Below are 70,629 nucleotides of genomic sequence, written 5' to 3'. Positions count from 1 at the left end.
TTTAATTTCTATGCTCACAGGTGAAAATGAGTAAGTTTGTTGAGTCTGCTTCCAGAAAGGGCAAACTTGTTAGCAACTAAAATCCAGAGACAGGCTTAGTCAGATACAAGGATATATATCAGCTCAAGCACGCAAAGACATTGTAGCAAGCAAATAGAGCAGTGCAAATTCTACCCATCACAGTGCTTTTCATGACATTATCCTACCAGTAGAACATACCTAGGGAAAGGGAGTCGAGTCGTGGATGTCGCAGGGATGCTATGGGCAACCTGGTCGACAAGTTGGGCAAGCTCGTCAAGGAGGACTATAATCTGGAGAGGAGCATGAAGAGAGATATTGACGACGTGTTTGGTTCACACTCAGGTAAGGTATTGGTTTTGGTATCGAGAAGCACCGGTTTCCGATACTTTTTTTTTTTACCAAATACTTGGTTTGTTTGGCTGAGTGGATCACAGACAACAAGAGCCAAGTTGAGGTTGTGGCCGGCAGGGGAAATAAGTACAACAACTATGTCAAAAATGGTGTAGCTAATGCATCTGCCAAAGCTACCATTGACCTTTGGTTTATAGCCATATACGTAGATAAAGACCAGCTCATTGGCATCAAAACACCAAGAGATGTGCTAATAAGGATATTTGAGAAGGATGACGATGTATCAAAGCTCAAGATAGTTTCAATCCCCAGAATGGGAGGATTGAGCAAGACCACCCTTGCCAAGGCAGTGTATGACAAGTTTCAAGTACAACACCGTCATAGAGCATTTGTTTCGATGGTGGAGCTTCATGAGGGCCAAAGGGGGCCAGTGCGTAACTTATCTTCTTCGCCCCCTCAAAAATCTTCATCAAGCTCTGCCACTGGTTGCATATAGATATTGGGATTCTGAGGCATGGCATCTTATTACATCTACATTTCAAAGAAACAACCATGGCAATAGAGTGATAACAACAACAAGGATTGACCGTGTTGCTCGAGCCTGTTGCAAACATGAAAGCAAATATGTTTATAGGATGGAACCACTCAGTGAAGAAGACTATTTTTTAGAAGAATATTTGGTCCCGAAAAAGATTTCCTGGATGCACCCATAAAAGAAGAGATCTCAAAATATATTCTGAAAAAATGTGGTGGTATGCCACTTGCTATTAATAATATAGCAAGCCTTCTAGCTGGTGAGGAAAAATCAGCCTGGGAGTATATATGGAAATCTTTGGATTATGTGACTAAAGGAGATGATCTTGAAAAGATGAAGTGGATATTGGATCTTAGCTACATACATCTTCCCGATTATCTCAAGATATGTCTGCTATGTTTGTATGTATCCAAAGGATCGCGAGATAGATAAAAATGATTTGCTGAGGTTGTGGGTCACCGAAGGTTTCGTGCACGTGAGTTGAACCAGTGGCTTGGAAGCAGAAGGATGTTGCACAAAAGTACTTCAAAGAGCTCATGAGCATGTGTATGATCCAACCTGGTAAGATAGATGACTACAACAATGAAGTGTTGTCTTGCAGAGTACATGATATAATTCTTGATCTGATCAGATCCAAGTCAAGTATAGAGAATTTTATTCATTAATTGATGATTCAAAAGATGAGACATGGGAGATCAATTGAGTCTCTGTCCAATACAACGATGAAGAGGATGCCAGAATTTCAGAGACAGTCAACAAAGGGTCACTATCACATGTTTGACCAGTCTTATTTTGCCGGAGCTCCCTTGTGCTTTATTTTTTGGAGTTCAAATATGTTTGAGTGCTACACATTGAACATAAGTATTATTTCTTTAACTACGACCTTGACCTGTCCAGTATCAGTAGGTTGTTTCTTCTAAGGTATTTAATGGTTGCATCTAGTGGCGGAGTTTCATGAGGGCCAAAGGGGGCCAGTGCCCCCCCTACTCTAGAAAAAGCTCTTGAGTGTACCCGTAATTTCCCGAGTAGAACATGTATTTTACCCGGCTCTGCCCAGTATAATCGTCAGCAGTGGCCCAAGTATTCGGTATATACTATACTTATGCATATGTGCGTTAGAAACATGCAAATGGGGATTCCGGACTCCCTGAGAGCGCCCTTTTATTCTATTGTTTCACTAGTTAACACAATTCTCACACGTCATTTATTTTTATGCTGTTTAGTTACAAGTTACAAACATTACTCAACAATCCTTCCCCCACAAGAAAATAAAATACTCAACAATCCTTTTTATCCGTCTTGCTTTGCTTTAAGTCTATAATTATTTGCAGGCACAAATATATATAATTCTCTACAAGAGGCAAAAGTCTGATTCCTGTTCTCCTTGTTGGATTGATACTCTTACTTCGAAAAGGCTACAACTAAATCCTGTGCACTTGCAAGCTATCATTAGCTTACCCTTGTTATCACATCTCAGCTTGGCGGGATCAGCGTTGCCTGACGGCATCGGCAAGTTGAAATCCTTGCACGCCCTATACGTGTTTGAAAGCTTGGTAGAGAACAACATGGCTCAGCAAGTTGACCAACTTGAGAAAACTTGTTCGAATGGGATTATTGTGACCAACTCGGCAAGTTTACATACTACCATATGTCCCGGGTTGGATTACCATAGCACCATTCGCTTGGGGTTCTCTGATTCGGGAGCTCAATCTGGTCAGCTCCACGGCCTCTACAAGTTCAGTACTGAGGCGAGGGAGGTGGCTGATGGTGTGAGTATTGTGGCGCGGCTGCCTTCGCTTGCCTAACTTGTACCCCCTCCACTCCTAAATATATTAGTATTTTTTAGAGATTTTAATGCCGACTACATTTAAACTCAAATAAGTGAATCTATACAATAAAATATGTTTATATACATACGTATGTAGTCTATATTAAAATATCTAAAAGGTCATATACTTAGAAACGGAGAGAGTATTTTTGGTTTTTGTGACGAAGAAAAGGAAAAATATGTAGACATCCCTGACACTGGAAGCGGGCATTTAGAGCACTCAAGCACCTGCTCTTCCGCAGGGCCGTAACTGAGAAAACGGAGGCCCGGTGCGAAATCCAAATATGGGTCCTTGACATTTTTATTTTTCCTTTTTGTTCATATCCTGACATGACTCATACTACTTGCTACTTCTAGAAGACATTGTAGAAAATAAAACCAAGAGAAAAATATCAAGAACTAAGAACTTAATAAAAAGCAATGAAGCAACCTATGATGTACTTGAGAAGCAAGATTATAGGGCAGCAACATGTGTGCTCTCACTTTGGTTACTCCTGTTGATGAACCAGCTTTGACAACGAACAACTCGAAATCTCCAATTTCAATCGAAGCTCCAATTGATGCTTTTCGGTTGCACGGCCGGCAACGAGTAGCGAAGCATGTCAAGAGAAACACTGATATGCGGACTTGCAGATTTGATATTTGAGAACAAGAACACCAAATAATATCGGGCAAAAAAAAAGAACAAATAAAAATACAGGGACTGGGTGTACTAGAGCGTTAGTATTTAGATGCCATCACAATGGGTAAATTTGGGGAAATCGTGGAGAGTTATTAGATGGGGATTGGAAAGGGAAAGTAAGAAAACAGTGAAGGTTTTTTTCTCGAATACGCAAAGCTTGCGTATCATTGCATTGATAGAAGAAACATAATGAGTACAGATAGAGGTACAACACATGACACGAACGCAGACAGGCGTGAACATGGTGTCCGGAGCAGAAAGAAAAGAGATGCTCGACCCGAAGAGAGGATACATCACAGCTAAACCTACCAAACCTGAACCAAGAGTGGCAACGCCGGACCAACTAGAGCATCAACATCTTGAGAACCAAAACCGAGGACACCGCGAGCAAGCAAGATGGCGCCTTCAAGAAGGAGGACAACGTCGAGACGCCGTCACCATCCTAGGTCCGGCGGAACCGGACCTAGGGTTTCCCCTGAGCTCGAAGAGGGGCGCAACCGAGGGCCTTGACAACGCCTCGAAGAAGGAAACGACATCCGCAGACGCCGTCGCTGCCAGCATCGGCAAGCCGAGCAGGGATTTCTCCCTGGCCTGAGGCTGAGCAATCCCATAGCCACCGTATCTGGAAACGAAGATGAGGAAGCCAACGCCGGTCGGAGTCACCATGTCGAAAGGGGGTTGGCGGGGCTACAACTGCCGTCGGAGGGTGGCACCGCCTCCAAACCCGCTAGCATTGGATCTGGCAAAAGCAAAGGCTTTGAGGCATACAGGATAGGACGGGCGCGAAGCGAGCCACAAGGGGGTGGGCCGACGGCGATCGGCAACGCCGGCAAGCAAGGACTGGAGGTACGCAGATCCTGGCTACTGTGGCCATAGTCATCGGGACATCAGGGAGCCAGACAAGCTAGAAGGAACGCAGCTGCTGGGTCGCCAAGGCCGGAGCTGCCCGGCAGAGGACGCCGGCAGCCATGGACACCGGAAGGGACGCGGGTCCAAGGTCTTCGGGGCCGGAGCAGCTCCAGCAAGCACCCGCCTTGAGGGCTTCGAGACCACCACTAGCACTGCATACTCGTTGCCAACGCGAGAGCCGTCGCCGTGGCTCGGGGTAGAGGACGGGCCGCTGGTGGCGTGGGGGCCGCCAGCAGGAAGCTGCGGACACCCTTGCGACCGATCGCAGATCCCACGCGCAATCCAAGGGCAGCAGCACCAGCCCAGGGCTGGGCCACGCATGGAGGAGGGAGAACTGCAGGGGACGGCGCCTTGTGACCGAGGCTGGCACACGACGGCCGTCGCCGGACCGACAGGGTGCAGCAGCTAGGAGGGTGGCGCCCGCGCATGAGCTGCATGATGCGGGGCGCAGGGGTGAGGGGGGAGCGCGCGCAGGGGCGGATCCGTCCCGCCGCCGTCTTCCCGAGGTGCGGCACGACCAAGCAGGTCGGCCCCCGGCGGCGGAGCAGTGAAAACATGCGGGGAGGTGGTCCTGCGGCAGTGGCGGATCTGGGGCGGGGCGGGGTGGGGGAGGGTTTGGGGGCGGAACGGATTTGCCCCGCCGCCACCATCCCGGGGCGCGGCTTGGCTTCACCGACCGGCCCTCCGGCGGCGGCGCAGCGGGGGCGCGCGGAGTGGGGGTTGCCCGGCGGCGGCAGATGCGGTTTCCCCCGTGTCGCCAGGAGGGCGACACGGGGGCGAGAGGGCACTCATTAAAAGAGTGAAGGTTCAGTGATATAGGATTTTAATTAGAACGGAAAATGTGCCTGATGTTTGATAAAGACCAAGAGGAACAGAGAGTGCCGTGCGTGAGGAGAGGAAGGATAATTAATTGGTTCAAGCTTCCATGTACACTACTAGTTGGCTGAGTTAATTCTTGCTTGGAGAGTAAACTATACCTGGAGTAGTTAGCTAATACACCGGCTGATTTGGGGCCGTTGGTTTGGGGGCCCTGTGCAGGCGCACACCTTGCATAGGTGCCCGGTACGGGACTGATCCAGAAGGCACACCCCCAACCTAGCTATATGCACTTCTCACGGTGAAGACTCCGTTCTTTTCAGGATTCCAGGTTAGGAAGTCAGGTTCTTGCCGTGGCGAGGTTCTGATCCGTAGTATGGCTTCCACATCAATCGGGGCAAAGGTCGCCCGGATTTTTGCTTCGTCCCACTTCTCATGTTGATCCAGCAGACTCGAGACCCTATTTAAGCGGGATCGACCCTGAAAACTTATCGGTTTAAGCGCTGATGATCGAGCTAGGGATCCAGTTGTCCCGCCATATCCGGACTGATTCTCCATTTCCAATTTTCCATATCATCCCTTCCTTAAGCAGCTCAAGACCGTAAGCAATGGCAGGCCAAGTAGATGATGGTAGGCCCGAGAACACCGCATCCAGAATGTTTCCTTGGGGGTAGTATCGGGCCTTAAGCACGCGAGCACACAAGCTTTCTGGAGACTGAATCAGACGCCATGCTTGGCGGGCAAGGAGAGCCTGATTAAAAACACCCATGTCTCTGAATCCCATGCCACCCTGTTGTTTGGTACGATTCAATTTATCCCAACTCAGCCAATGCACTTTCCTCTTTCCATTCTCCGCACCCCAGAAAAGATTCCGTATGAGCTCACTCAGATCATCACAAACCGACACGGGAAGTTTGAAAACTCCCATGACATATGTTGGCAATGCTTGGGCTACCGCCTTAATCAAAACCTCCTTCCCACTTTGGGCAACATAGTTATCCCCCCAAAGCATGATATCTCGATGCCTTTATTCCATGTCTCACACAATGGAGTAATAAATGGCAGCATGTTGGTTGTTCAGTAAAGAAAGATAAATTTTGATTCATGGATGCTTCTATTATTCGATAAGTAATATTGTGATTGTGGGCAACATAAAACTGTTCTCGTAGTCCTTAAGCAAGATTATATAAAGATCAGAGTCTAAGAGCATGGCTAATAAGAAAGCCCGCTGCCGGCTCTATACATATGCCATGTCACCTACAACCTTTGTGAAAAAAAAACTCATATAATAGACTGGCTGTAGATTGACTACTAAAGTTGGCTATAGCATTTAATTCTTGCACATGAAGAAGGCAAAAAAACACACATGATTGGATGAGAACACTAAGAGCCGGATCTAGCGCTTGCACATGCTGCAAGCTAGCTCTTCTGCCTTGTAGCTTGTGCTATACCCTGGCTACATATTTAGCATCCACTTCACTCTCTCTCCTTTCTCTCCCTTGCACCTAGGATTTAAATGACATGGTACTTGCTATAGTCGGTTGAGTATGCCTTATTAGACTTGCTCTAATGTAACATTTCTCGCTTCTTTAGCTTAACTATGAGCCCATTTTTCATCTCCAGTATACAAGATGACTTAGGCTCGATGCATTGCCCTTTCATTACCTCCACATCGAAGTTCCAAAACGTTGAGGCAATGACGGTCTTCATCTGCATAACCGCGATGTCCTTGCCGAGGCACATCCTCGGACCCGAGTTGAAGGCCAAGAACTTGTGAGATGGTACGTACCTCAGCTTGTTACCATCCTTCGAGAGCCACCTATCTGGATTGTAGTTGAGGCAGTCTTTACCCCATATGCCCTCCATTCTTCCCATGGAATGGAGAGAAATAAGGATGGTGTCGCCGGCATGCACCTCATGACCACTCGGCAAGATATCATTGACGGCCACCATCTTGCGCTCGAGAGGGGCCGGTGGGTACAACCTTAGAGTCTCGTACAAGACAGCTCTCAGATAGACTAGAGATTTGGTCTCGCCCGGCTCAAAGATTACCATGGCATCTGGATGGGCTGCTACTTTGCGTGATGCGATCGGCGACAGTTCATTGCGGATGATTGACACAATATTAGGGTTCTGGGAAAGGTTGTAGAAAATCCATGTCAGAGCCGTTCCAACTGTGTCCCTCGCAGCGATCATGTAGCTAATGGTCAATGCATTGAACATGTCATTGTCGGTATAATAGGGGTCGTCGAGGAAGGAAGACATTATATCAACACCCTCATGTTGCTTGCCATTACCAACGGAAGATGTGTCAATCTTCCTCATCTCCATCATCTCCATGACAAACCCACGCAGCACCTTGTGTGCTGCCTTGAGCTTCCTCTCAGGGCCGATGTTCAGCCGCCTCATCAACTTCCAACAAGAAGCTGGCACCACAACCCGAAAATATGCCACCTCCATGACTGTGTCCATGGCGACTGCGGCTTCCATGGGAGGCATGTCCAAAGATAGAAGGCCGGGGTCCACACCGAAGAGAGGCATAGCAGCAAGGTCAAACATTAACCTCGACATCAGTTCTTGCATGTTGAACGAAGTGCTGGTGCTCGCCATGTGCGTAAACAACAGGAGGAGGTTGTTCTCCACCTTGTCGCGCGACCAAGCCTCAATCCTTGCAACCAACAGTGGGCTGCTGAGCACACTCTTGATTTTCGTGCGCTGGCGACAAGCTGGCTCACCGTCGATGGTGAAGATGCCGCCGCTCATGATGTCGAAGATTGCGGCGAACTCCGCACCCTTGGGAAAGTTGGTGTAGTTCGTTGTGAAGATGTGCCGAATGTTGGCAGGATCGCATGTGATGAAAAACCGCATCCCGGTCCCGGGTGGGCCGTGCGCCCTGAAGTTGTGGCCTGATCTGGCGAGGACCAGGGTGAAATAGTCATTCATCTTGTGGAGGTTGGCCATGAAGGAAGGGAACATGCGCAGTATTGGCCAGTTTGTGGGGAGCACTGCTGGGTTCTTTGATCTACAACTAGCCTTGGAGTACAAGTAGTACAGGGGAAGAACAAGTAGCACGAGTGCTGTGTAGATGGGAAGCTCTTGCGAGAACATAATTGACATTGTTAGCGTGAGTAGTGTGGGATATGCTAGCAGCTACTAAGATGTATTCTTCAATGGACATGGCTATGGCCGGGTTCATATATATAAGGCAAGTTTGGTACCTCCATCTGATATCTCAGTCCATTGGTCAAGCATCCCCTGTTAGTGTTAACTTAACTGCACCTGATTGGGTTGGCTATGACTGAATGAGCCCAAAGCCTAGTACTGTCTAGTTCTTTTTTTGTTTTTGCGGGGGAGTACTGTCTAGTTCTAAGTCACTACGAATCCAGGTACCTCTCCTTTAATTGTTGATTGTGATTTCCTGCAAAAAAAAATTTTGTGTTGATTGTGATTAAGTTTTTTTGCGGGAAAATTGTGATTAAGTTGCACTATTAATCTGCCCAACCGTCAATTATTTTCCTTTCTTTTTGAAACAAGGACAGCCTTCCAACAAATGCAATGTGTATTTTGTGCATTAACAATCATTTTAAAATTTCAAAAGCCCATAAAAAAGCAATAATTTTAAAAGAACGGAGAAAGAGGGAGAGAAATCTAACCGAGCCTCTACACATATTTTCACTTCACTTCACTAACTAACTAACTAACTAACTGACGCACACACTAACTTCATGCATGCACACTACACCAACCACTAAAGCATGATCCGGCAACCACTTGCACATGCACGGCAAACAGACTTGCATGTAGCTAACAAACTAACTAACTGGCACACCACTTCTCATGGCTTCAACTAATTGCGTAGCCGGTCAGAATTCAACCGCCTACACGCTTCCGCATCACACGACCTTGCCGCCTCACACGGCACCTGACATCGTCATCTCACCGTGCTCGCAGTATCGCATGGTGGCTTGGCACCTCGCCTTCTCTGCACGCATCCACTGAAGCTTCGCGAGACTAGCTACTCCGATCCCTAACCTATGATACATGCATAACGAAAGCAAATTAGATATGCAAATACAAAATATAAGGATTAGTGCTAACAACTGTCCCTATTCCCACCGTCTTTGGTTGTTCTGTTAATTTTCATACTTTATCTACCTAGATAAATCAAGGAAACAAAGCGATCAGTTTGCAAACCATAAGATAACTAGAAATTCGTGATAGTCTTTGGTAGAATCTCTTGTTCAGTCGTAGGTGAACCTGTTTATCTATTTGTTTACGTACGCCCAACCTTCTACGGCTCACAGAGGGAATGCATGCAATTGCGAAGACCCACGAGACAGGGAAGACACCGTTGGCCTACAACATCGGCGACGGCGAGGCCACAAAAGAGTTGACGGTTAGAGTCGAGGGTGTGTGTCCGAGGGTGCTGAAATAGGTTCTGGGGTGGGGGTGTTTAGAGAGACCAGGAGTAGCAAGCACGCTAACAAGGGCATGGCCCATGAGCGAGCCAGCCAGACGGTCATGCCGCACGACCCGCCTGTTGCAACTGGACCATCCCGGTCCGTGGACGATGCAGAACATCGTGCGACAGGGCAATGTCAGGGCCATTGGGCGAGCGCCCGCCGCCGCCCAATGACGGGTGCCCCTGGGACGCTCGGTGATCCGAGCCGTCCGCGCATATCAGACGCTCGGAGAGCCCCGGGGAGGCCCCCACGGCACGCAACCGCCGGATGGATTGCCCGGAGGCGCTCTCAATCCACTAGCGTGCATGTCGCGACCGATCCTTCTCGGCATGGGGCGAGGATGCCGCCAAGTGATTCAGGGCACGACTTCGCATGCAAGAAAGCATGTGGTGGCTCCTGCGAGCGATCTTGACGCCGCCCAATGATGGTGGCCCTGGGCTCGTCGGGCGATCCACCTGTCATGGACATCCGAGTCGGGTCGCCCTGATTTGAGCCATCCGGGCAAATCGGATCGGGTCGCGACGCCCCCGAGTAGCCACCGAACAACAGACGGATCGGAGGCGCTCTTTGCCTGTGAGGCGCCCAGGGTGGAGGGTACTCCACCATCCTTCATAGGAGTATAATTTCCTAATGCGAGCAGCCAATTGCTATTCTTTTGGCAGTGATATTATTATTTGTTAACTAACTATTGTAGCTGGAATCTTTCTCAATTGATTAATCCATTGATATTTTTTAAATTTTTGTTTGATCTTTGGTGCAATATTTCCTGCTGCAATGCATGGCTTCAAAAAATATATATTTTAGTTTGATCATACACATAGCGATGTATGTATATATATGTACACTGCCATTGCATCTGATAACAATGCAAGGCCCATTCCATGTTGTATATTTTGTTTGTTTGATAAGTTACATAGTTTTTCAAGTGCACATATGACCACTAAGCTGCTTAGATTGGATTTAAATAGTATTGTCCTCAAGCTGCAGTGTGGAGCTTTAGCATTTAACTTCTTGACATGCTTGTAGGGTTAGAAAGCCCATTTTTTCCTGTGATAGCTACTTAAGAATTAGGTGCAACTTAAGCATATTTTTTTCTACCACTTCTTGTCGTACAATGAGCTGAGTCAGAGGCGAGGCAACACATGATCCATGGTGCCAAGGTTCCACAGTCATGACCCAAGAGGCGGAACCATGGTTTGAGAAAATGGGGAGCAATCATGGCAGAAGATAAAAGGAGGGGCTGTCCCAAATCCAGGCCAAAGTGGCATGTTGATGACTCAGCTTATGCAACTGTGATGGGAGGTGCTAAATGTTTCTGCATAAAATTTATTTATTTTGTACCCGTTACAAGGGCTCTTTGCTATATATCTAATAAAATAATGTTCATAGAAGCTCAATCACGATGATGCACAACGTCGACCTTGGGCTTTGCGGCAATCAAACAACAACAATACTCGGCTTCCCGGCAAGATCCCTTGGTGTGACCAATGATCCTACAATAGTCCCTACACTGGGCTTCGTTGCATCCATCTTCAATCAAACCGCATGATTCTACACAAAAAGATTAAATGAATTACAATCATAAATAAAATATGGGTTCCTTCATCAATCATTGTTGATAGGTGCTATTAGCTACAAACATAGATGCAAGGAAAAATTAAGTATATGCACACAATAGGAAAAAGAAGGATGTTAACCTTTTGGATCAGCATCACATGACAACATCAGAGTGGCCATCACCAACATCAGGGCCGCCCAGCATACAAAGCTTGCATTGCTCTTCCTAATCGCCATCACAAAATACAATGCTAGCTATGTACTGGCACTCTCTTCTTTTTACCGTTTGATCTGATCTACCAAATGTGTTGATGAGTACATCGATTTGCTAGCGTTTATATAGGGCGAGCACACTAAGTCATCCTGAGTTTTTGGTGGAAATTAAATACCACCCTAATATTAGGGAATTAATGGAACAAGTATTGCACACCCTTGAGTACTTATCACCTCACTGACTTTATAGCATGAATTGATTCGTTTCCTTTTGTGGCGCGTCTGCTCTATTTATCCAATATCCAATCTAGATCGCATAAAAACAAATATGCATCTATATCTTAAATAGAGATTCACTAGTATAGAAACCCCTGAGGCCTCGTTTGACAGGGGAGATTTTGTAGCCCCAAAGTGGATGGGGATTTGAGAGGATTTGGTTAATTCCTCTCCTCCACCCAATCCCCTCAATTTCTCACTAATCCCTCCCTCCTCATAAATTCTTCTATTTGGTTAAACCTCCTACAACAACAACAACAACAGCATAGCGAGCGTCCAACTCTCCTCAGTTCCACGAGTGGCTACGTGAGTTTTCTGTACCACGTGGATTGGGTGGGATTCATGGGTATTGGCAGACTAAGGCATAGCCTAGTGGTGGAAGGGGTTGATGCCTTCTCACCCACCCAGGTTCAAGACATGGTACTTGTAATTTGGGTTTGTTGCACCAATTATACTGTAGGGGCCTTCCTTACAATTTTTCTGTCAAAAAAAAAATCTCTGTGTGTCAAATGGGCTGAGAGGGATTTGTGAGGATTTTGGGCCCTGAGTGGATATTCTCCTCCAAACCTCCCCAAACATCCTCCACCAAACAAGGCCTTGTAGGATTTTCCCTATCAGCAGCGACCTGGAAAAACGAAAAATGAACGCATCAGTTAACTTGGACAAGTAGTAGCAGCGCTTGCCGATTAAGCGAATGCTGCAGATAGATATCCTTTAGCAGCATTCGAGCGCTTCGCACGCTGCTAGTGGTGTACATCCAAGCTAGCCATCAGCCAGGAACTACTAGCAGCGTCCAGTGGGCCGAAACGTCACTAGTGTACGAAATATTAGTAGCGCTCATACTGGCGGAACGTGCAAGTTCATTTACTACCAGCAGCAAGCTTTCGAGCTTGGACGCTGCAAATGTGGTGGATGTAAATATTGGCAGCACTTTGGCACATCAAACGTCGCTAATATCACCGAACAATAATTCTCTCTCTCTCTCTCTCTCTCTCTCTCTCTCTCTCTCTCTCTCTCTCTCAGCTCCCATTCCCCTGTTCGGCCATAAGCTCTTCGACGTGTTCTGCGAACCTGGCTGTGTACGGTGACTCCTCGCGTTGCAACAGCGGGTCGTCTGTCTGATCTGGCGGCATTTCGTACGACATGGGCTCCTTTGTGGCTGCAACAGCCCAGTTGTGAGGAGAATCACATACACTTGAAGAAATGAAAGTCAAAGAATTTCTGATGTGTGCACGCAAAGGAACCAAGGTATAACCAAACATCTCCATCTTTCCGTTAGTTAATTAGAGCATTTGGAACTCTCGTTTCATTGCATTAATTCGTACGCACACATGCATGCAACAACCTTTCTCTTGCCACACATGTAAATTAGTTGGTCGCGTACCGCAGTCGATTACTCACAACCCAGTTGGACGATGCATTGATAGATGCATGAGAGAAGAAGTCAAGATGGATGAGAAGCAAGTGAAGATGGATGAGAAGCAAGCACAAATTAATGTTCTGCACATCCAAAATAGCGAGCTGCGAGCGCAGTTAGAGAACTTTAAAAAGCTTCGATGCGCACTCCTAGTTGTTGTGACGATTTGTTTCGTACTCCCACTTGGATGAGTAGCAGGATTTCTTCTAGTGGCATCCATTGCATTAATGATGTTTTTCACTTAGGCTTTTACCTATAGAGGAGTTGTTGGCCAAGTTGTTCTTAGTTAATTTCGCTAAGAATTTGTGGTTACTTCATGGGGAACAATTAATTTACCAAGAATTTTGTTAGTTAATTTCGAACTATTACTACGTTTCTTTTACCATTGTGCATCTACAGAATATCAGCACAGGAATGCAGGCAGTAGTTCCTCATATACATATAAACTTTTCAATAATATATATATATATATATATCTAAAAATTTGTTAACATCCTCTAAAAAAATAACAACCACAAATTTAAACAACCTAAACAACTACTAGCGCGTCCAAGTGACTCCTAAACGCCACAAAACGGTGACCTGGCAGCGTGTTCTGAGCAGTGAACGCTGCTAAACATTCTAGTCTGTAAATTCCTTAAATACATGAAATCATACCCAATATAACTAGAATAGATTAGGCATGTAACCAAATATATATGTTCTAAAACATGATGACAAACTTTTTAGGTCACCAATAACATTACCATGATCTCTGTTATATAGCTAGTGTGGACAAACTCTCCTTCGAAATACTTGATTGCGTCCATTCGATATGTAAGCAAGGTATGTCGAAAATTTTGTGTAACATTTTAAAAATTCAGGAACAGCTTCAAGTTGTAAGATAATGATACCATGGAACAATTCATCCAAATTACCTGTATATTTAATCATACTTATCATACTCTAATATCAACCTGTGGTTGAGTTGGTTAGGTGGACAGTGGTATCCCAACCCACCAGGGTTCAAATCCTGGTGCTCGCATTATTCCTGGATTTATTTCAGGATTTCCGGTGATGCGCTTTCAGTGGGAGGAGACGTTCCCGTCGACGACGAGGCGCCTACGGTGACTTCGTAAATCTCAATATGATATGCCGGCTCAGTCTCTCAAAAGTGCTCATAGGGGTAAGGTGTGTGTGTGCGCGTTTATAGGGATGAGTGTATGCGCGTGTATATGAGCGCTTGTGTTTGTACTGATGCTCAAAAAAATATCTATTATTATTATTATTATTATTATTATTATTATTATTATTATTATTATTATTATTATTATATAACTAAAACGGAAGTCAATCCACATATGTCAAAAAATTATACTCCGTTGATTCTAAGTATAATGGTTGAGATTAAAAGACCCAAATGTTACGTAAAATATAAAGTGTGTACAAACAATCCATCATTCACGCATGTATGTTGAGTCTAACAATGGTACATGCAAAACTAGATCAAGTACTACAGGAAGGTCTATTTGGAAGAAAAAAAACAAGCACATGTACAGGCCCAGTCCAACTTGGATGCATACAAAATTGGATGACCTACATATTAGGAAAAAGACTTATATTGGAAAAAAAATTCAGACAAATAAGAAACATGCACGTGTAAATCTGTAAAATCCCAAAGGTCACATAGTCTAACATGTGTGTGCAAAAACTAGATTAAGGAAAATTAATTAGAAAAGGAAACTTACCGGAAGGTGGGAAGGTTTATTCGGAGGGATACATATGACATGTATAGGCCGAGTCCAACATGGAACATACAAAATTGGATAAAATGCGTATTAGGAAAAGGAGTTATATGGGAAGGATTTTCGGACAAATAAAAACATGCGCATGTAAATCTGCAGCAAGCCTAGCCTCCTAGCTAGTATGCATCGCTACACTTTTTCTCATGGCGCTAGCTTAAAAAAAACGAGCTCTCTGTGTTTTTGGAAGATTAAAAATATTTCACAAAATCAGAAAACGTTAAAAAAAATAAAAAGCTATTATTCAATTTTAAAAAATGCTCATGTGTTAATAATCACAATTTTAAAATATTCATGAATTATGAAAAATGTTCACTATTCTAAAAAGGTTTCGTGAATTTTACAGATATTCATGCATTTGAAAAAATATTTATGAATGTGAAAACTATTGAAGAAATTTAAAATGCTCATTAATTTTTGAAAAGAAAATAAAGGAAGAGTGAACAAATGAAAAAAAGAACATGGAAAAAACCAAAAAGAAAACCAGAAAGAAACACACAAAAGGAAAACGAAATAGCGAAAACGCTTCCAAAAAGTGGTGAAAAGGGAGCCATCCTCAAAGATTTTGCAAACAACATAAAGGAAGATTGAAATGAAAATCCAAGGGATGTGGTTCTGCGGGCATGGATGAGATGTGGGTTTGAATTTGTAACGCCCTTGCAAAGAAAGGGACGTGAATCTGCATAGACCACACCCCCATGGACGCGGATCACGGCCACCCGCAGCCGTAGTTGCCGTTCTGAAAGCACGTGACATCAAGCTTTTCTGAAGCGGACTTGTTGCAAAAGCAGGTTTCTTTCCTTGCATATCATAGCTAGCACACCTAGCCGTGCACAATGCTTTCATTCCTTCCTGGGATGATGCCAGGCCCCGTATACTGCACCCACTCACATTTCATGGACAGGGTATATTCCAAACTCGGGCCCGGTGAACGTACAGTTTTCCCTCTGCTTAATTAAAAAAGCAGAGCTCCTGCTAAGTTTCAGTAAAAAATATATCTATAAACATCCGTCTGTAGTTGTTATTGAAATCTCTAAAAAGACTTATACTATTAGATACATCCGTATCTAGAAAAAAATCTAGAATAAGAATTTTGAGACGGAGGGAGTACATACCATGTCTAACATGTGGTGAACACCAATATCTTCTACATGCCTTTTTTTTTATGAATGAATGTACACTTCAAAAGCGAAATTTCACTTTGTACAACATCACACAGGTTCACCAATTGCATCAAGGCCTGGTGGTAAACCTGGATTAGAATTGGATGGTTCTGCGCCCATTGCATGCACCACTACCACCTTGGCCATCTTCCCAAGGCGATCGACTGATAGTGCCGCTACCAAATCCGGTAACGAATTGAAGCTATGGTTGATGGCGAAAAAGCACCTCATTCTTTCCAACATCATGAAGTGCAACACCGGGGGGGGGGGGGGGGGGGGGGGGGGGGGCTATTGCCCCCTGTTCATGTTGATTTTATGTTCTACAAATAATTTTGTACCTCCTACAGTTAAAGTGTTTGCTTGGAAACAGGCTTCAGACTGTCTTGGTGTTCAAGCGCATCGGCACAGGAGGACCCACTTTCAAAGAGAATATGCTGATTCAAAATATGCTACGCGTATGAACAGGGTCAGTGGAGGGAGATTCAAAATATGCTGATGAGTATGGCTCTAAATGGTGACAAGGATAAACCTTGACCATTCATCTGCCACGCGTATTTTGGTTTTGGAGCCACAAAAATCATCTGCTACGCGTAATTGATTTTGGAGCCAAAATTTCATTCATTGAGGTGAAATTAACATACCAACATATTCTAGTGCTAAATAGCCCCAAGTTCCTGCCACGTTTGTCTTCACCGAAGCATTCCTGTCTGGTGCCGGCCTAAGCAGCCCGAAGTCTACCACCTTTGCGCGGAAGTCGTCCCCGAGCAGGATGTTCGCCGGCTTTAGGTCCCTGTGGATAAAGCAGAGCTGCGCCAGCGAGTGGAGGTACTCCATACCATGAGCGACGTCCAGTGCAATGCTGAGCCGCTTCTTCCAGGAGAGGGGTTCCAAGCCTAGCAGCTTCCACCGGAAGAGATGCTTGCTCATAGAACCATTGGGCATGTGCTCGTAGACGAGCAGCCTCTCGTTGTCTTCGACCGAGTACCCCAGTATAGACACGAGGTGGCGGTGCTGCACCTTCAGGATTGCGATTTCTGCTTGGAACTGATCAATGGGCTTGTTGCTGATCACCGTGGACAGCATTCTCTTCACAGCAATAATTGTTCCATCGTGCAGCACCCCCTTGTAAACGATGCCGAATCCGCCGCGGCCAAGCACATTTTCCTCAGAAAAATTATTTGTGGCAACACGGAGAACTTGCAGAGACAACATGAAACTCTGTCGGGTGGGGCTGTCCTGAGGGTGGACGGCTATGGCATTTGTCTGTGGGCAGTGAGGAAGAAGAAGGTCGCGATGGAAACGAACGTCACGGGAATAAACACAAACACATGGGGATGAGAGCTGACCTGACCCTGTGGGTGGCACTGCGCTGCCTTGCCGACGGAGCAGAGGTTGAGATGGCGACCAGGCCGGCCGGCGAGCAGAGGAGCCGGAAGACGACGCGTCCTCATCCTTGCCTGCCGCTCAGCGTCCCCTCGCTGTCTGCTGTTGGACTCGTCATCGGGAGCAGAGCAGAGCAGCGCAGAGGAGGAAGGAACTGGTGGCCCACTCCGGAGCTGCAGGGCCCCGCCCGGTTGGCTTCTATTTTGTTTATTTATATGCGTCACAACGTGAATTTTGTCCAATAGAAACATTTTCACCGCAAGGATCCTAGACGTCAACAAAATAAGCATAGTAAACCATACACAGTAGAGTAAGCATAATATGAAACTGAGGCATCGATCGGGACATAAAAATTTGTAACTTTCCTTGCAACAATATATAGAGCCACAAAACAGAGCTGTTGTAAGTCTATCTGAGTGGTCTATTAAAAGACCACATTCTTGATTGTACAATAAATAAAGCCTAGGAAAACAACAGACGGATAGATAGATAGATAGATCAACCTTATCATTCCAGTCTTCAAAAAATTCGTCACGACACAACTACAAGCAGTATGTCACAGAACAGAGTTGCTGACTCTACCTAGGATCCGATTCTGCTGGTGGTCCATGATTGTTCTACCTTATACTGTTCAACAAGGTGATCATCATCGGCGACCTCTCATTGCCGACGGAGATGGGAGGGTAATAAACGATGTTGCTTTTCTGATCAAGATGAAACTATACAACGCCTCTTTCTTAAATGTTCTCTCGCCATGTTTTTATGGCGTACGAGTCATGTAGCCTTTAATGTCTGCCCTCCAAATAGTATTAACACGTTATTTGGGATATGGCTAAATAAAGTGGAACCAAATACTGCGGGACATATTCGAATAGGAGTATGCGCATTACTTTGGGCTATATGGAATTGCAAAAATGACATGATTTTTAATGCACAAACTCTTATAATTCTTTTGCAGGTCATATATAGAGCTACCTTTTGGATCCATACGTGATTATTACTCAGTCATGCGGTAGTCAAGGAGCTTATGGCTGGGTGCAACCGTTCGGAGACGGTAGCACATGATCCTTACAACAGGTTTGCATTTTTTTTCTTTTTTCGAAAAGGGGGTTTACCCCAGCCTCTGCATCAGAAAGATGCATACGGCTCATATTATTAAAAACAATCCAGTAACAAAGTCGTCAAGTATCGAGAAGCAAAAACAAGACAAAAGGCTCGAAAGAGCTCAAATCCGAAGCCACAACCGGCTGGCAAGCACATTAGGAGCACTACATGCCTATCCTATTACATGACCGCCATCCAAACCGGTTGAAAATATCCCGCGCTACCATCTCCCATCGGGTAGACGCAGTAACCAAACGCTCCCTGGCCTCCGTCGGAGTGAGTAGCGACCACATACGGATGAAAGCCGTGGCCCTGAAGATAACCTGCAAAAAGTGAATGTTTGTTGATCTGTTAAAAACCAAGTCATTTCTGCAGTTCCATACTGCCCAAAGCAAAGCACAAACGCCAACACGAATGTGTCTTGCAGTATCGGAAACCACCCCATCAAGCCATGCTCCAAATAACATATTGATAGAGGAGGGCTGATTAATATTAAACGCAATATTGATTGACCGCCATAGAATCTTAGCCAACGGACAATCAAGAAAGAGGTGTTTGATGTTTTCGTTATGATCGCAAAAGCTACACCTAGAGGAGCCCACCCAATTGCGTTTTGCCAGGTTATCCTTAGTCAGAATGACTTGTTTATGCACAAACCACATAAACACTTTGATACGTAAGGGAACCTTAACTCTTCAAACGTGAATCGAGGAAGGAACAACGCTAGAGTTAATGACATCCAGATACATGGACTTTACTGAGAACACACCGTTCCTAGTAAGCTTCCAAGACAGCTTATCTGGTTGCCGGGTCAGCTGCACCTGCATTAAGCGTCTAACAAGGTGGAGCCAGGCCTCCCAACGATTTCCAACTAGCGTTCTCCGAAAACTAATATTGAGAGGATTGGATTGTAAAACAGTTGCAACGAAAGCTTCTCGACGTCGCACGATGTTGTACAAGGTGGGATATTGAAGTGCAAGGGGGGTCTCCCCAAGCCACGTATCCTCCCAAAACCTCGTAGAGGCACCATTCCCAACAATAAATTTTGACTTGTTGAAAAAAATTTGTTTAACTCGCATCAAACCCTTCCAAAAGGGTGAGTCGGAAGGCCTCACATTTACCTGAGCCAAGGTTTTAGCATAAAGATACTTATTACGCAAAATCTGTGCCCAAGTAGCTTCCGTCTCAGTTGATAGTTTAAAAAGCCACTTGCTAAGGAGACATATATTTTTTACTTCCAAATTTTCAATACCTAGACCCCCTTGGTCCTTCGGCCTACAGATAATATCCCACTTAGCAAGCCTATATTTTCGTTTGAGCTCGTCATTCTGCCAAAAAAATCTAGATCGATAGAAATCTAACCTTTTCCTGACTCCCACCGGAACTTGGAAAAAGGATAGGAGAAACATAGGCATACTAGTAAGGACCGAATTGATTAGAATCAATCGTCCTCCGTATGACATGAGCTTCCCTTTTCAACAGCTCAGTTTCTTTTCAAAGCGATCCTCGATGCATTTCCACTCCAAGTTAGTCAGCTTACGATGATGAATGGGTATACCTAAATACGTAAACGGTAAGGAACCCAATTCACATCCGAACAATTGTTTATACGTGTCCTGGTCGTCCTTTGCTCGTCCGAAGCAAAACAATTCACTCTTGTGGAAGTTAATTTTGAGACCAGACAATTGTTCAAATAAGCATAACAACAGCTTCATGTTTATTGCTTTCGCCAGGTCGTGCTCCATAAAGATGATAGTATCATCAGCATACTGTAGAATGGAAATCCCTCCGTCAACTAGATGCGGGACCAGGCCACCTACCTGCCCTGCCTCCTTTGCCCTGCCTATTAAGATAGTGAGCATATCAGCCACTATGTTAAATAGGATCGGTGACATCGAATCTCCTTGCCTTAGCCCCTTGTGTGTTTGGAAATAGTGACCTATGTCATCATTCACTTTAATCCATACACTCCCTTTTTGCGTAAAGGAATCAATCTGGTTTCTCCATGCCGGATCAAAACCTTTCATACGCAACGCTTGTTGAAGGAAAGGCCATTTAACTTTATCATATGCTTTTTCAAAATCCACTTTAAAAACTACACCATCAAGTTTTTTTGAATGGATTTCATGGAGCGTTTCATGCAAGACCACAACCCCTTCAAGGATGTTTCTATCAGGCATGAAAGCAGTCTGGGACGGGTGAACCACAGAGTGCGCAATCTGCGTTAGTCTATTCGTCCCGACCTTGGTGAAAATTTTGAAACTTACATTAAGCAGACATATCGGTCTGAACTGCTCAATACGAACCGCGTCCGTCTTCTTAGGCAGAAGGGTTATCGTTCCAAAATTCAGCTTAAACAACTGAAGCTGACCCTCAAAGAACTCCTAGAACATGGGCATCAGATCACCCTTAATAAAATGCCAGCACTTTTTGTAGAACTCCGCCGGAAACCCATCCGGTCCTGGAGCCTTGTTATTCTCCATTTGTGCAATGGCGTCAAACACCTCTTTCTCAAAGAAAGGAGCAGTCAGGAGCTCATTCTCGGCAGTCTCAAGTTGAGGAACATCCTCAACCCTCGACTCATCTAAGGACACAAAATTTTCTTCCGGGGGACCAAACAACTGCTTATAATAGTTGGTAATGTAGACTTTCAGATTGTCTTGACCGACTATAGTCCCTTCGTCTTGCTCTAGCTGGAAAATTCTTTTTTTACGATGCTTCCCATTAGCAATCATGTGAAAGAATTGAGTATTGTCCTCGCCTTGTACTATCTTACGAACCTTAGCTCGCAATGCCCACTTCAATTCCTCCTCGCGAAGGAGCTCTTTAAGTCGCATCTCCGCCTCCATCTTTGCTTCCAACTCACTGGAATCCAAGATAGAAGTTTCAGCTTTAACTTCTAGGTTTTGAATAAGAAGAAGAAGTCTCTCCTTCTCCGCCTTATAAATACCATGCGTGTGTTTAGCCCATCCTCGAAGGAACCTTCGGAGATGACGAATCTTGCATTGCCATCGCTCGATAGGAGTCCTTCCTCCTGAGACCTTAGCCCACTCCTGAGCCAACAACTCAAGGAAACCTTCTCTTTCAAACCAGGCAAGTTCAAACGAGAAAAAGTTCTTGTTGCCCACAAAAGTTTGAACTCCCGAGTCAACAAGTAACGGTGTATGATCTGAGACACCTCTTGTCAAAGCCTGCACGGTTACCAGAGGAAACTTATGTTCCCATTCGACACTTGCTAGGACTCGGTCAAGTTTCTCAAACGTCGGGACCGGTAACGAATTAGCCCAAGTGAATTTCCTACTCGAAAGCTCTATCTCTCTGAGATCCAAGCTTTCGATAATAGTGTTGAACATGAACGACCATCGGCCGTCAAAATTGTCATTATTCTTTTCCTCCTTCCTTCGGATAATGTTAAAATCTCCCCCCACTAAAAGGGGGAGCTGCTCATTTCCACAAATACGAACCATATCCGCCAAGAAGTCTGGCTTAAGCTCTGGTTGCGCAGCTCCATACACCGCCACCAGCGCCCAATCAAACCCATCCGCCTTAGTTCGAACTCGAAACTTTACGGCAAAATCCCCCAAAACTACACTCCGAACTTCCAATGTGTCGCACTTAACCCCAAGTAAAACCCCACCGGATCTTCCTCGAGGGGGGAGGCAATGCCAATCAAAGTCGACCCCCCCGGACAAAGTGGAAAGAAATTGTGCAGTGAAGTTACTTCTTCCAGTCTCCGACAATGCAATAAAATCTAACTGATGTTCAATAGACGCCTCCGCCAGGAACCTTCTTTAAGCCAAGTCTCTAAGACCTCTGCTATTCCAGAAAATGCCTCTCATATTTCATCATGAAATTTTTTGGCAGTGCGGATCCTAGCGCTTCTACGTGCTGCCGAGACGGGGTAAACCTTCCGTTTCCACGTCCGCTTTGGCTTAAGGCGACCATCAGCCAGATTAGCACAGTCATTCTCCGCTTCTATCGGCTCGGGTTCATCTACATGAAGAGACGGCTCAAGGATGGCATCCTCCTCCGTCTCGGGTAGCGCAGGGTCGAGATCGGCACACAAACCGTCAAGGACCCTAACCCCAAGCGCATCTATCTCCGAATCGTTCATAGGTTTAACCGCCGCAAAATGACGGATCATCTCTACCGCCCGATCTGCTTCTAGATCAAGAATGTCGTTAACCGACCTAGAAACCTCCACATCATTTTTACCAACAGATACCCCTATCTGATTTGCGTTATGAATAATTTCAACATCAGAAAAATGCAATATGGAATTTGACTTATTAACCGACATACCAGTGGAGGTCTCGACGTCGCGCAACTTGGCAGCTCTCAACGCACTCCTGAGCTGCAAGTCATCAACGTCCGGCTGATCCTGCAGCCTCCCGCTGACCCGCCTCCCCTGAGAGACAGGGTCCGGGATACCACCATAGGCGATGACCTCCGCACGTGAAGCACTGCTAGGGGAAAGGCCTCCTGCCCCACCCCCAACAGCGGCGCCCCGGGCCGTAGCCACCGGGACAGGAGAGCAGCGCGGCGACGACGCCCGCGGCAAACTCATGGGCGACCCGCCGGCAGTGGGATCTGGGGAGATGCGCGCATGGTACTCCAGGGAGGCGGCCGGGGAGACGGGCGCGTCCCTAGACCCCCCCACCACTACGGGGCAAGGAGAGACGGCGACCTCCTGTATAGCCATCCCTCCCACCTCGCGTGGTGACGAGGGAAAGGGCGCCAAGTCCTCCATGGGCGCCGTCGGCGTCGGCCTGACAGGGGACCGGGCCTCCTGCCCATCACCTGTAGCCAAGGCCGCAGACGCGGCACCATCCACGGTAGTCATCGGCGAAGTAGGAGTCATGGGACGGGCCACCTGCCTGTCAGAATCTCCCAAGTCAGAAGCCGCCGACCGATGAAGGGGGTCCATGGGATCCACCGGACCCGGCAAAACCCCTCTCAGCCGAGGTGGTATAGAAAACGGTCCCAAGGACCCAAGCTGCAAAGTGGATGTCGGAGCAACCCCAGAAGACGAAGTAGGAGCCATATCAGTAGACGCCGAGGGGCCAGCCGGACCCTTGGCCCCGTCATCATCACCCCTAGCCGAATCCTCCTGGTTCCCCGCGGCACCTCCTCCCTCAGTCGTATCCATATGATTATCATCCTCAAACTCATTGAACAATTTAGGATCCTCATACAAAACATCCAGCTGATACATAACACCATCATATGTCCAAGGCACCACGTTTGGCAAGAACTCGATATTAGCCACACTGACAAGTAAACGCGCTACCCCGTTGGCCCGAGTAAATGGCATGTCCACCTGTTCAGTCTTGCCAATCAAAGACCCCAAGCTCCACATTACCAGGAAGCTATCCAAGGGCTCAGATGGTGCCCCGGAGAAACGAACCCAAATCTGCCTCAACGGCATGCCCTGCGGCTCCTTCTTCTTCCACTCATCAAACTGTGGCACAAAACTAGTGCCTGTAACCCTGCTCATACCAAATTTCAGGATGCGCACCCGATCCTCCTTAGACGGAAAATCAACCTTATAAGACGTATCATTAAGCTTGAGCAAGGACCACTGAAAATTACCCGGAGCGAGTTCCCGCAGCTGCTGAATAATTTGCGCCTCGGTCAACGGTCCATGAACTATCTTCACCACCCCAGGGAAAGAAGTCTCTACCGCTGGTGCCAAAGGTGCCACTCTTGGAGACTCAAAGAACATCAACTCCGAGCAGCAGACCCCAAAAATCTGAACAGAAGGCTTAGGCCCAAGCATAAGCGGACACTCAGCAGCGGAATGCTTAGGTTTCCGACATAGGTCACATAACTCCGCAGTACACTCAGCCATAAAGTGTCCCGTATCGCCACAGCGAAAACACGTAAGCTTCTTCTTCTTTGCCGCCCACTTGGACAACTTGTCAGCCTCAGATTTGTCTGTACCATGTTCCGAAGCAGAATCACCGGTCTGCATGGGTTCCGGCAACGTAACTTCGGCCAAAGCCTGAACCGTCTCCACCGCCGCCTGCGGTAGATTCGATCCATCGTCAGGCAACTCCGTCTCAACTGTAATCTTCGGGTGCCGTGGCTGATAGAAACGTCTGTTCCCACCTCGCCCTCCGCGGAAACGACCTCGGAAAGAGCGGTTATTGGGGCCAACCGCACCCTCCACAAAGTTGCCGGGCGGTCCTTGAAAACCCTGGTTGGCGTTGCCGTCATCCACCCATGCATTCCCACGACGTCCACCGCCTGTAGACGACGATCCCCGATGCTGCCCAGAGCCATAAGCATCATAACCGTCATCGCCCCACTGCCCACGCGGAGGATTACGATCATCCCCCGCAGGTTTGCATGGTGTTCCAATAATAGGATAGATGTTTAGTCATCTTGACCCTTTTTTTGCCGGTTGTGGCAACTTTTATATTCAATTTACTTTGGCTCCCCAGTGAGCTTGTACCAAATCACAGACCTTTTGAACCGTTTGCTTAATAATATGGCTGCATGCATCATTTTAGTGCAGTGGCCGGGGTGACCCTCCTTTTAAAAAAATGTAAAAAGGAAAAGAAGAAGGAAAAATAGTGCCATGTAGGCCGAACACGGTAAAGAGTACTGTCTTTGCCATGGGCACCCGTCTTTCTGAGTTTTTTTTCTCCCACTCGGTTTCATTTACTTTTCTGAGTGCCCGGATAAAATAAACTCAGCAAACACCCGGACACTCGGCAAAGGTTCATTCTGATAGTGAAAAATGGATCAGTGAAGATAAATGTGAAGATAGATGAATGATAAATAAGAAAGGTTGTGTCGGGCATGGAGCCTAGCAATGGAACCTATTGTCTTATACTTTAGTGCATTACGATGTTATAATAAATCCGCCTTATCCAAACCATCTTTCGAGCACGTCTGTCGTGTGTGTGCTTTTGTGGTTTGTTTAAACAACCATACAATATGGATTTCGCTACAAATTAAGCATCAGATTTTTGAGCATGACAAATCAAACTTTTTTATAATAAATTATATTGTCGCAGGAACGGCAACTTTTAGCAAGCACGACAAATCCTTGTCATGTTCAGTTTTGGCCAGGAATTTCCATGCTTACTAAAGAAAATTACCCTCGTTGCCGCATTATAATTTGCACAAAAAACATTCAATTTGTCATGGTTAAAAATCTGATGTTGGAGTTTTAGCATCACCGTACAATATATAAGTTGCCCCCATACCTACTTGCAAATAAACTGACAATAGAAGTCATCTCCAATGGCGTCCAATCATCTTAATTATGTATGCTCAAGCATGACGCATAAACTCTCGTATAACCTGATAATAAACCGCAGGTACTGTACTAGCTAGGTAGCATGAATCTCAGATTTCCCGCAAAAAAAAAAAAGCATGAATCTCAGATTACGATGATGGATGGACCTAGTCTGATGATGATGTTCCAGCCAAAACGATTTGATGGATCACCAGAGCAGAAGCAACTCATCGACGATCCTCTCTCCTTCTGGGTTTCCATGGTGCCGTTGAATGAGCATACCAGTGACGAGGCTGATGATGGGGGCGGTCAGGCAGAGGACCGGGGCAAGGAGGAGCGCCAGCGCAAGGACCTTGAGGTCGTTAGCATTGCGGTCGTCGATGGAGGGCCACGAAATCACGAGGAAGATGGCGATGGAGAAGAGCGCGATGACGGTGCAGCCCAAGAGGAATATCACCGCCGACCGGCTGCACTCCTCGGGCTCTGCCGCCGCCAGCAGCTGCTGCTGCTCGGCGTCGGCCATCGTCCACCCGCGTTTACTTTTCTTTCTTTATATAAGGATAAGGATCACCTGCGTACAGATATATATATGTCTGTATGCAGCTACCTGGCTAGGGTTTGATTTAATATTCGATCTGAAAGAGTACGTACGTACATAGTTTGTACTCTACAAGATTCTTTAGGGCAACGCTGACTCAATCTGGGATCCGTCCATGGACCGGCGGAATCACTAAATGCGGGAGCCAGCCTTACAAACGTAGCCGCAGCAGACCGGATGATTTTCACATAAACCAAAGCAATTTCATTACATTTTTGATATATTCCATTAAAAAAAAGACTGGACCTAAACCTAGCTTACGGCGGCGCCTATCCTACTTGTCCTTGTTGTTCCCTTCCTACGATCGCCGGATCCATCTCGCCATCTCCATGAGTGGCAGGAATAACACCCGTGAACAATACTACCATCATTCTTTCCTCAGATGATGCCCGTCAGGCCCGGTCATATTTCATCGTCAGGGTAAATTCCAAACTCAGGCCCGGTGAATGTACAGTTCTCCCACTGCTTGATTGAAAAGCAGAGCTCCTGCTAATTATTTCAATCAAAAAACTCTACATCTGCATGCAAAGAAAGAAAGAAACCCACAGCCAATCTTTGCATCGTTGAAAACTAATTAAGCAGCTCTGTTTTTGTGTTCGAGCAACAACGCTTGGGGAAATTTGAAGAAAACAGCCCCCAAATCCGTTTTTGGTTTTTTACACATTGACACCGTAACAAGAAGAAACACACCAACAACATGAATGAGCAGCGGAGAAGCGCACCGGCAATGAAGGGAGGGAGCCACATCTCACCCTGAATTTTCATTAGCTGTACTACTACTACATGTTCTTTTCCCCGACAGCGAGCAGTACTACACGTTGGCAACACATATTGGCTGTGATGTCGAGCAACTGGTCAAGGATGATCTGGTGACACAACTCCTGCCCCTCGTCATATGTTAGCTAGCTAGACCTGACAGTCAGAGTAAATAACAGAGCACGTTCAGTGTAACTGTAACCAGAAGGAAAGGAACGCCGTTATAACTCCGAGACGTAAATAACGGATGATGATGGCAATGAAAATATACATAGAATGTCTAATAACATGTGGTGTCCGACCACAAATCATCTTCTCCTTGCCTCTTTTATGAATGAATGTGCACTTCAAAAGAGAAAATTTCACAGGTTCGCCGACTGCATGATGAAGGCCTGATGGCGAAATTGGATTGGAATTGGATGGTTCTGCTCTGCGCCCAGTCCATACACCACTACCACCTTGGTCATCTTCCCTCCAGAGATTGTGCTACCAAGTATTAGTATCGGACACAAGATCCTACAGTCGATGGCCAAGAATCAGCTCATCATTTGAAGAGCATCTTGGGCTGCTAGATGGCGCCAAGTGCAGTAATTAAATGGTGCTCCTCTCCTCTCCTCTGCTCTCCTATCTGGTGATGATGACATTCTGGGGAACTTCACTGCCTTACTTTGGTGAATTCAGAGTTGTTGGATGCACGGTCAAGGGTGGTGGTATGTCACGATAAACGCTGGGTGTCGATTTCTTCAGTTAACACCATAACAAGTGTCAATTTCTTGACAAGATGATGCAGCCAGCCTGGTTGTTCTCCTGACAAGGAGATGTGCAAGTAATTGGCCTTGTTGTGCATCTGCATGCCAGTCAAGGTCAGAATAGTTTGCGTCCTTGTGCGGGGCATGTGTCCTATTGAGATGTGGTGTTTGAATGCAAAGAAAGAAAGAAAGAGCTCTGAACAGCTATAAATTTCCTGCATCTCATAAAAGATCAAATTTCTCCGAATGCAAACAAATACATAAAGAAATCTCTAGCCAGCCTTTGCATCGTCGAAATTATTTAAGCTCTGTTTTGTGATGCAGCAACAACACACTCTGGACAACAGTTCAAAATAAGGAAGGAAAAAAAACAGTCGGGGGAATCAAAGAAAACATGAGCACGAGCTTTGGCAGATGTTCAAATCCATAGAACTGCGGCAACAATCAACAAAGGCAGCGACAGACAAGCTTCCAGCAGATACTACTCCGACCGAATAAGCAAGCAAGCATATCCATCGGGTTTGTATGCTTGAGAAGCAGGGGAGATGAGCAGAGCATCATTTCATTTGCCAAATAGCTGCAGACTATGCTCCTGCTTAGCCTAGCCTTCGCATGGATCTAGCAAGCATATCGCATCTGTATCTGCATAACTCTTACTCCGCGGACTTGTTGCAACTCAATTCACCACCCTCCCTGGTGCCGACTCTGAAACATTTTGCAGTCGGTTATAATTGATACTATAAGCTACTCTATCTCTCAAGTGCAATATTGCGAAACTAACATAATTCTTACAAGGAAACTGTATCTTAGTATGGCCTCGTGACTGAGACGCGGCATATTGGGTGAAGTACAGCCACTTCTTTGCCTATCTATCCTTGAGTGGTTGATCTAGAAAACCAAGCAGCATCATAACTGAGGCTAGCTACCAACAGTACATGATCAGTCAGAGTGAGGAGCTTACACATCCATCACTAGCTTGGCAAGTTTCTGATGTAAATAGTTGAGCAGCAAGTGAATCCCTCACATCATCATGTGAGCCATTAAATTTCATTAAACAACAACACTTATGACGAATGCAAGAATATCTGGTGCCAGTAGAACCTTGGGGACTTCACTGCCTTAACTTGGTGATGATCGACGCCATGTGCTCCAGTAAGCAGGAGCGCTGAACAACTAGTTCACAAAACTAAATCACTCGCAGATCACATGAAGCTCCCAAGTAGGTGAATTCAGAGGATGACCCCATGAGAGAAATATAGCGAACAGAGGACATGCGCCAGCGTAGGGTTTACGCCAAGTTCAGGAAGATGAGCCCCAGGGCTCTCAGATAGATCCATTACAACCACTGGAAAGGGTAACTTTAACGCTACTAAAGTAAGGCAGGTCAACAAGGAGACGGCAGAATGTAATTCAAATAGCGACAGCTCCAGTCTTCAAAGCCACTGGATGCGCCATCAAGGGCGACAGGTGCGTTGTAACTCGGGGCGAGGCGGTAAGTTGCCATTTGATGAAGATCGGGCGGTCAACAATGTGGGCACCAACCGCTGGGTGCCGATTTCTTCAGTTAACAACATGACAAGTGTCGGTTCCTTCAGAAGATGCAGTCTGGTTCCTGACAAAGAGGGGGATGTGTAAGTAATTGCCATGGTTCTGCCGGTCAGGGTCATAATATTTTGTGCTACACAGCCTACACTAATACCGAATGACCGAAATACTAACCATCTCACACACGATATGGGCATACTCATGGCAGGAATTTAATTCTAAGCGGCATAACAAGGCTGACAAGCTTCAGATATACCCAGCTGCTGGCTACGCTTCTTCTAGCCTGGGCAGTGTTTCTGCTGCTTCTTCCTTAGCATGGCTTCACATATTCCGCGGACCGGTTGCAAGTCAATTCATCACCCTCCTTGGGGAGCCGACTCTGAAATGTTTTCAAGTCAATTAACCTGATAATTAAGAACATGTAGCTATCTTGCAGAGTTGCACTTCACTGGGTCCTATTTACCTCGCATGAATGAACACCTCTCCTGTGTTTTAAGCACACCCATAAAATGCTGGAGTCATCGAGCAGGTGTACAGCGGTCCTTCTCTAGTGAGTCGTCACACCTGCGAAATTTGCACAGCCATTCAGTTATTTGGGGATAATTATGTCCCTCTTCTGGTACTCAGAGGCTCAGAGCAGACATGAATAATCCCTACCTACCTTTGCAGTGCAAGTTTTTCATAATAAGCTGCATCTTCTGGAAATAATAATAAGCCATTAGCTTATGGCTTGTTTGTCTGCACAGAGGGGTCACTTGTTAGTTAGTACAGGAAGCATCATCCCTCCATGCCACTAAAATGAAGCAGATCTGAATATTTAAACTTGAACCTGATGCTTTTCTTGCACAAACCTGACAACTTCACAATGTGCCACAAACCAAGTTTTATTATGCAGAAATGAAGGAAAAGGGCAAAGTGGAAAAACACAAGAAAGTCTGTTTGCGTTACCTTGGATCAGAATATCCAGAAATCTCAATCAGAAAGGTATTTTGGGTGCAGCCCCATGTGCTTAATCCCCATCTTAATTTCTGCTTCTCCTCTCACATCTACTTTGCTTCAACCAAGTTATCTATTCGATCTAATTTCTGGTTGCTAGATAGATCAACTTCTCTCCTAGTTCATACACTTCTCCACCAAAAATCCCCAAATATTGTTGTTATTTGTGTGTGGTGAAAGATCAGGGCCAATCAGCACACGTGGTGTCTTATCAGATATAGTACAGCAGGAGTAAAGTTCCAGTTTGGATGTACTTACCAGATTTAAGTAGAGGAAGGAAGGCCACAGCCACAAGGCCTTCGTTGCATGTGTTTGAATGGGAAGGGAAGAGCTCTACAAGGCTAGAGGAATGTACAAGGGAACTCCAAGGCATCGTCCTGCATAGTGGATGGGAACAAACTATGTGTTATTAGGAAAAACACACACAAAAAAATATGTCTGTGTTACCTTGGATCAGTAGTCAATGCTGTCTATTTTGATTTTGGGGATGGTTCCCACTAACCCCCTGCACTGCTGTTTCAGCTCCTCACTGCAGCTGAAGATATCTAGCTTTTCCAGTGAATCCGAGAGGGCATCGTTGGGCAATGACGAGATGGCTGGACAGCAGTTGACTGATAATATCTTGAGGCTGGTAAGGTTACGCAGCCCTGCAGGGAGTTGTTGGAGGTCCTTCAAATTCCAAAACATTAGTACCTGGAGGGAGGAGAGGAGTTGAAGGGCGTCCTCTTGCTCCTTGCTGAACCGCTCCATCCCTTCACACCAATGCCCCCAAAGTGACAGCTTGGTGAGGGAGGAAGAGAGGAATCTGCAGACGGGTGCAGCAAGAAGTCCTGCCACGTCATTTGTTTTAAGCTCACGCAGTATGGATGAAACAAGCTGTGCCTGCTGCTCTTCACCTCCCTCAGCATCTTCCAAAGCCCGTCTGGGATTGGGATCCCAATCAGCAAAGAATCTAGGGCTGTGCATGACTTTTAATTCCTTGAGCTGGCCTCCGGTGGTAAGGAGAGACCACAAGCCCTGACATTTTAGATCCTCTCCACAACCACACAATTCTAATCTGGTGAGAGAGGAGAGGTTTGAGAGGGGCTCCAGTGTCCCCATGCCTTCCACATCCAAAAGCATCAGAAACTGCAGGGAGGAAGGGAAAATGTGACAGGAAAAGGAGAAGGTGGATAGAAACTTTGGGGACCGCCGTATTGTTAATCTCTGGAGAGATTGCAAGGCTTGTAGCCATCCTTCTCCAGGAACAAGAGTTGGCGGGTCCACCAGGACCAGCTCTGGGCAGAAAGTGAAATCCAATTCCCGTAGTGAGTCACGGAGATGAGCGGGGAAGAGCAGCACCCCGTCATCCTCTTCCTCTGCTGCTGCGGTTATCTCTGATGCTTCTTGTGCTGTCTGTTGCACATCCACCCCCACTACCAGCTTTTTTATGTTTTTACACTGCCATATTTCCAATTTGGAGAGCTTTGGAAGGTGGGGAAGGAGCTCTGTCAGTTCCTCGCCAGTATTACCAGTTAAGCCATCGATCTTGATACACTCAACATGGAGCTGCCATTCCACATCACTCTGACCTCCTCCTAGTGGTCCAACTACACCAACTGAATTTTCTACAATCAATGTCCTCAGTGAGGTTAGCATAAGAAGGTGCTTCAACTCCAGAGGTGGGCACCTCGATAGTGTCAGCTTCCCAAGACTTGTTTCTTTATCAAAAACTAACACTTGGTCTATGCTATGCAAATCAGCCCCTCCAATAATCTTCAATTGTGCTCCATTGGATGATTTTGAGTATGCAAACTCCTTTAGCATCTTTACACATTCCATCGTGACAGAACGCAGACTTTCGATCCAGGAGATGGGAATCAGTGGCAAGAATTCGGGACAATCATTTACATCAAGCTCTTGTAGCTTGGGGAACCAATCTGGAGAAACAATGTGGTTTGAGAAAGGCAACCCCACGAGTTTCGGGCACTCTCTAATAACCAGAACTTGCAAAAGAGGGAACACATGAGCAGTTGGTGGTAACAAGTCTCCACCAACGGAAGACTCTTGCTCACCAGTGTAAACCCACTTTTCAAAACTTCCAAGGCCAATGAGTATAAGTTGTGTTAGCATGCAAAAGCTTTTCTCTACGATAAACTCCTTCAGTCTGGCAATATGCTCAAACCTTAATTCACGAAGATCCCACGCCTTCCCTAAAGAAGGGAAAACTTCCCAAGAAACACCATCAAGATAAAGAGATTGTAGAGCTTCAACAGCGAACTCATCACCCAACCATGTCGGACAAGAAGGACCTCCGTGCCCTCTAATGCACAACACCTGAAGATCTCCATGTGGCTGAAGGCTCTCAAGAACCGCTGCTTCCACACCAGGATCAACACTAGATCGCTTACTATCCCAGTCCAATGTTAACCTCCTCAAGTAATTTTTCTCCATCAGTTTTGCTTGAGTTGCTTCTTCTGCTGTATCTATCTTCTCAAGGTTGTAGATGCCAAGCTCCCTTAGCTTGGTCAAGTGCTCTAGTTGCTTTGTTTCAAACCCTTCACTTCTTTTATTGACTTGAAATACCTTCAACTCTTCTAACAGTTTAAGTTTCCCCACATTATAAATATCAGAATGAAGCTGATCATTTGGGACATAAAAATGGCACAGTTTGGCAAGGTTGCTCATGTCTTCGGGCAAATCACAACTGCCATGCCACTTTTCAAGATCTAGGATCCTTAAATGATAAAATTTGGAGATGCCAAGTGGTAAATGCATCTGGATCTCCTGTGTCCCTAGACATAGGTATCGTAGGTGGAGAAGTCCCGAAAAGTTATGTAACATGAACTCCACGGGACAAAGCATTTTGGGCAAATGAAGAACACGAAGAGTATTTGCTTCCCCAATAAAATCACCAAATATCTTAACAAAGCCTTCATCCATTTGTCCAAATAACATCAATGTTTGCAATTCTTCAACTTTAAATCTTGTCTTTAGTTCTTCCAATTCACTCTTCAGTTTTTTACCAGACACTGCATCATATTTACCTAAACCATATGTGCTTATTGACAAGTGACGGGTGGTTGGCTGAATCTCTACTGATCCAACACCAGGGAGACTTAAACTAAGACAATCATGAGATGCAACCTTCAATGCCAAATCATGCAGCAGGTCATGCATAACATAACGCAGACCATACATAGTTTTCTCTTCTCTGAAAAATCCATGGGTGACTAACTCATTTAAATTGCTCAGACCTATGTCTTCAAATGTTTGGTCTTGCCCATTGGGTATCAAAATATCTAGTGCGATCCATAGACTGATCAGTTCGTCACTTCTGAAATTGTAATCTTCAGGAAACAATCCAGAATAGGCAAAACATTGTTGCAGATGGAAAGGAAGAAAGTCATAGCTAAGCTTCAAGGCAGGCATAATTTCATTGTCATCGGTCTGCTTCTCCCATCCTCTACTTTTTAGGACCCTTCTCCAGTGACGCAAACTAAGGTCTTTACTCAGTAATCTACCAACCGTTTTTGCTGCAAGAGGGGAGCCCTTTAGTTTTTTCATTATCTTATCTCCAGTCTCAAGCAAAAATTGTTTATCCCTTGGATATTGCTCATCACCAAACACAAATGCAAGGAATAACTTTCTAAACTCTCCAGATTCTAAACCATTCAGGTTTATTGACTGGCAAGGTGTTTCAACCATCTGTGCTATTGCTTCAAACCGAGTTGTGACCAGAATCATGGAACCTTTTTCCTCAGATTTATTGAGTGTCGACAATAATTTTAACCAGTCATCCCCATTATTAATCCTCCATATATCATCCAATACAAGTAAGAACCTTTTAGATTTTAATCTTTGCTCGATCAAATCTTCAGTTGTACTGCCAATTTTTTCCTTTTCAACTGCAGGGGTACATGTTTTAATCTGCTCTAGCACCTTATCCAGATTGAAACTGAAAGACACACATATCCAAATCATGACTGGAAAATGATTCAGCACTTGCTGGTTGCGATATATGTGTTGTATGAGAGTTGTTTTCCCCATTCCCCCCGAACCAACAACCGGAAGCACAGTTATACCCTTGTCACAGTATTGACCCTTGGTGATGTCCTTTATGATGCTATCCATGACACGGTCCCTCCCATACAGTTTTGGCTCGTCAATTCGACCCTTGGTGATAGGACGACACTGGGCAATGTTTGAGACACTTTTAGGGTCACAACTCTGCAAAAGGCCATTAACATCCTTCCGCACAAGCTGCAATTTCTCTGTGATGTCCTTCATCTTTATTAGAGAAATCAACCCTATTAAACTCAAACTTTGGCATTTCTTGCACACTGCCACAATCTTTCTCACTTATATGTGGATCCCGGGAAGATGAGCAAGGGAGGAGTTTACCAATCAGCTTGGGCATGCATCCGCTGACTTCTTGAATGGTGTCTTGTGCTGAGGAGGATTCGCCGGGTGACCTCTGCCGGCGCTTAGCACGCTGCCAAGGGCAACAGCTGACCAGTTTGCCAACAGCTTTGGCGGTGTGGCGAGCATTGAGGGCGAGGTCGTGGACGCCACCCTTGCCGTGCTGGTCGGCAGCATTGTACGTGCTGTTGAGCTCGTCGTGGATGCGGAAGTAGTCCAGCTCGTCCAGCAAGTCTTGGGCAATGTGCGCCGAGTCCTGCAGCCTCTGCAACAGCTCCTCCATGGCCGGACCACCGATCTCCTTGCGGCCAGCATTTTCAAGCGTTGCTTGCACGAGCAGCAGTTCCATCCTGAGGGCCTCGACGTTGGGACCAAAGTTCCTGGTGGCCGCCCAAGCCTCCAGCACACCATCCGCGACGGGGGCTAGCGCCTTCCCCACTACCCATTGCGCCGCGCCGAGGGCCACGACGGCCATCCTCCGGTGTGATGCAGGGACGGACGACACGTGGCGCCTGCATCAATCAAGGAATCAAAAGGAATTTGATGTTAAATCGGCTGCTAGAAGCTGCAAAGTAAAGGGGCGGAGTGCGTGTATAGTACGTACGTTGGCGCAAGCGCGCCTGCCCGCCTTTGCTGCAGGTGACGGATGCCGCTGCCTACTACCTAGCTGCTGCTGCAAATGGGGGGTTGAATCGCAGCACAGCAGTCCAGGGATGGGTACCTATTGAGAATTTGCAATCACAAGAGAAATATAAATGAAGGCATCAGGCCAAGAATTTCCAATCACATTCTTTAACTTTATACTACCATGGGAAGCACATACAGATGGTTAAAGAGATGTTGTTTATTTCTTTGTGTGTGGTCAACCAAACTTAGGCATTTACCCGTATATATATATATATACATATATATATATATATATATATATATATCGTTATTCAAATCTCAGAAAATGCATTCCATATTGTTTTCTTTATTTTTCAAATCCAAACTTAGGCATCCTCCTTTTCCAAAAAAATAAAAAAAAATTGCATATTGCATCTCAGAAATCACGAGAGAGGGAGAGAAAGAGGAACATATCAGGATTGGTTTCTTTATTTTTCAAATCCACGACGGTAGCTAGCACATAATAATGCCTCGATGCTTTATTTATCTTCATTCTTGTACTCCTACCAACTATGGGAGGGAAGAAGCAGCAGCACGTAATATTATTGCTTAAAGAAAACTCGTCTAATACTAGTCTAGTCCGCCCTATCAAATTGGTTAGACAGACAGAGAGAGGGAGCGGTGATCTGACCTCTGACCTGTGCTGTCCGGCGGCGGTAGGTTGCGGCTGGTTCAGATCCGGGAGCCGACGTTGACGGCGGTGAGAGGGCGAGGTGACGGAAAGGAAGCGCGTTCCCGGACGGCGAGGCGGAGGTGAAGAGCAGCAGGGGCGGGGAGCGGAGAGCAGGGCCAGGGGAGCGCCGGACCGCCCAGCTCAGCTCAGCTAGCTTGAGAGAGCGAGGAAGAGCGTAGTAGTTGTCACAGTGCTCCCATCTTACCACCTCTGGATCTAATTCTAGATCCATCGGACGCGCACTGTTGCCCCGTAATAATGAACTACAGTATATACTGTATTATACAGTGTAGTATTTTTCTTTTAATTTCCTTGACTTCACCTCCACCTCAGATTCTTCTTTTTTTAATACCCCCAAAGTCTTTACCTACAGTATTGTACTCGCTCCGTCTTAAAATAAAAGGCGCCGTTTGACTTTTGTGATTTTCGTTGCGCAATTTTGACTACAACTTTCAAGTATTATGTATCCATAAAATAAGTATACAGACATATGAAAAAAAATTGTTTTGCAAGACAAATATAACAATGCCATTTATCCATGTTGTCTTGGTAAATTGATGTACGCTTTTATTTTTATTTACCAGCTAGTTAGAGCATCTACATCAAATCTGACCCACCTTAAATCTTTTCTTTCACAATCAGATGCATCAATTGTGAAACTTCAAATACATGTAGTTACATTCAACGTAGTAAAGCCTAATCCAGATCTCTAAGACGGCGCTCGTTCGGCTCCATTCGTCTTGTCCATGTCCGACGGCCGGCTGAGCCTCTCGGAGTGGAGAAGAGTGGATTAGATAGGGTTTGGTCCGACGAGCGAATGAGGACGAATATATGTGGGGTCGAGGCAAGCCACCGTACGTCGAAGGTTTGATTCGTCGCTAGGAGGGCCTCGGAGTCAACCTTGCCTGTCTGGTGGACATGGGCTGCTGGGAGCTCGCCTTTTGCCCAGGTGTGGCAAGGCGGGGCGGTGGCGGCCAGATCTGGTCAGCCCGGGGGGTGGGCACGGACCTGGGGGGCGTCCAAGGGTGGGGAAGGAGGTGCCTTCCCGCCCGTTCCTTTGGTCGTCATTGCTCAAGCATGGGACGGAGATGGAGTTGGGGCCATGGATACCGAGGCAGCGGCCTTGGTGGTGGGAGTTGCGGTGCCCGTGGGCGGGGCTCGTGGCTCAGATGGTGGCTGGTTGCCATGGTTGTGTGGGCAGCATGGAGGCCAGTGTGCGACGAGGAGGAGGTGGTGTGGCAGGTGTCCTTGTGGCATGTTGTATTCTGTCTTGGAGGCGAAGAAGTCTTGCCGGGGTGAAAATTATCTCTGGCTCTGCCAGGCATATGGCGGAGGCACCTATGGGCGTCGTTGCGTTTTCTCTCCGTCCCCCGTGTTGCTCCGGGGAAAAACTTTTGATCCTTGGATCTGGTTGTGGCGGCGCTCCAGTGTCGTGTCCTTCCTGAAGGCACTGCCGAGCATTACGGTTCGTCATGTATGGCTTCTTCTCTTCGTGTTGACTCGCCCACTGTTGAGGGCTATGGAGACGTCAAGCAGCTAGCTTTCCTGTAGTTTGCTTGTTGTGTTTTTTGGTGGGGTTGTGAAGCTTTCGCAATCACCCTGGTATCTTGCCTTGGGTGCGTGTGTGGTCTGTCGAGTTGTTGTGGTGGGTGTGTTTGTTTGAGAGTTTGTGTCGGTTGGCTCGACGATGGTTGCTTTATATACAAAACGGAAGAACCCTTTTTGGATAAAATCTACTCCCTCAATCCCAAAATAAGTGTCTCAAGCTTGATACAATTTTGTACTAAAGTTAATATAAAGTTGAGACACTTATTTTAATGAGACAGAGTGAGTATATGTTTGTCTTTCTGATTTTGTGATGCCTAGAATCCAGAATCGGTAGTTATAGCTTAAAGAAAAGGCCACCTAATCCAATATACGTAGGGCCTCCTACTCGAGATAGATAGGTAAGGTAGTAGGGTAGTTCACGAATCGATGCCGGTGGAAACGAAGGTCCTGCTCCAGAAGATGGAACAGAGATGGGGCCGGCCGCGTCCTCGTCCTTGCATGTCCGCTGTTCCGTGTCTCCTCGCCGTCGCCATCGTCTGCTGTGGGACTCACTCGCCGGTGCGCGCGGTGTGTGTTGCAAGGCCCGGGTACATGGGCCATACCGCTTCGCCTCTTCTTCCTCTTTTTCTTCTATTTTTTATACCTTCCCTCAAAACAAAATTCTATTTTTCTATTACCTGGTTATGCTTCAAGGGCAATGGCCAACGTTTGTGGCTGCCTCATCTCCCCTTAGATGTATGTGTTCTGGCCGGCGGTATTGCTGCGACCACTAGTTAATGGAATGCATGGTGTTTCTTGTAAAAAAATAATCTATTTCTCTACTTTAAAATCAAAGATTTTCCAACCTGTGTTTCTTTCCCTTTAAAAATTAATAATTTCTTTTCATCCAAAAATACCCGTACAAGATTATATCCGGCCTTATATAAAATTGCTTGTGATAAGAAAATACTATTGCGCATGTGCTCAGTTCATCCCTGCTGAATATTTCGTTCAGGCGGGATTTGCTTGGCCCCTGACCATTGTCATGGCATAATATTTCGTGGGTGGGTGAATGTGTGTGTCCGACGGGTACGGTGGATGGGGCCGTGCATTTTGGATCTTGCCACGTCATCGATCCGCGTGATCGATCCGTATGGTGTGTTATCTCTTTGCCGTCTGCCAAACAAAATACAGAAGGCAAACAACTCACTTTGCCGTCTATTGAACAAAATAACAGACGGCAAAGTCTTTGCCGTCTATTATTGTTTTGGCAGAGGGCAAAGTGAGCTGTTTGTTGTCTGTATTCTGTTTGGCAAACGACAAAGTCTATTTTGCCGTCAATATTTCCTTGTCGTCTACAGCAGCAGACAACAAAGTTTGTCTTTGCCGTCAGGCCCAAGAAAAGCTGATGGCAAATTAGTTGTTTCCCGTAATGCATATCCTTACACCATGTTAGGTCCCCTGAATTTTTGGCTTTGTATGATTCTTTTTGGATTAAACCGGCATTATCCTGCACATCTCGTGCCCCCCAACCTCGATGATGGATCCTCCCTATCCTTTGGATGCCCAAGGCCTAGATATGGTCCAAGGGCCACACATGGTAACTTACAATCCATTTTGTCTCCATGATTCACGTGGTCGTAGTTCAGATCTTAAATCTTTGGCATTTAAACTCTAGAAATTCAACAGATGTTTTGAATATAGCAGACGACCCCAAAAAGGCTAGCGCCAGCCATGTGTCATGCCATGGCCACCGCTGAGTCTCTCGGAAGGCTTCTGCGGAATGCTCTCAAATTTTATTAGCAAACCGCGTGAATCACCGAGCCATGCGCACTGGAACCCTACCTCGACAGGATCCCCACCACGCCCTCCCCTCCCGCCCCTCCCCCACCTAGCTAAACTGAGAAATCCTCCCACTAATGCAGGCAACCGAATGCGTCCATAAGAGTTCAGAGGGGTCATAGGAGTACTTAAGCAGAAAATAGGGTCATTTAGGCAAATAAGTACCCTCTTTTGCAGTCACATCACATGTGTGACAAACCAACTAATCCCGGGCACCAAAAAGAAAATTTGAAGTTGTCTTATTCTGGGTTGGGTTAGGGTCAACATGGAATGGTAGCTGTTGTAAGTGCACACCCGTGAGGAAGATTACGAATAGAGATCCAATTGGCAAAAAATAATACTACCTCCGGTTCTAATTAAGTCTTATATTTAGGAATGATTATGTCAGGGCGGCAGTTCACTTGGGCTAATAATGGTTCTGTGTCGACGTATGAGAAGCTCGATAAGGTACTCATGGATACTGAATGGGAATTAAAATTTCCTATGATAACCGTGCGAGCCTTAGAGAGAATCGAGGCACTATCGGATCGTGGACCAATCATTCTTGATTCTAATTCAACGAGCCATTCTGCCCGTCGTCCTTTCAAATTTGAATTGGGATGGCTATATCGGGAAGGTTTTGCAAACATAATCAAGAGTGTTTGGGAGAGGCCCACCGTTGGTCGTATATAGATTCTGAGATGGAATTATAAAATAAGGGCCATGAGGCAACACCTCTTTGGATGGGCAAAGCACACCAACGGGTTATACAAAAAAGATATCAGCGCTTCTGCAACATCATTAATGACCTCGACAAAATTGCTGAGACCTGCGCCTTATCTCAACAAGAGATTGAATTGTAAAAGCAATCTAATGAGAAGGTTGCTCGTCTTTTGCGTGAAGAGGAGATTAAATACTACCAAAGGTCCAAAGCTGACTTCATCCTAATGGGAGGTAGTAATACAAGATACTTCTAACTGGTCGCCAATGGTCGACATAGGAAGAAATGTAGTCATAGTCTCCAATAGGATGAAGGGCGGATCGAAGGTCAGGAGGAGCTCAAAAAGTATATCACCAGCTACTACAAAATCTATGTTCGGGGCGCCATATGAAGGGAATGTCACCCTTGGCGAGACCCGAATAGATGATATTCCACAAGTCATGGATGAAGAGAATGATATCGTCATGACAACTTTCTTAGAAGAGGAGGTGAGAGCGGCGGTGTTCCAAATGGAACGCAACAAATCTCCAAGCCCTGGTGGTTTCACTGCAGAATTCTATCACAATTTTTGGGATATCATAAAGGCCGACCTTTTGGAGTTGTTCAATTGTCTTCATGCCTATTGACTTGACCAATTCAGGCTAAATTTTGGCGAGATTGTTTTGTTGCCAAAGATTAAGGAGGCTGGGCGGATCCAGCAGTTCAGACCCATATGCCTCCTTAATATGAGCTTCAAGATTTTCACCCAAGTGGCTACGTATAGGTTAAACTCGATAGCTAACCATGTTGTCCGGCCATCTCAAATGGCCTTCATGCAAGGAAGGAATATACTAGATGGTGTAGTAATCTTGCATAAGACCGTCCACGAGATGCACAGAAAAACATGAGTGGAGTGGTATTCAAGATTGACTTTGAAAGAGCCTATGACAAGGTCAAGTGGTCTTTCCTCCAACAGACCCTAAGAATGAAAGGTTTCTCCGATAAATGGCGCCAATGGATCAAAAAATGTAACTGGAGGTAGTGTGGTCATCAAAGTCAATGATGATGTAGGCCATTACTTTCAGACAAAAAAGGACTACGCCAGGGTGACCCCATGTCTCCAATGTTATTTAACATTGTTGCTGACATGTTTGGCTATTCTGATTGAGCGCGCCAAGCAGGACGGCCAGATTGCAGGAGTAGTACCACATCTTGTGGATGATGGCCTCTCTATTTTGCAATATGCCGATGACACAATGAATTTTATGGAACATTACCTGGACAAGGCTCGAAACCTGAAACTCCTGCTTTCAGCATTTGAGGAAATGTCGGGTCTCAAAATTAACTTTGAACTATTCTGTTTTGGAGAAGCCGTTGAGGCCGCGATAGATTATGCTGACCTCTTTGGTTGCGCACATGGCTAATTTCCGATTAAATACCTGGTAATAGTGGTTCATTATCGGCGTCTCACCATTGCAGAGTGGAAGCATGTGGAGGAGCGTCTAGAGAAATGGTTGAGTAGTTGGAAAGGAAAGCTTCTCTCAGTTGGAGGAGGGTGGTTTTGATTAACTCCATTCTCATAAATATGGTTCTCTATATGATTTCTTTCTTCCAACTCCTAAAAGGGGTCCTGCAAAGACTGGACTATTTTAGATCCATATTCTTTTGGCAAGGAGACGATGAGAAGAAAAAAATACAGGCTAGCCAAATGGAGCATGGTATGTAGGCCGAAAGACCAAGGTGGCCTTGGTATATTCATGACCTACAGGTCAAGAATGAGGCCCTGCTCAGTAAATGGTTGTTCAAACTTCTTACTAAGGATGGTGTTTGGCAAACCATGTTGCACAACGAGTATCTAGGCCAAAAAGCGGTGTCTCGGGCATATTGGAAACCTGGTGACTCACACTTTTGGCTGGCCTAATGGCGGCAAAGAAACATCTCTTTCGTTTTGGGACTTTCACGATAAAGGATAGGTCGGAGATTCGTTTCTGGGAAGATATCTGGCTAGGCAATGCCAATCTAAGAGAACAAAATCCAACCTTATACAAATTTGATCGTGATAAGAATAATACTATTGCGCATGCGCTCAGTTGATCCCTGCTAAATATTTTGTTTAGGTGGGATTTGATTGGCCCCCGACAATTGTATGGCATAATCTTTTATCCTGGTTGGATTCGATTAACCTGACACAAGGTATGGATGTGTTTCGCTAGAATCTTACTACATCAGGATCTTTCACAGTATACTCTATGTACTGTGCGCTCATGCATTTTGAGGTACCGGTGAGTAATAGCAACAAAATTTGGAAGTCCAAGATTCCACTAAAAGTAGAAATCTTCATGTGGTATCTTCATAGGGGAGTTGTGTTAACCAAAGACAATCTCGCACGGCGCAACTGGTCAGGGAGTAAGAAGTGTTATTTTTGTACTCATGATGAGACAATCAAACGCCTCTTCTTTCAATGCAAGTTTGCATGTCCTACGTGGTCAGTCATCCAAATAGCGTCAAATTTGTATCTACCCACATGTGTTGCCAATATTTTTGGTCATTGGTTGGATGGTATATCAAATAGGTTTAAAATGCTAACAAGGATGGGAGCATATGCCTTAATTTTGTCGCTTTGGTGATGTAGAAATGATTTGGCTTTTTAATAACAAAAATGCTTCTCCTATAGAGGGTATTTTCCGGTGTACGCACTTGCTATGTATGTGGTCTATGCTACAACAACCGAAGTACGAACCGATGTTGAAGGCGGCATGTACGCGGTTGGAGCAGGTGGCTACGGAGGTTTTTTTTTCTGACATGGATGGCAGCATAACCTATGGATTGATCCACCACCTTCTTCGATATAGGCATAGTGCCGGTCTATAGGACTCTACTGTTGCCGAGTTGTCGGTTTTTATTTCATGATTTTTTGTCAGACTTTTGGATTTGGCTGTGTGCATCTTAGTTATGCAGAGGCCGGGTGTTACTCATAATGCTTTGTATCCATTTGATACTACATTTTGAGGTGCTAAAATCACCCTTTATATAAAAAAAGGTAAAATGGAAGCAATCAATAGAATACACGTAGATCCAATGAAGTGGAACCTTTATTTTATTTATTTATTAATGTATGCATGGCGGATACATATAGTACTAATATTGTAATAAGATAGCACATTCACTTTTCAGCTAGCAAGCTATATATGCTATTGCTAGGTTGAGATGGTGATGACGATAGAGCACCCACACATACACACCAAGCTAGTATTTCTGGAACGTCGGTGTTCCTTTTGTCAGACCACATAGCTAGCAAGCTATATATGCTATTGCTAGGTTGGGATGGTGAAGACGCGCAGGCACTTTGACCTATCGTTCCGCGTGTACCAGGAGAGCTCCCCCTTCTCGTCCACGTCCTTTCCGTTTTTGTTGTGTGTGTAGACCAGCGAGACCAGCGTGTCCGGCTCCGGAGCTGGAGCCGCCGTGCACACCTGGTCGAATTTAGCGTTGGGTTCGCCCCCCGGGAACTCATTCTTGAGTAGCCCGAACGCATTCTTGTCGAGGAACAGGAAAGGGAAGTTCTTGATGAGGATCACATCGCCTTGGCTGTCAAGCTTCTTGCCGCCGACCTCGATGGCGGTGAACGTCATAGATGTAAAGCGGTCTTGCTTGTCCGCATCACCATACTTATCAATGAGTACCTCAGCACGATCTTTGAGTTCATCTGCCTTTTCCTTCGCCTTTATCGTTACCTGCGAGTTGTTGTTGATCCACCTCCTGTAGCTCCTCACCTTAGGAAGAATGGACTCACCAACGGCGTTGAGAACGCCAGCGTGCGCGGCATGAAGGGAGACAGCGACGGCGAGCACCGCGAGGAGGACGCTAACGCTCTTCGTCATTGGGCCGGCCAATGCCGATCAACAAGCGATCGAGGTCTAGCCGGCCGGTGTTGTGCGTGTGTACGTGTTGTCTGTGTGTGTGTGTGTGTTGTGTGTACATGCTACCATCGCCTCCTCTCCTCTATATATATAGGCCCTGGCTTGGCCCAAGAGTTTTCCTTGGCTTGCTTGCTCAACATGCCCCAGTTGGCTTGCTTGCTACTACCTCCGTTTCAAAATATAAAAGCGTTTTTAACAACACACTAGTGTAAAAAGAGTAGTTATTATTATTATTATTATTATTACACACATAGACTTGACTCCGTTTGCCGTGGAAAATGTGATGGTACAAATTAAAATAGTTGTAGATATATACAAATACTCCGTTTGCCGTGGAGTATTAATTAGTGGTAGTAGAAGATAGAAAATGTAATGGTACGTAATTCTCAGATATTAGAGTTTTTGGCAGGGGGGGGGGGGGGGGGGGGGGGGGAAGCTAGTAGTAAGTGGCAGCAGTCACTGGCTAGTTGGACAAGTGGTCTACTAGCTAGTGGCACCAGTGAAAGATGGACAAGTTGGTGGTCCGGTATTCAACCTGGAATGCTACTATTTTGTACTACATGAGATAGGTATACGTAGATTGTCTGACGTGGTGGAGGTCTTGTTCGTGGAAAGAAGCAAAGTGCTAGTTGATCTATGGAGGTGAGATCATCTCATCTACGTACGTCCACCATTACTTACCCACGTAATCCTTCCTGGACGCGCGGGGCACACACCATGAAATTGAGCCAAACAAACTTCTCTCCGAGCCAGGCGGACAAGCTGGTCGTCTAGGTCATCTCTGATCTGACCGAGCTCCTCGGCTTGATCGGCGGACCTAATACTAGTACTATGTAGTATTAGTTTAGGTTAGATTTTAGTTGCTGTCATCACGGTTCGTTGCTAGCCTTGCCGTGTATTTCAACCTGAATGCCCAAACTCACATGATACACATACAACTGATATCTAGGATGGCGTTCACATGACGCCCATGTTCTTGATTACACAGATGTTGATTATCCTAATGGCGCTCTTTATACCCATGGAGACTTGGCAATTTCAAATGTCTACTGGAGTTCAAGATCAACAAGGATGTCAACCATATAAATCATGTCTTCATCAACAAGAACGGTAATGAGGTCAGACATGCCGTGTTGGGCAAAAGTTTTCTGAATCAGTTTAGAATTTTCTTAGTGTTAATGTTGGTAGACTAATTAAGACTGAGGACAACATATTAAGATACGCCCTCACCTCCATCATCCTGGGATGCTGCTTTAATGTCTACCAAGTAAGAGGCAATAAGGACCAAAGATTGTATGATTTCTACCATCTATTGAAAACATGTGACATGGAAACGAGTTATTAAAAATTATACTTTACCATAATCTGCAGAAGAATGCGTGGGCCTTTCATTCATGAGCTTTTTTAATGGTTAATATATGGAGGAAGAAGAAACGAGAATGAACATCACAGCCACATGCTTAGTTGGTAGAGCTAGAGCATGGTCCTAGGACATACCGCGGGCTAACTGATGTTCGACACTATGTAAACAAAATGCTTTGATGGAATTGTCACGTCACGTAACCTCTTCCTACCACGCGGCCAAGCAAAAGAGTTGGCACTTTGTGTTGCATATTGTTGTCGGGGATCAGCAGCATTGGCACCAAACCAAGTACGCGGGCAAAGATGTCAGATGTTTGCCAACAACTTTGACGGCGTGACAAGCATTGAGGGCAAGGCCATGGATGCCACTCCTGCCATGGAGCTTGTCGGCAGCATCGTGCGTGCCGTGGAGCTCGTCATGGATGCGAAAGTAGTCCAGTTCGTCCAGCAAGTCCTCGGCACTGTGCGCCAAGTCCCGCAGCTTCTGCAATAGTATCTCCATGGCCCTGCTGCCGAGCTCCTTGTGGCGAGCATTCTCAAGTGTGGCCTGCACGAGCAGCAGTTCCGTCCCGAGAGCCTCGACGCAGCTGGGACCAAAGTTCCTTGTGGCTGCCCAAGCCCCCGGCACGCCGTCCGCAACGGTGGCCAGCGCCTTGCCCACCACCCACTGCACCGCGCTGAGGGCCGCGTAGGCCATCCCTCAGTCGGATGGAGGGATGAACAACGTGCGGCGCCTGCATCCAGGAATCAAAAGGAATTCGTTCGTTAGTAGGCTGCTGTAAGCTGCATATGAAAGGTGATGGATGCCAAGGTGCCGCCTGCCAAGTGCCAAGGTACCTGGCTGCTGAAAATTAGGGGTTGAGTCGCAGCACAGCAGGCCAAGGGGGAGTATCTGTATCTGTTGGGGATTTTGAATCACAAGAGAAGAGAAATAAAATTAAGGCATCAGGCCAGAGAATTTTCAATCACAACAGAACTGAATTCTTTTCTTTATTATTTTGAATAATTATATATACCAGCTACGGGAAGCACATAGTAATGCTTTGTTAAAGAAAACAAACTTGTGTATTTCTGTGTGGTCAACCAAACTACCTAGGCATTCATCCTCAATGGGCATCTGACATGTTGCTGTGCGTCGCTGGTAAGGTGCGTCGGAGGTCTGCCGGTGATGGATGCCGCTGCCGGTGCTGCCTACCTAGCTACAAATGGGAGTTGAGTCACACCGGGCCAGGGGAAGGTCTAAAACAGATCAGGAAAGAGAGAGAGAGAGAGAGAGAGAGAGAGAGAGAGAGAGAGAATTGGTGAGGCTGAGTAGGAGTACTAGATGCACCTGCTTCCAGGATTCAAAAGGAATTCATTCGTAAATACTCATGCACATCCTGGAGATTACTGGTATAGGTTGTTGCTAGCTGCAAATTAAAGAGGAGTAGGTAATGCAGCAAGGCACTCCGTGGATCTAATGCAGTCAATTTGGACCGTGTTTAGCTAATTATATTGCATACTGAATTGCCGCCCTTTGTTGGTTTCCTGGTCGATGCATGAATGTATACCTGCTCCACATGATACCATCACCTAATATGGTTTCACTCTAACCAAGTTGGCATCATATATAATGGAAGATGAAGTAAAATAACAAAAGATAAATTAAGACATGGGTACGTACAAAGGCTAGTGTGGTCTAATGCATCCAGTCTTGCTATCTTTTGCAGTCACCTCTACACATTGGTTGGCCCATATATATAAATAAGATGACACTAACATTTTTGTCTTCTCAATTTGTAATGAATTTTTGTCTTCAAGCCTCCGTCACCTGCATACTTTACTCCTTTTCGTTGTCATTATTGGCGAGGGCGGCAGAAGTTGCCTCTCAGGAAAGAAGAAAACAACCCGATGGTGGTGAATGGGAATACCACAGGAAGTTTCGCCCTGGAGGCAAGGAGACAGATTTGCTATTTGGTTCCAAAGTTGAACTGTACTGCATGAGGTTATTTTTACAGAACTACAACTGGCCCTGCATTTAGCCACTTATAATTTGTACTGAGCAGTCTGGTCAGTCCATGAATGTACACCTACTGCACATGATACCGTCATCTAATCATATGGTTCCACTCTTAACTAATTTGGCATCATATGTAATACTCCTAGATGATAAATTAAAATAACAAACAGCATTCCTGTTTTCTACAGTCACCTCTACAGATTGGTTGGTCCATATAAATAACATGACATTGTTACTTGCGTGTATAATACGAGTAGATAAATCAAAATAACAAGTTGTAACAATGACATTTTTGTCTTGCCAGGAAATTTTCTATTGATTTTACGCCAGCGCCTTGGTGTGCTAGGTTAGCTAGCTGATGTTTGGGCAAGTTGTGTTGTTTTTGTATATACAGAGGAGGCACATCAACTTGTGAATACAAATGACGCCAGTCACCGAAAAGCGGAGGGATTTGACGACGCTGCCCCAAATTTCCGCAAAAAACGCACAAAAACAGGGGTTGTAGCAGAGGAGAGGTACCCGCGCGGTGATGAGGACGGACGTATGGTGGCCATTACTACTTAACTTCTGGGGACGCACCGAAAGAGACAGACAGACAATAGGACGGACAGAGACCAGCAAGCAAACAAGCACCTGCCACTCGGTGCAGGGCAGGCAGATGAGAGATGACCTTGTGGGTGGCGCTTGCTTGCAGTTCCAGCCGGCCGGACGGAGGGAGGAGAGGACGGTCCGGGGAGCAGAGTAGCTTGAAGACGAGGCGCCGTTGGGCGTCTCCTCGACGTCGCCGCCGTTGTCCGTGGTCGGGAGCAGAGCAGAGCATGGTGGTGGGTGGGTGGCTTGGTCATTGGTACTGCACTAAATTCAGAGATAAAATCGTCTTGAGAGAACTGAACCATCAAACTCAGAACGACATTTGCACACTGACAGAGCTTCTTCTTATATGCGTCCGTTGGCATACACTACACTACACCACTTCTTATATGCAGTCGCCGCTCTCAAAACCATGCGGCATCAAGCTTTTCTGAACCGGACTTGTTGTCGCAAAGGCCCCGTGTACTGCAATTTATATTTCAATCATATCATGAGGGTAAATTCCAAACTCTGTGTCTGCATGCAAACAAAGAAAGAAAGAAAGAAATCTGCAGCCAACCTTCCAGCAGATACTTACTACTCCAAGTAAGCAAGCAAGCATCCATGGGATTTGTTGTATGCTTGAGAAGCAGGGGAGATGAGCAGAGGATCATTTCATTTGCCAAATAGCTGCAGACTATGTTCCTGCTTAGCCTAGCCTTGCCGAAAAAGGGTTTCCCCCGCTTTGTATTCCAAAGCAGTCGAACACCATACACATAGCATTGCTGGGCAAGCAGCACATCAAGCCCCCCCCCCCCCCCCCCCCCCCCCAAAAAAAAAGAAACAAATGCCAACAACGGCAGCTCGACAAAGCGTGGATGAACCGCCACTGCTGCGCCCTCCGGAGACACAGCCTTACCATGGATCTAGCAAGCATATCACATCTGTATCTGCATAACTCTTACTCCGCGGACTTGTTGCAACTCAATTCACCACCCTCCCTGGCGTCGACTCTGAAACATGTTGCAGTCGGTTATAATTCATATAAGCTATCTCTCAAGTGCAATATTGCGAAACTAACATAATTCTTACAAGGAAACTGAATCTTAGTATGGCCTCGTGACTGCAAACAGTGAGCTAGACGCCGATGTCAACACCGTGGAGAGCCACGGCATAGTGGGAGAAATATAGCGAATAGAGGACCAGCGTTTACTCGAGCCTAGGGTTTACGCCAAGTTCAGGAAGATGAGCCCCAGGGCTCTCAGATCCGGGGCTTTATACCCATTACAACCACCGGAAAGGGTAACTTTTTAACGCTAAAGGCAGGTCAACAAGGAGACAGCAGAAGGTAATTCAAATTGTGACACCTCCAGTCTTCAGAGCCGTTGGATGCGCCGTCAATGGTGGCGGTGTGTCGAACTCAGGGCGAGGCAGTAAGTTGCCGTTAGATGAAGATTGGACGGTCGACAATGTGCCAGGTTTGGAGCCAACCGCTTGTCGATTTCTTCAGTTAACAACATGACAAGTGTCATCTGATGCGGTAGGTTGCCGTTAGATGAAAATCGGACAGTCAACAATGCGCCTGGTTTGGCGTCAACCGCTGGGTGTCTATTTCTTCAGTTAACAACATGGCAAGTCTCGATTTCTTCAGAAGATGCAGTCTTGTTCCTGATAAAGAGGGGGATGTGTAAGTCCTAAGTAATTGGCATGATTCTGCCGGTCAGGGTCAGAATATTTTGGGCTACACAGCCTACACTAATACCGAATGACCGAAATACTAACCATCACACACACGATATGGACCTACTCATTGCAGCAATTTAATTCTGGGAGCATAACAAAGCTGACAGGCTTCAGATATACCCAGCTGCAGGCTAGGCCCCACGGAATATTCCTTGTGCCTTAGCAATTTCACCCTCCTTGGCGGCTGACTCTGAAATGTTTTCAAGTCAATTAACCTGATAATTAAGAACATGTAGCTATCTTGCAGAGTTGCACTTCGCTAGGGCCTACTTACCTCGCATGAATGATCGCGGATCACGGCCACCCGCAGCCGCAGTCGCAGCTCTGAAACCCCGCGGCATCAAGTCTTTTCTGAACCGGACTTGTTGCAGATGCAGGTTTATATCGTTGCACATCATGGCTAGCACTCCTTCCTCGCATGATGCCAGTCAGGTCCGGTATACTGCGGAAACTCATATTTCATCATCAGGCTAAGTTCCAAACTTAGGGCTGGTGAATGTACAGTTCTTCGTCTGCTCAATTGAAAAGCAAAGCCAACAAAACTCCGCGTCTGCATGCAACGAAAGAAAGAAACCCACAGCCAATCTTTGCATCGCTGAAATCTAATTAAGCAGCTCTGTTTTTGCGATCGAGCAACAACGCTCGGGGAAATTTGAAGAAACCAGCCCCCAAATCCGTTTTTGGTTTTTTACACACTGACACGGTAACAAGAAGAAACACACCAGCATGAATGAGCAGCAGAGAAGCACACCGGCAATGAAGGGTGGGAGCCACATCTCCCCCTCAATTTTCATTAGCTGTACTACCACATGTTCTTTCCCCCGACAGCGAGCAGTACTCCACCTTCATAACAAACTACTCCCTCGGTTCCTAAATATAAGTCTTTTTAGACATTTCAAATGGACTACAATATACGGATGTATGTATGCATATTTTAGAATGTAGATTCACCCATTTTGCTTCGTATGTAGTCACTTGTTGGAATCTTTAAAAAGACCTATATTTGAGAACGGAGGGAGTAGAAGGAAAGGTGCGCCATTATAACTCCGACACATAAATGAAGGATGATGATGGCAATGATAATATACTATATAGAATGTCTAATAACATGTGGTGACCCACCACAAATCATCTTCTCCTTGCCTTTTTATGACTTCAATCAAAAGAGAAATTTCGCGAGCAGGTTCGACCACTGCGTGACGTAGTCCTGATGGCGAAATTGGATTGGAATTGGATGATTCTGCTCTGCGCCCATTCCATACACCACTACCACCATGAATGGTTGTCTTCCCTCCAGAGAGATGGTGCTACCAAGTAGTCGGGGACACAAGATCGTAATGGTCAAGAAGCAGGTCATCATCTTGAGCTGCTACTCCCTCCGTTCGGAATTACTTGTCTTGGAAATGGATGTATCTAGAACTAAATAATCTAGAACTATTTAGTTCTAGATACATCCATTTCCAAGACAAGTAATTCCGAACGGAGGGAGTAGATGGATGGCGCCAAGTGCAGTAACTAAATGGTGCTCATCTCCTCTGCTCTCCTATCTGGTGATGATGACATTCTGGGGAACTTCACTGCCTTACTTTGGCGATGATCGACACCGTGTGCTCCAGTGAGCAGCCGCATGGGATACAACTGAAGGCCAGGACTTGAAGCAAGCAAGCGAGGCAGGTACGTACCCTCCGCTCCATGTTACATCTGCCAGGCAAATCAGCAGCAAAGGAGTGGACAGACGCAACTAGTCTAGTTCAGAAAACTACATCACTCACAGATCACACCAGTAACTAGGCGAATTCAGATAACTTTAACACTGAATTGAAGCATGCGAACAAGGAGTCAGTAAAAGGTAATTCAAGCAGCTACAGCTGCAGTCTTCAGAGTTGTTGGATGCACGGTCAAGGGTGGTGGTATGTCACGATAAACGCTGGGTGTCAATTTTTTCAGTTATAACAACATAACAAGTGTCAACTTCTTCACAAGATGATGCAGCCTGGTTCTTCTCCTGACAAGGAGATGTGTAAGTAATTGGCCTTGTTTGCGTGTGTTTTTTCCTTGTGCGGGGCATGTGTCACATTCAGATGTGGTGTTTGAATGCAAAGAAAGAAAGAAACAAAGTGCTCTCAACAGCTATAAATTTCCTGCATCTCATAAAAGATGATATGGTTACAAATTTGCCAAAGAAAGAAAGAAAGAAAGAAAGACCTGCAGCAACAATCAACAGAGGCAGCGACAGACAAGCTTCCAGCGGATACTTACTACTCCGAATAAGCAAGCAAGCATCCATCGGGTTTGTAGTATGCTTGAGAGGCAGGGGAGATGAGCAGAGCATCATTTCATTTGCCAAATAGCTGCAGATATACAACTAGCTGCAGACTAGGCACTCAGATCGAGGGTGGCGGTGTGTCGTCACTCAGACCGAGGCAGTAAGTTGCCGTCTGACGGTCGACAATGTGCCTGGTTTGGCGCCAACCGCTGGGTGTCAATTTCTTCAGTTATCAACATGACAAGCGTCGATTTCTTCAGAAGATGCTGCAGTCTCGTATGTGTAAGTAATTGCCATGGTTCTGCCGGTCAGTCTCGTATGCTGGGTGTCAATTTCTTGAGTTATCAACATGACAAGTGTCGATTTCTTCAGAAGATGGAGTCTCGTTCCTGACAAAGAGGGGGATGTGTAAGTAATTGCCATGGTTCTGCCGGTCAGGGTCATAATATTTTGTGCTACACAGCCTACACTAATACCGAATGATATGGACCCACTCATTGCAGCAATTTAATTCGAAGCGGCATAACAAGGCTGATAGGCTTCAGATATACCCAGCTGCAGGCTATGCTTCTTCTAACCTGGGCAGTGTTTCTGCTGCTTCTTCGTTAGCATGGCTCCAGATATTCTGCGGACCGGTTGCAAGTCAATTCATCACCCTCCTTGCCTCCTTGGCAGCCGACTGAAATGTTTTCAAGTCAATTAACCTGATAATTAAGAACATGTAGCTATCTTGCAGAGTTACAGTTCACTGGGGCCTATTTACCTCGCATGAATGAACCTCTGCAGTGTTTTAAGCACACCCTACTGGAGTCATCGAGCAGGTGTATAGCAGTCCTTCTCCAGTGAGTCGTCACACCTGCGAAATTCGACCAATCATTCAGTTAATTGGGGATAATTATATCCCTCTTCTGGTATTCAGAGCAGACATGAATAATCCCTTGTTACCTTTGCAGTGCAAGTTTTCGATAATAAGCTGCATCTTCCGGTATTTGGGGCTTAAGGAAATAATAATAACAAGCCATTCACTTCTGGCTTGTTTGTCTGCACAGAGGAGTCACTTGTTAGTTAGTACAGGAAGCATCATCCCTCCATCTCCATGCCACTAAAATGAAGCAGATCTAAATATTAAACCTGACCTTGATACTTTTCTTGCACAATGCTGCAGCCGCAATTGGGGGATGCTATTGGGCGACCAGAATGCGCTTAGACGGATTTGGTTGGTACACTGCGTCCGAGGAAGAGTAGAATTAGGGGCAAGGTATCAAGGATGTCACAACGAACAGTTGAAAGTAGCTAAAACTGCATCCAACGAACAGCACCATTCGCGTGTGGCTATTGCAGTGGAACAAGACTGCCTCAGTCAACCGCACCTTTCCCCCAACTCAATCTGTTGCTTCCGAGGAGTTTCATCTACAAAACGGAGCAAACATCATAACTGAGATTACCTAACCAACAGTACATGCATGTCTGACGGAAATAGGTAAAAATATACCAGGGCAAGGTACTTACAGTCCCATCACTAGATAGGCAGGTTTCGCATGTAAATAGATTGGGGCACCAAGTAAATTCCCAGCATTAATCGACATCCTGATTCACTGCTAATAAAGGTAATTTACATATTAATGTTATACCGAGATGGAACAAACTAGTGTTATTTATAAATAGGCTGCAATTATGCACCTTAGTGCCATAATCTTCATGTGTTTTGGACAAAATGTAAACACAAGTAGCTTGAAAGACCACCAAACAAACATAAGAACACCTGAACAACAAGCCAACAGAAATTAGAAATGCAAGAACACCTGGTACTGACAACAACATAGCAGTATATGAAAAGAAAAAATCACCTTAATATCAGTATACTACCACGTCTTGATGAATAACAATAACCCAAATTTAAATGCAAAATATGAAGAAGCCTATAAGATCAGACAAACACCTGCACAGATAACAAAAAAAAATGGTGCTGACAGGTTTTGTTGGAAGAAAAGAAGAGAGACTTGCAGAAGGCATTGGCTGATAATGATGTCGATTTTATCGATTTGTGGAAAGAAAAGGGGAGTTGAGAAACAAATCTTAAATAGTTTCACTACCTTTGAGAAGAAGAAAATGGAAATCTGATATGGCAGGAGTAAGAGTGGACTTTTTTTTTTGCGGTGAGTATAAGTTGAAGTGTATATAACTGATATTGGTGTAGACACTCCTAATGAAGGTTCCTGCAGCTAATTTGCATGTAATGGCTCTGCCTGAAATTAGAACCAAGAGGGAGCCCAGTTATAGTTCAGTTCAGGAATATTTTATTTTCTGCTTCTCCTCTCACATCTACTTTGCTTCCAACTAAATTATCTATTCTATCTAATTTATGGTTGCTAGACATATCAACTTCTCTTAATTCATACACTTCTCCACCAAAAATCCCCAAATATTGCTGTCATTAGTGTGTGGTGGAAGATCAAGGCCAATCAGCAAATGTTGTGTCTTATCAGATATATAGTATAGCAGGAGTAAAGTTCCAGTTTAGATGTACATACCAGATTTAAGTACAGGAAGGAAGACCACAGCCACAAGGCCCTTGTGTCATGCATGTGTTTGAATGGGAAGGGAAGAGCTCTACAAGGGAACTGCAAGGCATTGTCCTGCACATTGGATGGGAACAAACGCAGTGTTATTAACAAGGATTGCAGGAAAAGGGCAAAGTGGAAAAATACACAAGAAAGTATGTTTGTGTTACCTTGGATCACCATATTTTGATTTCTGGGATGGTTCCCTCTAGTACATCGTTGGGCAATGACGAGATGGCTGGACAGAACTTGACTGATAATATCTTGAGGCTGGTCCTTGAAGTTGGAGGGAGTTGTTGAAGGTCCTTGAAACCCCAAAACTCTAGTACCTGGAGGGAGGAGAGGAGTTGAAGGGCATCCTCTTGCTCCTTGCTGAACCGCTCCATCCCTTCACACCAATGCCCCCAAAGTGACAGCTTGGTGAGGGAGGAAGAGAGGAATCTGCAGACGGGTGCAGCAAGAAGTCCTGCTATGTCATCTGTCCCGAGCTCACGCAGTGTGGATGAAACAAGCTGTGCCTGCTGCTCTTCACCTCCTTCAACGTTCTCCAAAGCCCGTCTGGGATTGGGATCCCAATCAACAAACAAACCAGGGCTGCCTAAGACTCTTAATTCCTTGAGATGGCCCCCGGTGGTAAGGAGAGACCTCAAGCCCTGACATTTCAGATCCTCTCCACAACCATTCAATTCTAATTTGGTGAGAGAGGAGAGATTTGAGAGGGGATCCAGTGTCCCCATGCCTTCCACACCCACAAGCTTCAGGTACAGCAGGGAGGAAGGGAAAAGGTGACAGGGAAAGGAGAAGGTGGATAGAAACTTTGGGGAGCACTGTATTGTTAATCTCTGGAGGGATCGCAAGGCTTGGAGCCCTCCTCCACCAAGGACCAGCTCTTTGCAGTTAATGAACTCCAATTCCTGTAGTGAGTCACATAGATGATCAGGGAAGAGCAGCACTCCATCATCCTCTTCCTCTGCTGCTGCTGTTATTTCACCTCCCCCCATCTCTATGCTTCTTGTGTTGTTTGTTGAGCATCCACCCCCACTACCAGCTTTTTTATGTTTTTACACATCCATATTTCCAATTTGGAGAGCTTTGGGAGGTGGGGGAGGAGCTCTGTCAATTCCTTCCCACTATTACCATCTAATCCAAAGATCCAGATATACTCAACAGGGAGCTGCCATTCCACATCACCCTGACCTCCTAGTGGTCCAACCAGAGAATCTGAATCTTCTACAAACAATGTCTTCAGCGAGGTTAGCATCAGAAGGTGCTTCAACTGGAGAGGTGGGCACCTCTCGAGTCTCAGCTTCTCCAGACTTGTTTCTTTATCAAAAACCAGCACTTGGTCTAAGCTAAGCAGATCACTCTCTCCGGTAATTTTCAATTCTGCTCCACCGGATGATTCTGAGTATGCAAACTCCTTTAGCATCTTTACACACTTCATCATGACAGAACGCGGACTTCCGATCCATGAGATGGGAATCACTGGCAAGAATTCGGGACAGTCACGTACCTCAAGCTCTTGTAGCTTGGGGAACCAATCTGGGGAAACAACATGGGTTGAAAAAGGCAACCCCGACAGTTTTGGGCAGTCCCTAATAACCAGAACGTGCAAAAGAGGGAACATATGAGCATCTGGGTAAACCCATTTTTCAAAACTTCCTAGGCCAATGAGTTCAAGCTTTATTAGCATGCAAAGGCTTTTCTCTATGATAAACTCCTTCGGTCTGGCAATATGCTTCAATTTTAGTTCACAAAGATCCCATGCCTTCCCTAAAGAAGGGAAAACTTCCCAAGAAACACCATCAAGATAAAGAGATCCTAGAGCTTCAACAGCAAACTCATCACCCAGCCATGTTGGACAAGAAGGGCCTCCGTGCCCTCTAATGTGCAGCACCTGAAGATCTCCATGTGGTTGAAGGCTCTCAAGAACCACTTCCTCCACACCAGGCTCAACACTAGACCGCTCACAATCCCAGTCCAATGTTAACCTCCTCAAGTATTTTTTCTCCATCAGTTTTGCTTGACCTGCTTCTTCTACAGTATCTATCTTCTCAAGGTTGTAGATGCCAAGCTCCCTTAGCTTGGTCAAGTGCTCTAGTTGCTTCGGTTCAAACCCTTCACCTTTTTTATTGACTTGAAATACCTTCAACTCTTCCAAGAGTTTAAGTTTTCCCACATTATAAATATCAGAATGAAGCTGATCATCACTTGGGACATAAAAATGGCACAATTTGGCAAGGTTGCCCATGTCTTTGGGCAAATCACGACTGCCATGCCAGAACTCAAGATCTAGGATCCTTAAATGGTAAAATTTTGAGATGCTAAGTGGTAATTGCATCTGTGTCTTACATGTCCCTAGACTTAAGTGTCGTAGGTGGACAAGCCTTGAAAAGTTATGTAACATGTACTCCATAGGACAAAGCATGATGGGCAAATGGATAACACGAAGAGCATTCACTTCCCCAAAAAAATCACCAAATATCTTGACAAAACCTTCATCCATATTTCCAAATAACATCAATGTTTGCAAATGTTCAACCTTAAATCTTGTCTTCAGTTCTTCCAATTCGTTCTTTAATATTTCAGCAGCTAAGTCATCTATGCTTATAGACAAGTGACGGATGGTTGGCTGAATCTCTACTGATCCAACACTAGGGAGGTGTAAACTAAGACAATCATGAGATGCAACCTTCAATGCCAAATCATGCAGTAGGTCATGCATAACATAACGCAGACCAAAATTAGTTTCCTCTTCTCTGAAAAATCCATGGATGACTAACTCCTTTAAATTTCTCAAACCTATGTCTTCAAGTGTTTGATTTTGACCAGTAGGTATCAGAATATCTAGTCCGATCCACAAGCTGATGAGCTCACGACTTCTGAAACAGTAATCTTCAGGAAATAATGCAGAATAGGAAAAACACCGTTGAAGATGGAAAGGGAGAAAGTCGTAGCTAAGCTCCAAGGCAGGCATAATTCCATTGTCAGCGGTCTGCTTCGTCCATTCTTTACTTTTTAGGACCCTTCTCCAATGAGGCAAACTAAGGTCTTTACCCAGTAATCTACCAACGGTCTTTGCTGCAAGAGGGGAGCACTTAAGTTTCTCCATTATCTCATCTCCAGTGTCAATCAAATGAAGTTTATCACTTGGATATTGCTCAGCATCAAAGACATATACAAGGAATAACTTCCTAAACTCTTCAGGTTCCAAACCGTTCAATTGTATTGAATGGCCAGCTGCTCTACACGTTTTTGCTATTTCTTGAAAACGAGTTGTGACTAGAACCATGGAACCTTGTTCTTGTGACTTGCCGAGTATCAACAATAGTTTTTTCCAGTCATCCACATCAGTTAACTGCCATATATCATCCAATACAAGTAAGAACCTTTTGCATTTTAATCTATGTTCAATCAGCTCTTGTGTAGTACTACACTCTTTTTCACCTTCAACTTCAGGGGAATATCTTTTAATCTGTTGTAGCACCTTGTCCAGGTTGAAACTGAATGACACACATATCCAAATCCTGACTGGAAAATGATTCTGCACATGTTGGTTGTTATATATGTGTTGTATCAGAGTTGTCTTCCCCATTCCCCCTGGACCAACAACTGGAAGCACGGTTAGACCCTTGTCACAGTATTGACCCTTGGTGATATCATGTATGATGCTATTCATGACACCGTCCCTCCCGTACAGTTTTGGCTCTGCACTCTGAGGTGTGGTGGGGGAACGATGCTGGGCAGTGTCTGTGGTAGTTCTAGGGCCACAATGTGTCAGAATCTTGTTAACATCCTCACTCCTAAGCTTTAGTTGCTCTATAGCATTCTTCATCCTTTGAGAGAAAACAACCCTGTTAAATTCAGGCATTGGTGTTTCTTGCACATTGCCATGATCTTCATCACCAGGAACATGTGGATGCGAGGAAGATGAGCCAGGGAAGAGTTTACCGAGTTTGCACATGCATCCGCTGACCTCCTGACCAGGCTGATTGGCGTTTGGCACCGAGGAGGAATCACCGGGTGATCTCTGCCTACCACACTTCCAGGCGCAACAGCTGACATGTTGTCTTGCATCTTCCTGCCGGGGATGGCCAGCGTTGGCACCGAAGCAGCACGCGGTCAAAGATGCCAGCTGTTTGCCAATAGTTTTGGCGGTGTGGCGAGCATTGAGGGCGAGGTCGCAGACGCAACCCTCATCGTGCTGGTCAGCAGCCTCGTACGTGCCGTGGAGCTCGTCGTGGATGCGGAAGTAGTCCAGCTCGTCGAGCAAGTCCTCGGCATTGTGCGCCGAGTCCTGCAGCTTGTGCAGCAGCTCCACCGTAGCTGGCCCGACGAGCTCCCTGGTGGCAGCTCGTTCGAGCATGGCCTTGACGAACAGCAGTTCCTTGCTGAGCTCCTGGATGTTGGGACCAAAGTTGGTGGTGGCAGCCCAAGCCTCCAGCACGCCATCCGCGACGGGGCCTAGCGCCTTGCCCACCACCCATTGCGCCGCACCGAGGGCGGCCTCGGCCATCCCCTGGACGGACGCCTGCATCAAGAGAGAATTTTCAGTCACAAGGGAAATGTACTAGTAGATGCGAAGCACATACAGATACAGTAATAAAAATGCTTAATAAATAAAGAAAGAAAAATCTTGTGTATTTCAGCGAGGCCAACCAAAGTTATCAAGGCCCTAATTGTGATTGATCCTTCCTTCCTAGCGTAGCGTATTCAAATCTCACGAATCCTCCGACAGTCGGCCCTAACTAACAATGGGAGAGGACCTGACCTGCTGCTGCGCGGATGCGACTGGTTCGGTTCAGATCCGGCAGCCGCCGTGGGCGTGGTGAGACGGCGAGCTGCGTCGCCGGCCGGGGAGACGGCAAGGCGGAGGTGAAGGGCAGCAGCAGGGGTTGGCCGGGGAGTGGAGAAGACAGCCAGCCAGCCAGCTTGAGATTGAGAGTGAGTGAGCAAAGGATCTGGATCGGACGCACACTCTTGTTCTCTGTCTGTCTGTTGATTAGAGAGATTTTCCTCGACTTCACCTACCGCCAAAGTCTCAAGGAGTAATTACTACTCTCTCCGTTCAGAATTACTTGTCATAAAAATGGATGTATCTACAACTAAAATACATCTAGATACATTCATTTCTTGAAAGAGTAATTCCGAACGGAAGAAGTATTTGCATTCACCCACTCACTTAAGTCTACAAAGACTAATAAGGCATCTCCAACGGGACCCATAAATTTCTTCACCCATTCATCCACGGACACGGATGCGGGAGGCCACCATCCAACATTGCACGTATACATTTTAACTACATCCGAACTAACTAGATGAAATTTATGAAAACACGACACTCAGAAGTCAGAAAATTTGAAACGAGTCACCAGCTTGTATGATTGGATGTTGGATGGAGCGTGCTACCGTCCGTTTGCTCAACGAGAAACACGCGAGATTCGGAGATTGTGGGTGGAGCCCAAGTGAGTCACGGGAAGGTACCTTGAAGCATCACCATGCTTTTATTTGGGCTAGTGCGCATCATGCATTATTTGATTTGAGCTAGCTACTGCCATGGTCCTACAGCAACGTGTTACGCGCAGCCTTTTGTCAAAATAGACACCGTATGTAACCCTGTCCTCTAAAGGTTCATCCTAGTTTTTTTTTTCTTCTTAAGTCCAATGGCCACATACATCGTCATGATTATTAAGCTGCAACATTAAATGCACCGCCAATGAAATGACCAACATGTAGAGCAAAAAAAGAAGCAAAACTTACGATCTTTATGGTTGACGAGTCCAATGACCACATTGTCTCTACTCGTGTAACCGCACTGCAAAACTTATGACGGAGTTGGAGATGGTGTACCACCGATGGCCTAGCGACTTCACATTTATGATCACGCATTAGTGCTAGTAGTCGTAGGGTGTGAAATGCTTTTACTCATGAAATGAAGCATGCATGTTTTGCCAAAACGCCGAGCCCATTGCCTCATGCCTACAAAGTCCGTAGATATGACCTTCCAAGCATCGCACAACAACTCATCCTCTACCAAGCACGATGACGGAAGGAAGGTAAAGCACGATGACGGGGTAAAGCACAATGCCCTTAGGAAGCTAATTCAAAAATCTATATGTTTGGCTTAGATTCTGATTTTGTGATGCCTAGAATCCAGAATCGGTAGCTGTAGCTTAAACAAAGGCCACCTAACCCAATATACGATAGCTATTTTGGACGCCATGTGTGACCCCCTCACGACCCTCTCTCGCGCCGCCACCCGCGAGGCGGTCGGGGAGGGCTTCCCGATCTACGCCGTCAGCCTCCCTCCTCCCCCTCCTCATTGGTCGCTACCAGAGAGCACGGCCAGGCAAAGCCCGTCCGGCGGCGGCGGCGGGGCTAGGTCTTCCCTTTGCGGAACAGGGTGGAATGGGCCGCACTCGTTGGGTCAGGGCGCCGCGGCGCTGTGGCGCGCCGGAGCAGCTGCTGCACGGGGAGGGGGGGGGGCATTGCGCGTGTGAAGGGCTGCGTGGTGGGAGGCGCGTGCCTCAAGGCGGCGGCTGGATCTGGCCGACAGGTGGTGCAGGCAGGAGGTTACTGCTCCCCTTCCGATGGTAGTGGTTGAGGTCGGTGGTGGAGTTCTGCCTCGTTCGCGTGTTTCACATGGCGCAGTGGCGGATGGTAGATCGGATCTCGGGCGGCAGGTGACGGTGGCGGTCATGCTGCAGCTGCTAAACCTCAGGTTCAGCTTTGGATCGCGGTGGTGGTGGTCATCTCCTCCGCTGGAGGTGGTCGTCGTGAGGCTGGTGGTCGGACCTCGAGATTCGTCATCTAGTCCCGGCAGCGAGTCAGGGAGACATAGTTGCCGGTGGAAACCCAGCCGACGGTGGGCAATGGCGGCATTCCATGTCATTGCCTTGATGAAGGCATCGTCGTGTAACTACTATCGACCCACCGGTGCTGCTCTGGGGGAAACCCTAGGATCTGGGCTTCCAGATCAGATATGGCGACACCGCGTCATCGTTTCTCTCTTGGGAGCATGGTTTGTGGAGCAACGATGGATGACAGAGGCAGGGGGGTGGAGCCGGTTCATCTTGCACGGAGCTTTGGTGGAGATGTCAAGTCATGCCTGGCCGACAGGTGCTATGCTATGTCATGCTTGTTTGGCAAGTGCTACGAACGACAGATCTTCTAGGGACTTCAAGCTGTGTCGGCTGGTGGTACTTGGCGGCATGGTGCTGCGGTGTACTGGCCGCGACATGCTCAACAATTTGCGCGCAGGTAGGTGGTGTCGTTGGGCGCCGTGGTAGCGTCGATGGAGGGCCAGACTGACAAGGATGACGTGGATCTCTTTCTTGAAGATTCGTGAGCGGTTCGATGATGACGGCGGCCTCTAAAACGGGTGCATATGTGGTATACGCTTTAGGTTTGCTGCACCAGCTGTAGGTTCTGATACGTTATACGGATGGATCGACGACGACACCGGTTTCAGATATAAGGAGTGAGAGCACTCCACATTATCAAGTTTATAGGTGTGAATGATGGTTTGTTGAATAATTAATAAAAATGACTGTAGGCATCGATTGATGCAGAGGACGGAGGTTTTAATCTCCTTTTCCAAAAAAAGAAAGAAAACATAACCCATGATACGTAGGGCACAGGGCAGGAGTTCTTGTTTGCAAATTTAAACAGATAAACACTCCCTTTTTTGGGGGGCAAAGAATGGTTGGTGAGCGTAGTAGTATAAAGTTTAGTTGTAATAATTGGGCGTGTAGAAAGAGCGAGTGCGGTGGTGTAAAAAGTGCTCCCTCAAAGCATTCCAACTTAGAGAAGGGGCTCAAAGCGATCTGATTCTGATCTGATGTGATCCGGATGGGACACGCACTGCTGATGTTGTCTGGTGATAATTGAGCGAGAGAGGTGTGATCTTCTTTTGAGATGTAATATGAGTATTTTAATTCCATGACCTACCAAAGTCTTACGGAGTAGTCCTAGCTAGCTTACTATAGATGAATAGGTTTTTCTTCTTTTGAAGCATCCATCATCCCGCAGTAACCTTTTTGTCATGGTCACTAGAGCAGTTCTAATATGTGTGATTTTCTGTTCAAATTGATGTGTCGTCAGACTTGCTGCTTCATTTTCAACATTTTGCTTGCAACAATAGCTCCATTTTGCTACGTACTAGTAGGATATATATACTTGTAAAATTCTGGTGCTCTCAGCTGTCTACACATGGCTAGCTGGTGCGTTTACTACTGTAGTAAGGATCTACCCCCTCCGCTCCTAAATGACCCGAGATTTCAACAAGTGATTACATACGGAGCAAAATGAGTGAATCTACACTCTAAAATATGTCTATATACATCCATATATTGCGTTAGCCTCTTCGGGAAGTATTGCTTAAACGTGGCTTCGACCCTCATTGGGTGGCTCGGGTAATGCAGCTTGTGACGAGTGGTCGTACTGCTGTTAATATTAATGGGGAAATTGGTCCCTATTTCACTACGGGACAAGGTGTCCGACAAGGAGACCCGATTTTCCCCTTCCTCTTCAACCTTGTGGTTGATGCGTTAGCCTCTATTTTTGATTTGGCAAGACAGGCAGGCCACATCAGGGGGATTTGCCCCCACCTTGTGGCCAATGGAGGTCTGACCCATCTCCAATATGCTGACGACACCATTATGATGGTGGAAGGTTCGGATGAGGATATCCGGAACCTCAAATTTCTCCTCCTTTGTTTTCAGGAGATGTCGGGCCTCACGATTAACTTTGCCAAAAGTGAGGTCATGGTGCTTGGGTATTCACCGATGGAAGCCCAACACATTGCCAACCGCCTGAATTGTCGGTTGGGGGCATTCCCGACTACTTATCTTGGCTTGCCGGTTAGTGATAACCGTCTACTAGAGAAAGATTTCCGCCCTATAGTAGCCAGGCTCCAACCTCGGATGGAACCTTGGCAAGGGAGATGGCTATCCAAGGCCGCTAGAGTGATTCTGATGAACTCCTCCCTTATTAGCCTCCTGATGTATCTCATGGGATTCTATTATTTATATGAATCCCTCCATCAGGAGGTAACCAAAATCCTCTCCCGGTTCTTCTGGGCCGGCGAGAATAATAAACAGAAATACCACATGGTGAAGTGGTCTGAAATCTGTAAGCCTAAGGACCAGGGTGGTCTTGGGGTCATTTCATCCAAACGGATGAATATCGCCCTGCTCTCGAAATGGCTCTGGCGTATCCAGACTGAGGAGGGCGGCCTTTGGCTGGAGATTATTCGCGCTAAGTACCTTCGTGGTCAACCTTTGGCCTTTTCCTCTAGGGCAGGCGGGTCCCAATTCTGGCAGTCGGTGATCCGTCTGATGCCTGTGCTACGCATTGGGACCGCGATCTCTGTTGGCTCCGGCACTAGCACCCTTTTTTGGCTAGACCGATGGGCAGGGCCCCGCTCATTTGCGGTGCGCTTCCCTTCGTTATTATCGATCTGCACCCGCCCGCTCTTATCGGTTGCGGTTGCCCTAGTAGATTTGGGGGCTGTTACCTTCCGCCGTACCTTTGGGTCGGCAAAACGCGAACAATGGGACGAGCTAGTCGCATGTATTGCACTCCGCTCTCCTTCTCACGAGCCAGACACACTATCTTGGCATCTTGAGCCAAATGGCCGCTTCTCAACTAGATCCCTTTATCAGGTAATTATACCCACTCCGGGTCCGGCGGAATTATCCGTTCTATGGGAAATCTAACTCCCCCTGAAGATCCGCATCTTCCTGTGGCAGTGGGTTCGCGGCCGCTTACCCTCGAGCACGGAGGTCCGCAAGCGTAATGGCCCTGGAGATGGCCTCTGCCCCCTCTGTTTAGTCCCTGAAGATTGCAACCACATTTTCTTCCGTTGCCCCACAACTCAATTCCTTTGAAGTTGCCTCCGGGAGGTTATAGGTGGCAACTGGTGCCACGATAACCTCCCGGACTTGTTTGGGGAGGCATTTCGCCTCCCTGGTCCCCGTAAAGCCGCCACTTGGGTGGCCTTGGGGACCCTTGCTTGGACCCTGTGGTGTTCCCGTAATAAGCTTGTCATCGAACGTGTGATCCCCTATCGTGCGACTGACGCTATGTTTAAAATGTGTGGCCTCTTACAGCTTTGGAGACCGCTTAGCAAGCGGCGTGATCGGGAAATCCTAGACAACATCAGCGCTGGCCTTCGAGCTTCGGCGGCAGCCCTCTCGCCAGCTCCGCCTCCACCGCCACCCCCACCCGAGCCGGATTAGCTTTCCTTTTCTGTCTTCTTCTTTTGGGGCTTGTTCTGCTGTGCCCCCAGCATGACTTGTTGACTTGATCGGTTCCTGTACTCTTATGTTGGATGCTTGGTCGTTGGCTTTATAATATAAAGCGGGGGAAAACTCTTTTTCGGATATACATCCATATATGGTAGTTTATTTGAAATCTCTAAAAAAAATAAATATTTAAAAATGGAGGGAGTAGTGCTTTGGCGTTGGTGCGTGCATTCCATCGCCTCGCCGACGGAGGCAGCTGCGAGCGATGCGACGCCACCGAAGCATACTCCTACTCGAGATAGGTAGGTAGGTACTGTACTGTAGTGTAGTAGGGTAGGTCGCGAATCGATGCCGGTGGAAACCAAGGTCACCGAGAGTACGGGCATGGCGGGCGAAGGAGCAGACAGGTGGATGAAATTAAGCTCCAGCGGACCGAGAAGAGGTAGATGGGTTCCGTGTCTCCTCGCCGTCACCATCTTCTGCCCGTTGGACTCGTATAGATAAGGAGCAGAGCCACTCTCCGGTGCGCGCGGTGTGTGTTGCAAGGCCGGGTACATGGGCCATACCGCTTCGCCTCTTCTTCTTCTTCTTCTTCTTCTTCTTCTTTTTCTATTTTTTATACTTTCCCTTAAAACAAAATTCTATTTTTCTATTAGCTGGTTATGGTTCAAGGGCAAATGGCCAACGTTTGTGCCTGTCTCATCTCCCCCTAGATGTATGTATGTGTTGTCGCCGGAGATATTACCGCGACCACTAATTGATGTAATGCATGGTGTTCCTTGTAAAAAAAACTATTTCTCTACTTTAAAATCAGAGATTTTTCAAACCGTGTTTCTTTCCCTTACAAAACAATAATTTCTTTTCATCCAAAAAGACCCGTACAAGATTAGTACTCCCTCCGTCCGGAAATACTTGTCACCAAAATGAGTAAACATTGATGTATCTAGATGTATTTTAGTTGTAGATACATCTTTTTTGTCCATATTGATGACAAGTATTTTCGGACGGAGGAAGTATTAAGCATCTTCTTTTTGCACTTACACTGGTCAGCGCGAACCAAAAAATGGCAGACATAGCCCTTTGCCAACTGTTGCACCAAAAAAGGTCCTTTGCCAACTATTGCACGAAAAATATTCCCAAACCCAGAAAACACTAAGGGGAAAATGAGAAAAAGCCAGAAACCCCTTGCAAAGAAACAAAAAAAAATCAATTTGCCATGATATATAAGATAATTTTTCCTATTTTCTAAAGAAGCACATTTATATCATAAAACTTCCATCATGTTCAAATGCATTTACTAGCAAACATGTATATTCACAAACTGAAGTAATCGATATAAGAGAGCTTCCTCCTCATGCTTTAATTCACAAACTGAAGGAAATGAGACGAAAGCGATCGACATAATATTCGAAGATTACTACTGACGGAATAGTAGTAGCTCACTAGGCAGAACATAATCACAAGCTGGCCATTTGTTACATCTGCAGAGACCAAGTAGGTGAAGTCACGGGATGACCGCGAGAAAAATATAGCGAATTAAGGATATCCAGGACATGGCGGCTAAGGCTTACCCCAAGTACAGGAAGATGAGCTCCAGGGCTCTCGACGACAAGCCCATGCGGTTTGGCACCAACCAACCACTGGCTGTCGATTTCTTCAATTACAGCATGATAAGTGTTTATTTCTTCAGAAGATGATGCAGTCTGGTTCCTTGGCATGGTTTCATATATTCCACGGACTGGCTGCAAGTCAATTCATCACCCTCTTTGGCAGCCAATTCTGAAATGTTTTTAGTCGGTTAACCTATAAGAACACTCGGAGAAACAGTTCAAAAAAGGGAAAAGAAAAACAGTCGGGAAAATCAAAGACAGAAAACAGCACGACCTTTGGCAGATGTTCAAACTCATAAACTTGCAGCAAACAATCAACACAGACACCTTCCAGCAGATACTACTCCAAGCAAGCAAGCAAGCAACCCAGATGAGATGAGATGAGCAGTATTCCTTTGTTGAGAAGAATAAGCCAAACATTTTGCCCCCCGGCAAAGCAGCACCAAACAAGGTGCATAAGTTGAAGTCAATTCATCACCCTCCGTTTGCTGACACGTTTTCAAGTCGGATAACATAATAATTAAAGAACATGTTAGCTAGCTAGTGTACTTGTTGCAGCTCACTGGGGCCGGCCTTATTACCTCACATGAGAAGAAGAAGCTGGCCATTTATTTCACCAACAGACGAAGGCAGGTACGTACCCTCCGTACATCTGCCAGCCACAGCAACAGCAGAGGAGTGACAAGGTACAACTAGTTGAGAAAACTAAATCACTCACACATCACACCAAGTTTTAGCTAGGTGAATATTTTCAGAGGATGATCACGAGAGAAATATATAATGAACTAAGTACAGCAAGATGAGCTCCAGGGCTCTCAGCTACATCCGGGGTTTTGTACGAATTACAACCAGTGAAATGTAACCAAGTTTAACTCTAACAAAGTAAAGCAGGTGAACAAGGAGACAGTGAAGGTGATTCAAACAGCGAAAGCACCCGTCTTTAGAACCGTTGGATGTCCGATCAAGGGTGGCGGTGTGCCATAACTCCAGACAAAGCTGTAAGTTGCCATTAAATGAAGATCGGATGATCAACGTTGAGCCCGCACGGTTTAGCGCCAATTGACTGTTGGGTGTCGATTTCTTCAGTTAACAGCATGGCAGGTGTCTGTTTCTTCATTTAACAACATGCAAGTGTCGATTTGTTCAGACGATGCAGTCTCTTTGTTCCTGACAAGGAGGGAGATGTACAAGTAAATGGCATGGTTATGCTTTTGCCGGCCAGGGTTCAGAATATTTTGTACTACACGGTATGAATGTACCTACTCGTCGTGGAAATTTCTGAGTGACATCACAAGGCTAACAAGCTTCAGATATACCACCTAACTCCAGACTACGTTTCTGCTAGCCTATGCAGTGTTTCCATTGCTTCTTCCTTCGCATGGCTTCAGATCTTCCGCAGAGTGGTTGCAAGTCCATTCGCCACTCTGAAATGTTTTCATGTCGGTTAAATTGATTAGAACATGTAGCTATCTTGCAGAGTTGCACTACAGCAGAGCCTAGTTAGAGACTTGCAAGAAACTGAGGCTTGGTAGAAAGAACACAAGCTACTTCGGGGAGTCGAGGCAGTTGTCCGGGTGGCTGGCGCCGACGGAGTCGAGGCGGCTTCCTGCCTCTGGGGGGAGGAATTGAAATTGAGAATGAGAAATGCCGCACATCCCACACACAGCCCAGCTAGAGGAATGAATCCCTCACCTTGTGCAACTGGAGGCGCCGGGAGGAGGAGGAGGACGGCGACGACGAGGAGGCGCACCGCCCTGCGCCTGGTGGATCCTTTGGCCGCCATGCGCCTGGTTGGTACGAACGAAGCACGAAAGGGGCAAAACAGTAAGTGGTGACTGGTGGCAACGGATGAACTAAAGGGAAGGGAAGGGAAGGAAAGGGAACTGATGATCTACATACCCAGCCGCCTCCGCCACCGCCGCCGTGGATCCTTTGGCCATGCTCCTCCTCTGCTTTGTGCGCGCTCTCTCTCCCCTTTTCTCCTCTGTTCTAATATTCGAAGATTACTACTGACGGAATAGTAGTAGCTCACTAAGCAGAACACAGGCTCACTAAGACACACTTAACAGTTTTCCTAGAGTCGGGGGGGGGGGGGGGGGGGGGGGCAATGGCCCCCTTTGGCACCCATGAAGCTCCATCATTGGTCAGGGCGTCCTCGTCCCCATGAAGATACCCCAAGCACAGTGTAGCGCTGCATGCGACACGTGAATGCCTGCTACTGCGGCGACGATGCCGATCTCCAAAGTCTGATCCTATAAATGGGGTGCCTCTCTTCCTCTCCCACCCGCAAGCCAGATCCGATCCATTCTCTGCAACTTCAAACACCCAAGCGACCAAGCCCTCTCCAAGAACCAAGTGAAGATGCAGTTCAACGGGCCGACATTCAACCGTCTGCCTGTCGTGCCGGAGCTGCGCTACCCACTGGGCGTGCTCGTGGAGAAGGAGCTCCGTGTGGGCGACTTCAAGGTGGACGGGTTCCGTCGAACTCACCCGCGCCTTCCTCAGAGCCAGCTATGACCACCTCCCATGGGGCTCGCCTAGGATGTTCACCCTCAACGAGGTTCGTGACCGCGGCGGCATCCTCCTACTGCTCACGGTCACCTTCACCAACCCGTTTGACGCGCGCGAGCTCCTCGGCCAAGTCTTTTGGTGCGGCTGCGAGGCCATCTTCTTCACGGTGTACAACATCTACACCAACTACGAGATCATCTTCCCCACTCCAGGCCAGATGCACTCCCTTCCCTACGACGAGGAGGAGGTGTGAAGTTGAAGACGGTGTTGAAGGGGCGCGCGGCCAAGGTGGAAGAAGGAGGTCAAGATGAAGGTGTTCAAGAAGGGGTGCGAGCCCGGAGTCAAGCTCATCATGTTTTAGTTTTATCGTTTTTATTTTGTTGCTTTTCTATGTCATGCGTGCCGTGTCGTGTCCGTGAACTTATGGGTCCAAGTTATTATTGCCTAATGTAAGGGTACAGTGTGTTGCATCTTATCTAAGTTAATTATGTGTGTTAAATGGCCCCCTTTGGCACCCATGAAGCTCCATCATTGGTCAGGGCGTCCTCGTCCCCATGAAGGTACCCCAAGCACAGTGTAGCGCTGCATGCGACACGTGAATGCCTGCTACTGCGGCGACGATGCCGATCTCCAAAGTCTGATCCTATAAATGGGGTGCCTCTCTTCCTCTCCCACCCGCAAGCCAGATCCGATCCATTCTCTGCAACTTCAAACACCCAAGCGACCAAGCCCTCTCCAAGAACCAAGTGAAGATGCAGTTCAACGGGCCGACATTCAACCGTCTGCCTGTCGTGCCGGAGCTGCGCTACCCACTGGGCGTGCTCGTGGAGAAGGAGCTCCGTGTGGGCGACTTCAAGGTGGACGGGTTCCGTCGAACTCACCCGCGCCTTCCTCAGAGCCAGCTATGACCACCTCCCATGGGGCTCGCCTAGGATGTTCACCCTCAACGAGGTTCGTGACCGCGGCGGCATCCTCCTACTGCTCACGGTCACCTTCACCAACCCGTTTGACGCGCGCGAGCTCCTCGGCCAAGTCTTTTGGTGCGGCTGCGAGGCCATCTTCTTCACGGTGTACAACATCTACACCAACTACGAGATCATCTTCCCCACTCCAGGCCAGATGCACTCCCTTCCCTACGACGAGGAGGAGGTGTGAAGTTGAAGACGGTGTTGAAGGGGCGCGCGGCCAAGGTGGAAGAAGGAGGTCAAGATGAAGGTGTTCAAGAAGGGGTGCGAGCCCGGAGTCAAGCTCATCATGTTTTAGTTTTATCGTTTTTATTTTGTTGCTTTTCTATGTCATGCGTGCCGTGTCGTGTCCGTGAACTTATGGGTCCAAGTTATTATTGCCTAATGTAAGGGTACAGTGTGTTGCATCTTATCTAAGTTAATTATGTGTGTTAAATGGCCCCCTTTGGCACCCATGAAGCTCCATCATTGGTCAGGGCGTCCTCGTCCCCATGAAGGTACCCCAAGCACAGTGTAGCGCTGCATGCGACACGTGAATGCCTGCTACTGCGGCGACGATGCCGATCTCCAAAGTCTGATCCTATAAATGGGGTGCCTCTCTTCCTCTCCCACCCGCAAGCCAGATCCGATCCATTCTCTGCAACTTCAAACACCCAAGCGACCAAGCCCTCTCCAAGAACCAAGTGAAGATGCAG

At 46.4% G+C, this 70,629-nt stretch overlaps 4 protein-coding genes, 2 long non-coding RNA genes and 2 pseudogenes across 7 annotated transcripts; 1 reads left to right on the top strand and 7 right to left on the bottom strand.

Annotated features, from left to right (window-relative positions):
* The first annotated feature begins 260 nt into the window (after positions 1–260).
* LOC147982695 (disease resistance protein RGA5-like) lies at positions 261–2,712 on the top strand (annotated as a pseudogene).
* Positions 2,713–6,708: 3,996 nt separating this feature from the next.
* On the bottom strand, positions 6,709–8,259 carry LOC125540554 (noroxomaritidine synthase 2 pseudogene; annotated as a pseudogene).
* A 2,656-nt stretch (positions 8,260–10,915) lies between these two features.
* On the bottom strand, positions 10,916–11,518 carry LOC147982694 (uncharacterized). Its single transcript, XR_015615486.1, has 2 exons — positions 11,303–11,518; positions 10,916–11,156 (listed from the first exon to the last, which is right to left on the bottom strand). It is a non-coding gene; the product is annotated as an uncharacterized LOC147982694 (long non-coding RNA).
* A 5,112-nt stretch (positions 11,519–16,630) lies between these two features.
* LOC147982693 (receptor-like kinase TMK3) lies at positions 16,631–17,275 on the bottom strand. Its single transcript, XM_087540530.1, has one exon. It carries the CDS (start codon positions 17,222–17,224, stop codon positions 16,631–16,633), a length of 594 nt encoding a protein of 197 aa, XP_087396656.1. The 5' UTR covers positions 17,225–17,275.
* A 5,562-nt stretch (positions 17,276–22,837) lies between these two features.
* LOC147982692 (uncharacterized) lies at positions 22,838–23,927 on the bottom strand. Its single transcript, XM_087540529.1, has 2 exons — positions 23,061–23,927; positions 22,838–23,014 (listed from the first exon to the last, which is right to left on the bottom strand). Exons 1-2 carry the CDS (start codon positions 23,925–23,927, stop codon positions 22,838–22,840), a joined length of 1,044 nt encoding a protein of 347 aa, XP_087396655.1.
* Positions 23,928–28,712: 4,785 nt separating this feature from the next.
* LOC147982691 (uncharacterized) lies at positions 28,713–30,603 on the bottom strand. Its single transcript, XR_015615482.1, has 4 exons — positions 30,058–30,603; positions 29,860–29,960; positions 29,571–29,775; positions 28,713–29,463 (listed from the first exon to the last, which is right to left on the bottom strand). It is a non-coding gene; the product is annotated as an uncharacterized LOC147982691 (long non-coding RNA).
* Positions 30,604–30,632: 29 nt separating this feature from the next.
* On the bottom strand, positions 30,633–36,344 carry LOC147982690 (putative disease resistance protein RGA3). 2 transcript variants are annotated; one of them, XM_087542638.1, is made up of 4 exons: positions 36,091–36,344; positions 35,398–35,514; positions 30,840–35,305; positions 30,633–30,769 (listed from the first exon to the last, which is right to left on the bottom strand). In XM_087542638.1, the coding sequence occupies exon 3, from the start codon at positions 34,659–34,661 to the stop codon at positions 30,846–30,848; it is 3,816 nt and encodes a 1,271-aa protein (XP_087398764.1). In that variant the 5' UTR covers positions 34,662–35,305; positions 35,398–35,514; positions 36,091–36,344; the 3' UTR covers positions 30,633–30,769; positions 30,840–30,845. The 2 variants fall into 2 exon arrangements, with proteins under 2 accessions (XP_087398764.1, XP_087398765.1); XM_087542639.1 differs by having other exon boundaries at positions 36,098–36,344.
* A 15,472-nt stretch (positions 36,345–51,816) lies between these two features.
* LOC125528102 (putative disease resistance protein RF9) lies at positions 51,817–59,602 on the bottom strand. Its single transcript, XM_087542640.1, has 13 exons — positions 59,373–59,602; positions 55,739–59,132; positions 54,772–55,649; positions 54,572–54,676; positions 53,888–53,979; positions 53,721–53,802; positions 53,550–53,635; positions 53,360–53,450; positions 53,177–53,265; positions 52,986–53,081; positions 52,804–52,896; positions 52,619–52,719; positions 51,817–52,429 (listed from the first exon to the last, which is right to left on the bottom strand). The coding sequence occupies exons 2-3, from the start codon at positions 59,115–59,117 to the stop codon at positions 54,778–54,780; spliced, it is 4,251 nt and encodes a 1,416-aa protein (XP_087398766.1). The 5' UTR covers positions 59,118–59,132; positions 59,373–59,602; the 3' UTR covers positions 51,817–52,429; positions 52,619–52,719; positions 52,804–52,896; positions 52,986–53,081; positions 53,177–53,265; positions 53,360–53,450; positions 53,550–53,635; positions 53,721–53,802; positions 53,888–53,979; positions 54,572–54,676; positions 54,772–54,777.
* Positions 59,603–70,629: the final 11,027 nt, after the last annotated feature.

This window comes from Triticum urartu, chromosome 2A, assembly GCF_056163025.1.
Source record: "Triticum urartu cultivar PI428250 chromosome 2A, HENAU_Tu73, whole genome shotgun sequence".
Lineage (NCBI taxonomy): Eukaryota > Viridiplantae > Streptophyta > Magnoliopsida > Poales > Poaceae > Triticum > Triticum urartu.
This window is presented reverse-complemented; position numbering and strand designations above follow the sequence as displayed.

What these genes read in the sequence shown, in the direction of transcription:
- LOC147982693 (XM_087540530.1), bottom strand. Translation starts at nt 17,224, where the DNA reads ATGTTGTCTCTGCAAGTTCTCCGTGTTGCCACAAATAATTTTTCTGAG.
- LOC147982692 (XM_087540529.1), bottom strand. Translation starts at nt 23,927, where the DNA reads ATGCCGTTGAGGCAGATTTGGGTTCGTTTCTCCGGGGCACCATCTGAG. An exon ending in CCGGCGGGTCGCCCATGAGT is followed by an intron (nt 23,015 to 23,060) that starts TTGCCGCGGGCG and finishes TCCCGGTGGCTA; the next exon opens with CGGCCCGGGGCGCCGCTGTT.
- LOC147982690 (XM_087542638.1), bottom strand. Translation starts at nt 34,661, where the DNA reads ATGAAGGACATCACAGAGAAATTGCAGCTTGTGCGGAAGGATGTTAAT.
- LOC125528102 (XM_087542640.1), bottom strand. Translation starts at nt 59,117, where the DNA reads ATGGCCGAGGCCGCCCTCGGTGCGGCGCAATGGGTGGTGGGCAAGGCG. An exon ending in CTGGATCTTTGGATTAGATG is followed by an intron (nt 55,650 to 55,738) that starts GTAATAGTGGGA and finishes AACATAAAAAAG; the next exon opens with CTGGTAGTGGGGGTGGATGC.